The sequence below is a fragment of the Calypte anna genome, chromosome 5 (assembly GCF_003957555.1).
Source record: "Calypte anna isolate BGI_N300 chromosome 5, bCalAnn1_v1.p, whole genome shotgun sequence".
Lineage (NCBI taxonomy): Eukaryota > Metazoa > Chordata > Aves > Apodiformes > Trochilidae > Calypte > Calypte anna.
In genome coordinates this window covers 511,460-575,018 of record NC_044250.1, presented here as the reverse complement: position 1 = coordinate 575,018, position 63,559 = coordinate 511,460, and the positions used below count along the sequence as shown (strand labels likewise).

The following is a 63,559-nucleotide window of genomic DNA, read 5'->3' as shown; positions in this document are numbered from 1 at the left end:
GGCAGGAGAGGTAACTTAACCCACCCTGTTACCCCACAGAATGAGGAGCTGAGCTGGGAGGGTTTCAGAAACCTCTTGTACCAAGCTGCTGGCCAGCATCGAGGTCCCCAGGTCCCTGCCTCAACTTCCTGAGCTGCTTCTCCTCTTCTGGAGGCAGAAAACCTCCAAACCTCCCCCCTGCTGCAGCCGTGGGATCCCCCAGGCCTCTTCTGGGGGTGACTCAGCTCAATCCTGCACCTCCAAACACCTGGTGGGGGTTGTGCTTGGTTTGTCCTGGCAGCCCCATGGTGAGGCAGGAGGTTTTTGGCAGCCTGTTAGCAGCAGTGCTCTGAGGGGCTCTGGTCCTCTCACCGTGCAGCACCAGCCCTGAGCATCCCTGCTGAATTCCTGTACCTGCACCGTGAGCACCAGAGCACCAACACCCAGCTCCTGAAACTTCTACAACTTACCTGAAACTTCATTTTCCCTTCAAATATGGGTGCTGCTTCGCCCAGTGAGGTCCCTCAGACACATCTGGCAGGCAGGAGTGTGTGGGGAGAATGACCCCAAACTTCCCCTCCCTCTGGTGCTCAAGTTGCTGTCCTCTCAGATGGGGCTCAGAACTCTCCCAAAATTGTCCTTTTTAAGGGGCACTTTGGCAACCCTTGGCACCTCTTGGAGCTGCTCTGGGTGGTGCTTGGTTGTGTTAAATGAAGTCTCTGAAAGCCTCATCCGAATTCCTGCACTGCAGCCCCAAGGAGAGCAGTGAGGTGGGGTAAGAGGAGGGTGTTTGGGGGAGAATAGAGGAGGGTGTTTTGGGGGAGAATCTCTGCCCCTTGGCAGCCAAACAGAGGCAGGGTCCCCCGGGACAGCCTCGTCAGTGAAACCCAGGAGGCAATCCTGATTTTCCCTCCTCTCCTGGCTCCACGATGTGTTTGCTGACTTCTCATTTGGTAATGATCTGGTTGGTGGTGGTCTCACAAACACCTCCTCGGGTGAGTGGTTTCCCATGGGACTGCTGAGGGAAGGGGATTGCTGAGCCCTGCCTGAGCACAGGGGGTTTGATCCTGACTGTGCTGAACCGATGGGAAGGGGCAGATGCTGCTGCTCGTTGCCCCTCTGGGCTCCCAGGGTTGGAGCTGCTCAGGTTCTTTATTTGAGCTCAGCTCTTTTCTGCTGCATCACCAGTCAGTGGTATTTGTTTCAGGCAGGCTGCTGGTTGCTCTGAACATCACACTCAGGTGCAGTGCCTGCTGCTGGGGGGGCTCTGACCCCCCCGAGGGGGCTGCTCCAGAACCGGGAGGGTGACCAGGATTTATCCACCTGGTTCCCGTTCACTGACACAGCACCAGGTACAGCTCGGCAGGGAAATCAAGGAGCTCTGGTGCCTTTGCCCATGGGGTGACTTGGTCACTGCTGAGGGGTCTCCCCAGTCCTGGTGGGATTCCTTGCTCGTCTGGCACACGGGAGGAGGAGAAACTTCAGCTGCAAAGTTCAGCTGTAAAGGAAACCACACATTTTTGGGCTCAGTGTCTCCAAACAGCTGAATTTTTCCTCCATCTTCTCCCACAAAGCTCATACCTGGGGCTGATCTTGCTCCTGCTTACAGTGTCCTTGTAGGACCAAGGACCAGAGGAACAGGCAAAGCCCTTCAGCCTCCCAGGTTTCCTGCACTGCAGTTGGATTTCTAGCAGCCCCCGGGGGCTCGGGGGTTTTAACTCATCATGTGTGTGTTTTTCCCTCATCCCATGTGCTACTTGCTTCTCAGAAGTTTCCTTGGTTTAGAAGAAATAGGACAAACAAAAACCAACCTGTTCTGCAGGTGATGGAGAGATTCAGAGGCAGGGGACAGTGGTCCTGCCAAGCCACACCAGTGATGAAGTCACTGCCAGGGCTTCTTGTCTCCTCTCGAGGGTTTGGAACCAAGTTTTTCAGGAGGACACGGAGAGTTTAGAGATGCTGTCCTGGCTGGGAAGCAGCAGCATCTCCCTTTGCCACCTCTCAGGCCTTTCACACAGAGCAGAGCGAGGACACAGCACGTCCTGGGGACAGGACACAGGTGACACAGGTGACACAGGTGACACAGGGAGGATCCGGGACACCTGATAATTCCCCGATGGCTTTTTCCCCTCCAAGGACAGGGACATTTCACCCCCCCGGGGTTCCAGGGCTGCCGGGGGGCAGAGCAGGAGGGTCCCAGCCCCTTGGTGCCCGTCCCAGCTCCTCCGGGACGGGGTGGGAGGGAGGGACGGGCACCCCGACCCCGGCACCGTCACCCCCATCCCCGGGGGCACCTTCCCGGGGGCTGACACCCCCTGCACTGCCCCATCCCGGCCCCGGTACCGAAACCTCTCCGGGACTTCAAACTTCCCCAGAGTTTGGGGGTGAGGCCCGGGTTTAACGGGTGGGGGGGGGGGGGCGGCACAGACGGAACCGGGGAGCCCGGGGCTGCCGGGTCCCCCCCTTCGGGCCGGTAACGCCTGCTGGGGGTGAGGGCGTCTCGGGGAGCTCGGGAGCAGGCGGTGACCCCGCCGGTGGCCGAACCTCCCCGCACCCGAGGCGGTTCGGTGCTGACGGGGAAACCGGGGGGTCGGGGGGGGGTGTGAGGAGGGGGTTCGCCTCACGCTCCCCCCAGGTCCTGGGAGGGAACCGCCGGGCTCGGGGGCTTCCCCGGAGCCCCCATCTCAGCTGTGTGACCCCGGGAGGACGGGAGGGGACCGGCACCCCCCGCTGCCCGGGTCCTGTCCCGGTGCCCCCGGTCCGGTTCTGGGGGTTCGGCTGTGAGGGGCGGGGGGGGCAGCGGGGGCGCTGAGGGGAGGGGGGGGGGAGCGGGGGGCGGGGCAGCGCGCGCTGATTGGCGGTTGGCGGCGGGCAGGGGCGCTGGCGATTGGCCGGGACGGCGGAGCGAGCGGCCGGCGATTGGCTGCGGACGAGGAAGCAGGAAGGAGGCCGGAGGGGCGAGCGGCTTGCGGGGAGTTCGCGGCGGCGGCAGCGGCGGCGGCGGCAGCGGCGGCGGCTCCTCCTCAGCCCCCTCCCCTCACCCCCCTTCCCCCCCCTCCCCTCCCCGGCCTCCCCCGCCGCGGCTCCCGCCCGCTGCCGGCCCCTTCGCGCCGCCCGCCCGAGCCGCGCCGGATCGCGACGCCCTGAGGCGAGGGCGGGCGGCGGCAGCGGGGGCCGCCTCATCCCCATCCCGCAGCCGGGCGGTTGCCGAAGGGAGGAGGAGGAGGAGGAGGAGGAGGAGGCGGCGCTGACGCAGCAGCGTGGAGCCCGGGACTCGGGCGCCCCGGGAGGAGGGCTGCCGGTCGTTGGATCTCTCCCCCGAGACCGGGGCCTGCGGCAGCCCCGCGGCGCGGGAGCGCGCCCCGGTGAGTCCCCACGCGGTCGCGGCGATCGTCGCCTCGTTCCCCCCCCTCCACCCCTTCCCCCTCTTCCCCGGTAACTCCGGCGGGCCGGGAGCAGGTGCCGCCAGCCCCAGGAGGGGCGTGGAGCCACCGGGAACTTTCCCGGCTGAGGGAAGGGGCTGGCGGCTCCGGTGCTGGGGGGCACGGCGGGCGGGGAAGCGGCCTGGGCGGCAGGTGGGCCGGGCCGGGCCGCCCTCAGGTGCGGGAGGCGGCTGTGTGCGCACAACGGACGGGAACTTGCCGAGTGCCGGCGGGGACGGGCCGAACCCTGACCTCCCCGTACCCCCGATCCCCCCGATCCCGTGGGTCTCCCCCCCCGGGACCAGCTCGGCTCGGCAGGACAAAGGCGGCGGGGCCGGCGGGCGTCTGACAGGCGGGGGGGGGGGGGCGGGCACAGACCGAGGCCGCTGGGCCGGGGAAGTTGGAGGGGCCGGAACCGGTGTGGGCTCCGTGGGGAAGCCGGGTGTCCCGGGGGAAGGTGGAGGCTTGGTCTGAAGATCGCCGGTTTGGAGGCGATTCCCGAGGAAAAGCGCCCGGAGCGTGGGCTGGGGGAGCCCGATCCCCTCCCGTCCCTCCGTGCTCGGGGGGGCGGCGGGACCAGAACCGGGTCTGCCCGGACAGAAGTTGTGTGTTTCTGTAGGGGGTTGGTTTGTTGCTTTTTGGGGTTTTTTTGGTGTGTGTGGGGCCAGTCTCCCGGGCTGCCCTTAACGGAGCGGGGAAGTTTCCCAGTTGGTGGCGTCCGGCGGTGCCGCCCGGGTGGCCGTGCAGGTGCCGCCCGGAGCCTTCGGGGAGGAGTTGTCATTTTCGGCACATTTTACCCCCCTCGCCAGCTCCTGACACGCGTTTCTCCCGACCTTGGTCATCTCTCTTTTCCTGTTGGTAGCTCCGGTGGCCCAGGGCTTGTTTCCTCTTCTCCTTTTGTGTAGCCGTGGCTCCTAATGGAGGCAGCTCGCCTGGCTCCCTCTTTTCCAGCTGCTTCTACAAGGCGCAGGAGCCAGCACATGTGACTGGGCAGAGCTCGGCAGACGAGCAAGTGTTCTCCGGGCTGATACTCGACATCCAGGGATACCCCTGCCTTCCCATCCCTCTGCCCGACCCGGCTCGGGACCCCCCTCTCTTTTGAAAGAGCAGCGACCAAAACTTGAAAACAAAAAAAAGCAGCATTTGGGATCTTATTCTGTTTGCCTCCCCTCCCTCCCCGCCTCCCACGAGTGTGCTTATCTGAAGAGAGGTTCTGGTTTTGTTCTTGAGGATCCAGCTGCCCCTCGTGCTCTGCATCTGAAGTCATCATTGTCAGGAGGAGGCAAACCTCAAAGCAAAAAGGGTTTTCTGGGCTTTGGGGAGCCTGGCTGATTGATCTGCCCGTCAGTTTGGCACAATTAGAGAGCCCCCTGCTCTGGGGGGATCCCACCTGGTGGGGGTGGCATCTTCCTGGGTGGGATCTTGGGTGCTGGGGTGTCAGGACAGGGTTCTGGGGTTCTTAGGGTTGTGTTTTGAGGTTTCCAGCCCCGGTGGTTGTGAGGGGTAGGGTGACACCAGCTGCATGACAGACTGATGCTCTTGAAATCTTAATGTGATTTAAATACCAGCACACTGCTGATGGCTTTAACAGAAATATCCTGCTAACATATTCATCCCAACCCATCCCTCACGTTTGTCATGTCCTGGCTACCTGAGTCCTTGTCAAGCCTCAGCTGGAACTGTCTAAATATTTGCTTCCGATGGGAAACTGCATTAGTCTGATTTCACAGGGTGTTTTTGGATTTAAACATTGATTTCTGTTTGTTTTCCTGATGAATCCAGCACAGCATTTTAAGTGGAGCAGCAGCACAGGCTTTCCAGCTGCCGGGCTCCAGCAGGACAGAATCGCTGCCCCGGTGAGGTGTAGCATCACTTCTAGGTGTAAAATCAACTGGAAAACACCAAAGCTGGGGGGGAAAAGAGTTCCTTCAGCCTCCTGTGAGCAGATCCTTTCTGTTTGCTCTGGGCTGGTGGTGATACTTAGACACAACAATAAAATATTGCTGAGAAATGCTGCGTTGGGCAGAAGAGCAGTCCCAGCCCTCGCAGAGGGGGTGTCATTTTGGAAGCAGCTGAGGTTTTCTCACCCAACTCTATCAATGGATCTGATGTTGTTGCTCTGTCCTTCTTGCCAGTCATCTGCATCGTTGTTCTGACTGGGGTCTGACAGCCTGGTTATGTTTTTAACCTCTCTGGGCAGAATCTGAGTTAATTTGGTGGTGTTAATTGCTGCTGTGCCATTCGGGGGCTGTGCGGACCAGAGGACCCAGGCTGGGGGTGTCTGATGGAGATGGTGCTGGGGGATTGTTTGGGGGAAACTCACCCTTCAGCAAATGCTTGTCTGGTACTACTGCAGCACTGAAAATAAGCCCTGAGCAGCAAATCTATCCAGAGCAAACAACTGAAAAATAATTAGACATCGTAGGCAGAGGCAGGCTTGCTGCTTGGCATTGGGATCACGAGAAAATGAATGAATGATTGTATCTGGGGCTGCAGAAATAGGAAAATGTGCTCAGAGGTACAAATATTCCATGGAAAAGGAGCCATGTGGGGTTTGGTTTTTGCCCCATCTAATAATCAGTTAAGCGTGGCAATACACCCCATGGAAGTAACTACAGGAACAACCCCTGCCTGGTGCCCAAGCAGCTGAACTAATTAAGTCACAACTATCATATTGTTAATAATACATGAAACAGCAGTTCTGATAACTGGGAAATAATAATAATGATAATAAAGAAACACCCTGAAAAATAAACACCCCAAAGAAGTAGTAAAACTAAAAATAGCTTCAAGTGTGGGCTTTGTGCCTGGGGCTGCCAGGGCCACATAATCCCAGGGGTTTTCCTCTAGACCTGAAGGGCTTTCTGACCACCCAGCTTGGTCTCCTGCTGCCCCTCACCATGGATTTATCTGTTTCAGGTTGTAGGTGAGCTGCAAGTGAGCTGGTTGTGTTTGCAGCTGCAGATCTGTGGCTGGGGAGTGTTTGCAGGTTTTGGATGCAGGCTGCAGTGAAGGGAGATGAAGGGGATGCTTTGAAGAGCATTCTTGGGAGGGATTGTGCCCCTTAAATTTTAACCTCTAAGCATTTGTGCTTGCTGCCTCTGGACTGGCAACTGGTATTCCTTAAATGGGGAAAATGCACTTAAAAATAATATATCTGGTTTATTTCTTAAGAGAGGAAGAAATGTGATTGCATGGGACAATGCAATAGGCTTTTATCCAGTTATTGTCCAGGCTTGATGTTCTTGCATGAAGATTTATTATAAAAAAAGCAGAATAAAGTAGAGTCATGGTGATGTTTTAGGTGGGATTAAAAAAAAAATCATCTGGAGGAGCAGGACAATGGAAATCTTTATCTTGCTGTAAAGCAAAGTCAGGGACTGATATGGTGATTGAAAAGTGAAACCAAAGGATGCCATTAAGAGGAATGTAAACCTGACTTTAAAATAATTCTTTTTTCACCTGTCCCAGTCAACACTTGTGGCACTGGAATTCCCTTTGCCTGTTCCTTGTTGTTATTTCTCCTGCAGTTTGGGTGAAGAACCCATAGAAAATAGGAGGGAGCCTGGAGAGCTGATGAGCTGCATGAGTGTGGCCAGCTGAGTGAAGCAAGAGCCCTGGACCTCTTTGTAAAGCCTCTGAACTATTAACAGTGGTAAAATTGCCCAAAAATATTTCAAGTTCTGCCATAGTGGAAGCTGCTTGGCCAAGGGACAGCTCTGGGTCTGGTGAAATGGAGCTGCAAATGAGGGGAACCTCTCTGGAGCAGCAGATATTCCCCCATTCCCAGCTGATGGCTGGTGTACACTGAATTTCATGAATTCTTTATCAGAGGGTGTGTGGTTATGAACTCCTCAGGAGTCACAAAGAAGGCGAGGGATGGCTCAGGCTGGGCTTCTCCTTGGTGCCAGCCTGCTCAGGCAGGGGCTGAAGGGCACAAGGAGGAGCTGAGCCCCTTAATAAACGTGGGAACAGAGCCCGTGTGTCAGTGCCAGGGAGCAGGAGTGCAGCAACTAAAACCCCAGAGGCAGAGGAGTGAGGAGCTGGGCTCAGCTCCCCCGCAGCACCCTGGGGTCAGGACCTTGCAGCTGCAAAAAAAAAAAGATAAAAAAATGAATATTCTGGCTGAGATGGTGGGTGCATCCTCAGGAGTGCTGGTGCTGTGCTCTTCCTGGGGGTGGCTTTCAGCCCCGTGTTTCACAATCCTGCCTTTGCTGCTGGAGTTTCCCAGCCTGTTCTGGTTCTGGCAGGATGGGTCTGAGCTCCGTGACCATCCAGGGTCTGGTGGTACCAGTTGGGTGACAGCTGCTGGGGGGTGTTGGGTGTCCTGGTCAGCTCCATCCCTTGCCCAGAGCAGCTGGGTGCATCCTGAGGGGTTTTTTCTTTTTTTCCCCCCCTGGTCCAGTGGTGCCGTGCAGGTCCTGGCGTTTGGCAGTGAGTAGCCTGGGGCTTGGTGTTCAGGAACAAGAGGATGTTTCAGTTTGGAGCTGTCAGTTGCTGTGTTCCTTGTGTCCCAGTTCTCTTGAACAAAGGTGTGACTCAACAAGAAAATGATGATTTTTATATTTATTTATTCCCCCCCTTTGTGAGGCACATCACAGGAGTGCTGGCTGGCACCCATTGTTCTGCAAGCAGTTTTTTGAAGGGCTTCCACGTGCTCAGCTTTGAAACCAGACAGCTCGCCCAGCTCAGCAGGCTGGAGTATTTTATTTTATTTTTTTTCAAATAAAAGATCTTGTCTTTGAGTAACTGCCTGTGTATCAATATTTCAAATTATTTACCATGCTCTTAGAATTAAAAAGGGAGCATTTTCCCAGCCCCGATTTGAATAAACCGGCTTTGCTGGCAGCCCGTTTACTTATTTATTTATTTCTGCTCCCAGAGCCTGAATTCTCATCCTTTAAATAAAATTGCAGTGCTGGAGAAGCATCCAGATCCCTGGGCATCACTGAGCTGTGCTGCTTCACACAGACACACACACACCCCATGCCTCTGCCCTTCCATTGTTCCTGGCCCTGGCCTCTGGGAAGCCCTGAACGCAGCGAGCTCCAGGCTGCCTGCACGGCATCATCCTCACCCCCTCCTCTTCCTCCTGCCTGCAGAATACCTGGGAGAGGCTGGAATCGGCAAAGGAGGGGAGGAAGCAGGAGTTTGGGGGTGTGCAGAGGGGAAGATGGTTGAGTGGAGTTTGTCTGGAGGAGGCTGCACCGTGGGAGCAGCCGCAGCGTGGAGCTGCCGGGGAATCTGCACCCCAAAACCCTCACCTGGGAACTTCTGTAAAGTAAAAAGAGCCTTTTTTTTTGCTTTCTGGTTTTTTTTTTTTTGTTTTTTTTGTGTTTTTTTGTTTTTTTTTTTTTTTTTTTTTTTTTTTTTTGTTTTTTTTTTTTTTTTTTATCCAGCCCTTAAAATGGAGGGGGCTGGGGGAGAGCATCAGGGCAGGGGTTTTGCTGCCAGCATCGAGGTGGTTGGCAGCTGGAGCGTGTTCTTGCTGATTTAGGTTTGGGGAATGCTGTGAAAAAAAGAAGGGAAAAAAAAAAGGTTTGGGGAGGGGGGAGGAGGGACACTGAGGCATCTCCCTGTGAGGAGGGAGGATGGAGAGGCAGTGGTGGGAAGGAATAAGCAGCAATAATCACATTGATAAGCACGGAAGGTTCGGAAGGAGGAGGGAAGTGCAGCTGGTAAAGGAAACTAGTGCACAGCAGCAGGGTTTGGGGTTTGTTGTTGTTTGGTTGGGGTTTTTTTTCTGTTTAAAAAAGAAACCAAACTACAAAAGCAGATGCAAGAGGCATGTTTGGGTTTGTTTCTTTGTCTACTCATTCCAAATCAGTTCAGGAAAGCCAGGTGAAAGGGGGCTCAGAGTAAGGAGACCCAGCACACCCCTTGGAGGTGAGGGAGATGGCAAAGGGAAAGGATTTGAGAGCTGTAATTCAAAGATTTTCTTAAAATCCTGCCTGAATGCTTAGTGGCATGACAGGTGTGAAAATCCTGACAGCTGGGACAGGTAAATCCCAAACTGGGAATTCCTTAGATTTCAGCCAGTTGCAGAAGCAGCAGAAGTGCTCTGCACGTGTTGGGGATTTCTCCTGTGAGTCCCGTGGTAACCCCAAATCTCTCACATCCCTGGTGCCTGAGGGGTGGGTGCTACAAACACCAACCCAGCTCCTGCTGGTGGTGTGAGTTCCCAGGTAGAATCTGCCATGGGGCTGCCTGCCCCCCTTTTTCCCCTCACAAGAGCCCTGTCAGTGTGGCTCTGCCTGTCTCAGATGCTGGATTTCACAGATCTCTAGGAACAGAGTTTATTTGGGATTTCTACTGTCCTTGCATTCTGCTTGCAAAGAGGGTGAGTGCTTTGAAATCCCGTGAGAGAAGGCAACATGTGTGGGAAAGCACTGTTTAGCCTTCCCAAAAAAAGCCATTTTATTTCTTGCCATTTGCTTTTTTTTTTTTTCCTCCTGTAGTGGAAGAAGAGCAAGGGAATAATTCCTGCTTCAGAATAAGTCACTGGCTGTGCTGGAATGGCAGTCCTGACACCTCCAGGGCTATGCAGGTCTGATAAACCCCTTGCTGCTCTGGGAAGCAGGGGCTGTGGGGCAGTGTCAGGCATCAGGAACCACTTCAGCCCGGTGCCCAGGTTCTCAGTGCCAGCAGCACAGTCACAGCCAGCACATCAGGACCTGCCAGAGGCTCTTGTCTGTGATTTGCATCAGTTGTCCTGCCCGGGAGCACTAATGAGCTTAAGAACTCTTCTGTTTTCTCTGTGCTTAACAAAAATTAAATCCTTCCCTCCAAACCCAACTCTTGTCCCGTGCTCAGCCCATGCTTTCAGGGGAGCACAATGGGTGATCCCTGGCCCTGCCTCAGATGCCACCTCTGAGCTCATTACTGAATAATTAGGTGATCCTTAACCTGTCTGCAAAGTCTGGGGACTGGGGGGTGGTTTTTGTACTGAGAACATGACTTATCCCAAGACTCAGCCTTGGGTTTCAGGCACTGGGCTGTTCCAAACTCCATCTGTCCACTAAGTGAATGTCAATCCCATTCCAGCTTCCATATGTTTCCAAGGAAACCACGGGAGGCAGTGGTGAGAAATGGACCACGGAGGAAGCACAACAGCAGCATTTTGACTTTTTCAGTACATAAACATGATTAAAACCTGGTTAGCTGTAATAACCCTATACAGAGTGGTGTTTAGAGTACTTGAAGGTCAGAGAGTTCCTGGTGGAGGAGTCTGTGCTGGGTGTAAAGGAAACACAATCTATTTAAAAGATGAGAAAAAAGGGAATGTGTCCTCACGTGTCGCCCTCAAGGTCTCTTTGCAGCTCTGAGACTTTCCTGCTCTCCTGTGTAGGTTCTGGTTGGGTGCTGTGGTCCTGATTCTCCTTCCTCTCCAGCAGGCTGGGAAGCTCCTGCAGCCCCTCAGCTGAACAAAGCAAGCTGTAAATGTTTTCTCCCTGTTCTACCCCAAGGAATCTTCATAGCAATATTTAAAACACTCAAGCACATGCAAAAGAAACCCCAAAGCAAGTTGGAAGTGTTTAGGTAAATTACAGACGAGTGTCCTGTTCTGTTGAAAGAGCAACCAAGCCCCGTGGTGCTGCGGGCTGGGGTGTTTGTGCTGCTGAGGAGGGCAGGGAACCAGAGTGTCTGAGGAGCAGAGAAGTGGCTGAACATTTGGAGATTTACCCAGGGAGTGAGGATTTCCAGGCACTTGGTGCCTTTGCAGGGAAGCCCAGGAGGTTGTCCTGAGCAGCAAGCCCCAGAGGTTTGGTGGTGTTTGTCCTCTGAGAGTTTGAATTCTGCAGCAGGCAGAGCTGTAACCCTGCCCTGCTTTCCAGAGTTATTTCAGCCTCTTTAATACAGCCCTTAAGTCTTTGTCATGGTTGTTCAGAGGTGCAGTGAGATGTTCACCTCGGAGCTCTGGAGTGGGATCTTATCTGTCAGGTTGGTTTAAAGGGGCTTCAAATGCTTTCCTGAAGCAGCAGCTGAAGTGCTGGGGTCTGGGGATGTCCTCTGTGGGTTCGTGGTCTCCTCCTGTTTGTAACTGCAGGATGGGGCAGAAACCCCTCAGCTCAAAGCTCTGTGCAGCTCTTGTCCAGCATCAGATCCTTTTTGGGCCGAATGTGCAGGGGTTTGGGCTGCCAGCAGGGAGGTGGGTGCTGGGTGCTGGGAGCCGCCCTTGGTTCTTCTCTGCAGCACATCCCTCCTTATCAGCTGCTTATCCTTGGGTGTCTGGCACAGCCTGGGAAAGCAGAGCTGGCTGCAGCTTCTTGGTATCTTCCAGCAGCTCCTGGAAACTTTCTCCCAGTTCTTCCACCCTCTGACCAGTAGCTGTGAACATCTCCTGCTGCCACTTTGGCTCTGCTTCAGCTGCAGGCATCCCTCTCTGGTCACATTTACCACGGTCTAACTCCAGATTTTGCCTGCTTGTACCCCAGTCTGCTGCAGTCTGTAGCTCTGAACTCTTTGCATCTCCTCCCCTGATGCTCTTGTGGCCATCCCTTGGCTGTATGAGGATTTCTCTCTTCCACATCCATCTGCCCCACTGTGTTCCATCAGTGGTCTCAAATCCTGGAGCTAAGGGCTAAGATTAGCCCTGGGCAAGGACTAGTATTAATAACTTTTGGTGGGGTTTTTTTGTTTGTTTCTCCACATGTCAGTGCTGAGTTCCTCTAAAGTTTTGCCCTTTTTTCTCCCATTATGAATATGTTCTCCTTGGAGGAAGCACAGGGAGTGTCTGAAGCATCAGAGCACTCATTTGTGAAGAGCAGCTTGTGTAGCACTTGCAGGACTCTTGTCCCCAGTACTCAGCACTCAGATGTTTTGCAGCCCCAGCCTGGCTTTGGGGACCCTTCCTGACAATCCAGTTGGAGCACTCATGACTTTTGTGGAAGCCTGAGCTGAACTATTTAAAAGCTTTGTGGCTCCCAAGAGGAAGTTGTAATTCTGCTCCTTTGCCAGAGATCTGCTGGTGGTTTGTCCTCTGCACTTCATGGTGGCCCAGAGTGATGTGGAAAGGGAGGTTTTCAAAGCCTTGGCAGTGCTGGGGTCCCTTGGGGAGGGGTGGGTGCCTCTGCCTGGGGACCAAATGCCCACCCGGGACCCACGGGTGGCCATGAGTTGAGTTTGCATGGGAGATACCCAGGTAGGAAGGGGCAGAGCAGCTGTGGGGCTGATTTGCATGGAAGCTGTGTCCTGAAACTCTGGGTATCTCCCAGCAGGAGGAAAGGCCCATGCTGTGTGTGAGCTGAACAAACCCTTGGGGTGGCTCTCGAGGTGTGTTTGGGTTGAATTCTCTCTTTTTCTGCAGTGCAGAAGTGCTGCTGGCCTGGAGTGGGGTGCTGGGTGGGTGTGGGTGTTGAGGGGAGATGCAATACTGGATGTGGGTGCTCTTAAAAAGAACTGGGGACAGCTGCCCTCCAGCTCTAAGGCCCCTTGGTGTCTGTGTGGGGCTGGGGCAGCAGCAGGTACAGAGAAGGAGCTTGGAGTGATGGGGTCAGCCCTGCTGGGGCAGGGGATGAGTTATACCAAAGTGTTCTGACATGGCCTAGCTGGTTGTTTTAACCTCATCTTCTTTTAGGCAGTCTCATGCTTTTTGTAGCCCAACAGGAAGGAAAGATACAGGAAAAACCTTTCAGTTCTCCCCAGGAGCAGTTCAACTCCTTTGCTTCTCTTCATTCCCTAAAGATTGCCATATCACCATCTTCTTATGGCTTAGAAACTGATTTTCTGGCCCATTTTCTAATGGCCTGACCCTCTCCCTGCTGGTCACCTCCAAGTCCTAGGCCTCTCCCTGGCTCACCCCATGTTGGCACAGCCCAGGGAGCTGTGTCCAGCTGGACCTGCTCCCTCTGGACTCCTTCCCCCCAGTCCCACAGGAGCTGAGTGCTGGGACCTCCAGTCTGTGCTCCTCAGTGAACCTCAGCTGCTCTCTGCCCCTGGTGCCCACTTGGCCTCTGGGTGACTGATGGCTCCTGCTTGGCCAGTGTCTGAGCTGTGTGTTTGTTCCTGTTGAGGAGCTCTTTTCATTATTATCCCTTTTTTAATGCTCCTCTGGTCCCCCAAGGGTGAGTGTGAACCCACAGTTTGTTTCTGATGCTTCTGATGTTCTGATGTTTGGCTTCCTCTCTCCTCCAAGTGCTGCCTGCAGGTCAGCCTGTGACTTACTCATAAAATCCTCTGTGCCTTGCTAATAAAATACTGACCAGTCCCAGGGATGGCCCCAGGGGATCTGCCATGGCTGCTGCTCAGCTTTGTCACCCAGCCCTTGGCTTTGGGGAGGCCATGGCTGAGTCTCCCTGACCCTGCTTTTCTTGAGGCCGTGGATCCCTCTCTGGCTGCCAGGGACTGAGGAGCAAAACTCAGCCCATTTTACAGAGGATTCTCCAATCTTTCTCCTTGCAGACACTGCCACAAGCTCCTGGGTCATGGAGGTGTCTGTGCTGCAGCTCAGAGAGCACAACCTCATGGGACATGGGACACTTTCTTCAACCAAAGCCCCACTGATTCAATCCAGAGCTCTTGGGGCTGTGTAACTTATTCATTGTTCTTAATATTTCCTGATTTTATTTCAGTTTCTCTTTCCAGCTGTGCAAGATGCAGTAAAACTGGAGGGGTCCTTTGGTGTGTAGTGCAGAAGGCTCACCCTGGTGAAAACGTGGAACCATTGCCCTTGCTTTGGAAGCCAAGTGTGTTTAATCACTTGTTCTGAGTGGGCAAAGCATGTCACACGTGTGTGGGTAGATAAATGCAAGTTAATGAGTGGATAAAAAGCAAATCACTCCCAGCACAGGTCTGCAAATGCTGTGCAGGCTGCTCCAAGGGGACAGGAGTCACCCTGCCTGATCAAACCCGGGGCACAAGCAAATGTGTGTTTAAATCCACCTCTAATGATGCAGGGAAGGGATGAAAGAGCTGGGCCAGCTTCTAATGGGAGTTAAATGGGCTCTGGTGGAAGCAGTGTTCCAGTGATGGGGTTTCTAGGTGTTGGAAGTGGCTGCACTGCCTGTGTTTGGTTGTGGTTTCAGTTATTTTAATACCACTAACAGTTCTTGGATGGAGCCATCTAACAGCATCCAGCTTTCTTGCTTGAGAGCTTTTTCCCCACCAGGTTTCTGACCAGCAGCATCATACCCTGAGTCTCTCTGCTTTCCTGGGCTTGAATTATCCAGCCCCAGGTTGGGCAGGGGGTGGTGGTTCCCCTGCCTCAGCCAGGAGCAGCCCTGGTGTTCAAGGGGGGGATGTTTGACTTGGGCTTCCCACACCCCATCCTGAGCCCCCATCATTCTGCAAAGAGCCAGTGCTGAGCATATAAAAAAACCCCTTGAAGTGCTAATTGCTTAGTAATGAAAAGTCTAATTGCCAAGCAATTAACTTGAAGCACTTGGTGGCTGGTGGAGGTTCAGGCTGGTCTGATGAGGACATCAATAACTTCAGGTTCCAGGCTGAGATCTCCTCTGGTTCTGTAGGAGTGCAGCTCTGCTCCCTGAGCCTGTCTTCCTCTCTGCTCCTTCCCTTCATGGAGAATCAATTAATAAACTGCTCTTTAAAAGACAAAAAGCAGATAAACCAACCCTTGTCTGAACTCGGGTGTGCAGGTGTGTTCATGAAGCCTCTGGTTCTCCCTGAGAAGTCAGGAGGTGTTGGAACACCCTTTGGTGGTGCTGATCTCACAGCTCCAGCCAGGGAGTTGTGGAATTTTCAGAGGAACTTTCTGACTTGTAAATGATTTCTGGTTTGTAAATGCTGCACTCCTGTTTTGCAGTGAGTTTGGTCAGGCTGGGCAGTTTCCCCTGGCTCACAACGGTGCCACTAAAGATGTCTGAAGGCACACCTGGATGTGTGGTGATGAGTGACACTCTGTGAAGCAAAGAAATAAATATCTGTGTTCTAAAGGGTTTTGTGAAGGTGTTTTCAGCTGGGCTCACTGCTTGAAACCTTTTGGACACCTGATCATTCTTAGGTACTGGGGTGGGGATGGGTGTCCTGTGAATTTTCTCTGCTCAGAACTCCAGGTTTCTGGAGCTGCAGAATTCTGCCCAACCTGATGAGAATATCCTGAGCTTTGTTACGGGGATGCCAGGGCCAGTGCAGGAGTTTTGTAAGGTTTGCCTTGGACTTGAGTTCTGGAGTGGGGTTGAAGCTCTCCAATGGAAAAGTACTCAGCATCAGTCAGCTTCTGTCACCTGGGGAGGACGCTGGAATTTCAAGTGATGGCAGCAGAGGGAGAATAAAGAAATAGGAAGTCTGTTTCCTTTTGAAACATCCATTGCAGTTTGAATATAAAGAGGAATCAAAACCTGTGATGGAAATGTAAAATCCCAGACAGGTTTTCTGCTTTATGGACAGTGTGCTTTGTGGAGACCGAGCTGAGGCTGGAGACATGTGATAGCACTTTTAAAAGGGCAGAGAGAGAATAGGTATTTCCAAATGAAGGATGATAGTGTCTGAAGTACTTATTCTAGAACTGAAAATAGATGGAGATTACAGTTTCAGTCTGAAGAGGTTGTTCTGGTCCATGTGTTTCAGCTGGGGATGAATCAGAACACAGGAATCCTCAGGAACATGACATGAACTTGGTATTTAACGGAGCCTTTTTTTGCCTGCCTGGGTTTCAGGCTTCTGTAAATGTAAGCTGTGGGTATCAATGTGCTTCTCTGTTAGTTTTAAAATCCAGTCTCTCTTCTGCACTGATCTGGGAGGTGGCAGCCAGTAGAGGCAGAACCTGGAGCCACAGAGCCCTGGGTTCAGAGGCTGAGCTGGAGCACTGTGCTCTCTGTTTTCATAGAATCATAGAACCACAGAATTGGCTGGGTTGGAAGGGACCTCAGAGCTCATCAGCTCCAACCCTTGATCCACTCCTGCTGCAGTTCCCAGCCCATGGCACTCAGTGCCACATCCAGGCTCTTTGGAAAGATCTCCAGACACGGAGAATCCACTACTTCCCTGGGCAGCCCATTCCAATGCCTGATCACCCTCTCCAGAAAGAAATTCTTTCTCATCTCCAACCTAAACCTCCCCTGGCACAACTTGAGACCCTGCCCTCTTGTCTTGTTGAAAGTCATTTGGCAAAAGAGCCCAACCCCTGCCTGAAGGATTGAAGGATGCATTGAAAGAGCATTGAAGGATGCTCTTATGTGAGGAGAAATAAGATGAAAATTATTTAAAGGAGAAAAAAAAAAAAGAGAAAAAAAAACACCTTAAAGTTGTGATTTGGGTCAGACTTTAGGGTGGTTCATTAAATGTTACATTGAAAGAATGCTTGGCCCTTCCCTGAATTTCCTGCATTGTTTGTTTGGGGTTTTTTTCCTCCCCTAAAGCAACTTTTGAGCTTGTTGAGCAGTAACATGTTGTTCTTTGGATCTCAAGGGTGCTGTGCTAACAGTTTCTAGTTGAAAGAATTGAGAGTGAATGGAGACCTTTGTGGAGGAGAAGGGACTGGAGAGAGGAGAAGGGAAGTCCAGATCCAGTGATAGGATTGCAGCGACAGCTTTGTGAAATGGAGAGGAGCTGGCAGGGCTGCACCTGCCCTTGAAATTCCCCAAGGCAGCACCGTTTTGCAGATGCACGTGTAAGACATGAAATCTCAGTGCATCTTGAATTATTTAAGCTCAGCAGCTTGGAGGGGAAGTTCCTCGAGCTGCCGTGGAAGGGTGTGATTGTAATATATAGGAGGGCTTTAAGAGCTACTAGAGAAAAATCTTGCACCTTGTTCTTCAAAAATAAAGCCTCGGAACTGATTTGTTATTCTATTTTGTCCGTCTCACCAGGAATGGTGCCAGAACTCCCTGAGCAGGGTGACATATGATTGATATTTTACCAGACTCAGCCTTCTGCCGGGGAGGAATTTCGTTTGCATTTTGTGTATCTGGCAAATCAGATGAGTGGGGTTTGGGTTTGGTTTTGTTTTTTTTCTTTCTTTCTTTTTAAAACCTTGATTAACTTGATTGGCAAAGCTTGTGCTCCTTCTAAAAACACGATTGCCAAAGCTGTCCTGGGGTATTTTTGACTCAAGTTTTCAAACCACTTATAGGCATCTCTCAGGGCGTTGTTAGCGTAGCTGTCACGTAGGCAGCTTTATGCAGAGCCTACTTAAAGGTCTAACAGGCAATTCTTCATAAGCAGGTGATATTTAATGTGCCCAGGATTTTATGGGTAGTACTATTGCTGCTGATGTTCTCTGGGATGCTTTGAGGGAGTTGCAAAATCCATGTCAGCTTCAGCCTCCCCGGTTTCTCAGCTGGTCCAGTCCCTGCCCCTCCCGTCCTTTCCAGTTCTCTCTGTTCTCTGCCTAAACCTTGGAGACTGAGTCAGCAGGGAGTGATAGAGCAGAAGCCTGGCCAGAGCCTCCCTGAAGCCTGAGTGCTCTCATTCAGAGCTGTCAACCTCCAGACAAGTCGAGCCTGATTTTCACCCCCACCTCCACGTCCTCCTCTCCTGCGCTTGCAGACGCCGGGGATTTCCTTTGCCCTCCTTGGGCTTTCCTTGCAGCAGCCTGGCTGGTTGGCCACGCTTCTTTTTTTAATTTTCTTTTTTGTATTTCTTTTTCCCAGGTTGTTTCTGAGAGGCGAGAAGCTGGTGGTGGGCTTTGCACCGTGGGAATCCTTCCCGTGTTTGCGCTGGCAAAGAGGTGGTTTCTGTGCAGGGAGGGGGTGGCTTTGCCCTGCTTGCCTCTGTCTGTAATGACATGGCTGCAGAGTCAGTTTTCCCCAGAGCCCCTGAACTGCTCAGGGTGCAAACAGAGTTTAGAGACTTAACATCCAGGGGCAGTTATCCCAGATTTTGGTGGGTTCCTGCTGCTGCAGCTGGGAGCCTCTCCTGGAGGAAGCACAGAGTGATGGATGCAGGATTAAAACTGCTCAGGAGTTGCTGTAAGCTTTGTCACCCTTAGGACATCCAGTAGCTCAATGGTTCCTGCTCGTCCTGGTGCATCCCTCTTTAACCTGAAAGGCAAAAGAAATGTCTCCTCAGAGGCAGGGAAGGTTTTGACCCTCTCTGAGCAAACCAAGGATGCAGAACCAAATCCTGATCTTCTCCTTCCAGGTTTTGTTTGTTTGTTTTTTAATCGAGTTTGGAGTTCTTGAGGGGTGAGGGTGGCTTTGCTTGGGGATAAGCTCAGCATTTGCATCTCTCCTCCAGAGAGGGGTTGTGAAACTGTGGCTGTGCTGCTGCTCCTGGAGCTCTGAACTCACCTGAACCAGTTTCCCAGAGCTGTTGAAGGCTGCAGCATCCCTGCTGCCTGCAGAGCCTCCAGCTCACAAGCAGAAGCCTTGGGGCAGCTCTTAGGGGTGGAAATCTTTAGTTCTTCTAGGCCAGAGGAAGTGGTTTTTGTAAGTGTTGGCCACGCTGTAGACATAGGTGCTTGGGGAAGGCTTTGCATTCAGAAACTTTGGTTTTACTTCAACACACATATGTAATCAGGCTGTGGCTGCAAAGCTTCATCTTGGTTTTGGTGACTGATGTTTGAGTTGCTGAGGTCACATAGAACTTCCCACATTTATTTTTTTTTTACTACAGCATTTACTGAACATTCCACCCAAGTGGCAGCCTTTCACTGGAAATGAAATACAGTGGGAAGGCTTTTTAGCATCAGAAATGCAGAGGGAGAGCTGGTGCCTTTCTGAAAAGGAGTTTGCTATTTCTAGGGGTTCCATTAGTCCCCCAGATAATGCACCTGATCGTTGAGTTTGAGGAAACATCTTGCCACTCATCCTAGAACTTGTACATCATTCTTTCCCCTGCACTGAATGACCTGGTACTGTGTGAGCCACCCTCACTCCCCCAGAACTCCAAACTCACTGAAAAAACAGGAGAACTTGGAAGGAGGAGGTCAGGATTGGTTCTGTCCCCGTAGTTTGTTCAGGGAAGGACAAAATGACCTTCCCTGGCTCTGAGGGGACACATTTCTTTTGCCTTTCATCCATCTCAGGACCTCCAGAGGAGAACCATAGCTGGCTTTCCTCAGGTAGGTGCACGTGGAACTGAACAGTTTGCTCCAAAGTGAAAAAAACTTGCTAGGCAAGCAGGGTTAGTGAAGCAAGGTGCTCCCTTGGCCTCTCCAGATTGCTTTGGCCAGGGAATTTTGCACTCCCCTTTCTGTACCTGAGGGTTAAAAGGGCCACTTTCTGGCAAACTTGTGACATGCTGGTCACAAACGCTGCCTGCAGAGGGGGAGATCAGAGCCCGGGACTGGGGGAGCTCTGTGTGCTGAGCTTGGCCTTTGATGGTGCAGCAGGGTATTCTGGTTTTTTTCCTGTTTTTCTTTTTTCACGTTTATTCCTCACAAGTGCTGCTTGCCAGGGCTGTGGAGAGCATGAGAACAGCTGGAGAAATTCAATTTTGGCTTCCCCACGAAGCACTTCAGAGCAAGATCTGCACCCAGATAACGGGGGCTGGGACAGACCCTCGGCAGCAGTCAGCTGGGGGGGAACCTCTGGGGTGTTCACAGGGTTTGTGCAGGCAGGGATTGCACCCCAGCGTGGTTTGTTCTCAGCTTGCCATGGCTTTCAGGCATCTCTGGGACTCGTGTTTGTAAAGCAAAACATCCTAATTGCAGTTGTTTGAGGGCTGTGATGTAGCAGAGGCACACGTGTGCTGCAGCACTCCCAGCTCCTGGCTGCAGCATTGGCTTTCCCAAGGAAATTGTAATTACCAGGGCTGGAACAGAGCCTGCTCCCGTGCAGCTGCCAGAGATCCTCTCCTGGCTCTGCCAGAGTTGCCCCAGACCTCTTCCTGCAAATGTTTTCTGAAGGTCCCAAGGCCTGGGCTGTGTCCTCCGGCGCAGGATCCGTGTGGTTACTGGGAGGTGCTGGGCAGAGGAACAAGCTTGTGCTGCAGTCTCAGGAGCTCTGGATAAAGAGTTTTCTCTGGAGCACGTGGGTGATGGACCTCCAGAGAACAGCCAGGGCTGGACCTCGGTGAGGCAGATTGCAGCAATCCAGAGATTTTCTGGATGTTGGAGATGGCAGTGATGCTGCGGGGTGATTCAGCACGAGGTACCTGATGCTTCTCTGATTTATCTGCAGTTCCCAGAGCTCCTGGGAGCCTTCCTCCGTGCAACACCTTCCTCAGAGCACCAAGAGTTATTTGCCTGTAAAAGCAGCAGGGAGAAAAGAGCCAATCCTCCAGATAATTGCAGTGCCAGGGCTGTTGTAGCAGCATAAGCTGCCCCGATTGCAGTGGATGTGACTTGAAGTGGAGGGGCTGGGAGGTGACAAAGCGATGCTGGGCACGGAGAGAGCTTGGTGATGTTGTAACTGTGTAGGGCTGAAGTGCCAAATGGATCAGGAGCTTTAAGAGCTTTAAATTTCTGTGCTGTTGGCATCATCTCCTCGGAAGGAGTGGAGCTCTGCAGTGAAGCTCTGGGAAGGAGATGGTGCTCAAGTGAGCAGTCCCAGCCTGGTCTCTTCTCCTTTCACTTGCAATCAGGGGATAGAGAGGGAGAGGCAGATGCTGCAGCTGCATGATTACAGAAAATGCAGCTGTTAACACACTTGCTTATTTTCCTACTAACGAGGCATCAGCTCTCTTCTGATTTTGCTGTTTGGGTACTGGGTTTGTTCTAGCAGAAGTTGAACCAGTGATGAGGGGGTTCTTTTAACTTGTTCTTTATTCCGATCTGGTTTGGGTTCAACAGCTGCCAAGTGAATTTTTCAGAACGAGGAAGGAGGCAGCAATTCCTACTCAATTTAAAATGCTGGGAGGCCTCTGGATTCAGCTGATCAGACCAAGCTGCTTTGTTGAGCTTGTTTAATTTCTGCAAGAGTTGAACCTAAAAGTCTTCTTCCCATTAATCCAGCTCCTCAGCTGCAAGCAATAAACGGGTAGCTCTGGCTTGAGTATTTTCACTTACAGTTCTTCAGATGATTTTGTGATTTCTTGGAAGTTTTGGGGCACATTTGTTTTTAATCTTTGCTTTGGGAAGTGACTTCTGTGGGGTTTTCCAAAAGAGAGGATGAGGAGCAGATCTGAAAGGTTGTTCTTGGATCTGTGGGGCACGGAGCCAGCTCTTGGTGTCTGTTTTCCCCTCCTTGGTCACAATCATTGGTAATAAATTCACAAGGAGTTTGGCTGTGGGATAAGGGGATCCACTGCAGATACTGAGCTGGCTGTTCCCATCTCCTTTAGAGAACTGTGTCAGAAAGAGGAGAATAGAATCATAGAATAGAATCATAGAATCATAGAATTGGCTGGGTTGGAAGGGACCTCAGAGATCATCAAGTCCAACCCTTGCTCCACTCCCCCCGTGGTTCCCAGCCCATGGCACTCAGTGCCACATCCAGGCTCTTTGGAAAGATCTCCAGACACGGAGAATCCACTACTTCCCTGGGCAGCCCATTCCAATGCCTGATCACCCTCTCCAGAAAGAAATTCTTTCTCAGCTCCAACCTAAACCTCCCCTGGCACAACTTGAGACCCTGCCCTCTTGTCTTGCTGAGAGTTGCCTGGGAAAAGAGCCCAACCCCCCCTGGCTCCAACCTCCTTTCAGGGAGTTGGAGAGAGTGATGAGGTCTCCCCTGAGCCTCCTCTTCTCCAGCCTCAACACCCCCAGCTCCCTCAGCCCTTCCTCACAGGACTTGTGCTGGATCCCTTCACAGCCTCCTTGCTCTTCTCTGGACCTGCTCCAGCACCTCAAGCTCCTTCCTGAGCTGAGGGGCCCAGAACTGGACACAGGACTCAAGCTGTGGCCTCCCCAGAGCTGAGCACAGGGGCAGAATCCCTTCCCTGGACCTGCTGGCCACGCTGCTCCTGAGCCAGCCCAGGATGCCATTGGCCTTCTTGGCCACCTGGGCACATTGCTGGTTCATAAGCAGCCCCCCAGCTTCAAACCACTCATGTTGTTGTTTTACAGTGGTGATGTCACGGGGAGTTCCCTGGGTAGGAACTGAACCTTTTTTACCACACTTTGTGACTGATCCACTCAACCAGTTTCTTCCTGCTGGTAACGTGGAGCCAGCACAGAGCCAGTCAGACAAACAGAACTCACCTGGGTTTGGACTGCAGGTTTTTAGTGGAATGTGATCTGAAAGCATGACCTTCTCTCAGCCTCCAAACTGAGAAGGTCAGGGAGAAACTTGGATAATTTTGTTGTTGCTGTTGTTGCTTTTCTTTTTGCTTGGTCAAGGAATCCATGGCAGAGATTTTTGAGGATGATGCCAACTTCTGCATTTATTTGCTTAGGTTACTTTGGCTCTATTTCTGTGTGTGTCCTCTGCTGTAGAGCTGGATTTCAGAGGGTGTACCACCAGGTGGAAGTGTTACTGGGTGGTACTGGTGCTTACTGGTGCTTTCCTTGTGGCACTGAAAGGACTGGCTTGGCTGTGGTGCTGAGGCTTTTCCTGCCTTTCCACACATTTCCAGAAATTTAGCCATTCATCTCTAGGTGAGGGCTTCTCAGTATGAGAGCAGGTGACTTCCCAGTGTGGGGACCACAACTTAGAGACCAACTCTATGCAGGCATCACCTCCTTTTATTAAAAAGTAATGACTCCCCACCTTTCTGTGGTGGTGTGGTTACTGTTGTGCCAAAGAACTTGTCGTGTTCGAGGGCTTCTGTGACTGAGGCTCTCCAGCTGGATTGCAGTGAACTCCAGGGCTCCTCCAGCTTTAATGCCTCTCTGACTTGCTATCTCTGCTGTCATCTTTGCATGTTCAACTCGAGTGTTTCTCGTGCTGCTCCTGGTTGCAGCCTCTCAGGGATGAAGCTGGATGAAGCAGGGATGATGCTGCATGCTGGAAGGCAGCTCTTGTGGCCAGGCTGGAGAGGCAGGTGGATTCCTCACACTTGTAGGAAATGTATGTAGGAAAAAGGAAGGAAAAAAAAAAAATCACTTTTCGGGTGTTCTTACTTAAAGCAATTCCTCTGCTTTTGTTCCAGAAAAGATATTTTATTTAAGCTGTTCTTTGTCTTGGCACTTCTCATGGGGTCAAGCAGGGAAGATCCCTGCAGGTCACTGTGCTGTTAATGAGTCTCCACTCGTGGGAAAATCCCCATCCTTCAGGCTCTGCCGGAGCTTTTCTAACTTTGGAGCAGGTGTGGAATGACTGAAGTCATGTCTGTAGAGCTCAGAGTTTAGAGGTGCTCTAACACTGCAATACCACCAGGCTATGAAGCCCCAGGAAGGAGCAGGGATGGATTGTGTCCAGAAGGTCAGGCTGTGGCTTGTGAGAGCTTGAGGACAACCAGGTGGCTGATGCTGGGCTTTAAGACAAGCCACAGCTCTTCATTTGGTGTTTTCCTCCTCTGCTGAGCACCTCTGCTTGAATCTTGGGCTCTCACTGGGGACAAGAGGGAGCAGGATGGGAGTGGTAAGGAAGTGACTGGTCCATACCACCTGGGCAGAGTTCTCCTCCCCTGGGGCATGGATCTGTCACTGCCAAACCCTGCTCTGCATGATTTATTCCTTAAATTGCAGCCCCCCTGCAAACTGCAGAGGTGTGTGAAGCCTCTTTTCCAAGAATTCCAATTCTGGAGGAAATTTTCTGTCTGGTACTGATCCCCCTAGTTTCCAGAACCTCTTATTCTAACAATAAATAAAATCCCATGGATATCCATAAGTGTTTGCTCCCCCCATTTGGACACTATCCATGGGAAATACCCTGTGTGTAGCAGGGTGTAAGTTACCCCACAACAGGTCAGGAAGGTTCTGACATCAACAAAAACAACGTGCAAGCCACGGCAGCTTTCAGTTCCTAAGTTTCTTTTAGTTAATGCATATATAAGCAAGTCAATTAAAACACACTGGGCTTATTTCAAATAGATAATCTAATTATCAGCTTGATTAAACCATGGCAAATGAACAGTTCTTGTGATTCAGGAGCTTTGTTCTAATCACTGCAGAAGCAGCAGCAGCTTTAATTAAAAGCCTCAGAAGTGGCAGCCCAGTGTCGATGGTGTCAATAGAGAGATGTTCCAGCCAAGTACCTGATTGCAGGGAGATCAAACCCCTCCCCAGTCCCTGTGATGTGCAGACTGACTCTGGTGCCAAGAAAGGGAATCTGGCTCTTTCATAAATGCCATTAAATGCAAGCAGTTGTCCTTCTCTGCTCTTGCTGATGCCAGCTTCATTAAATCTGTTTCAGTATCACTCCATTAGGATGGGTTTTATTTTAATTTTTTATAAACATTAACATTTCCCCATGTTTTTAGATGAATATCACCTTTCCCTTCTTAGCATTAGACTTACAGCTTCTTCCACAGGGCATGTGCTCCTGTGGACTGCAAAAATTCCTTAATTCCTCCAATACCCAAAGGAGCCTGGTTTGCTGGAGCTGAAACTGAAGAGTGCAAAGGTGCAGGAACCTGGCTGCTAAAAATGGAAGTGGAAAACTAAAAATTAGGCTGCTTGCTGGGTAACTGAGGAAGCCACCACATGGCTGAAGGGGCTCTCTGGGCAGTGCTGCTCCTCTCCTGTCATCTGTAGCAAGTTCCTGCTCATTCTTCTCGTGTTCCAGTGATTTGTGTTGGTTTTTAACAGTGCCTTGCCATGGGATCCAGGTGAGAAATCAGGAGTGACATATGGATGAGTAACTCTTTCCTCCCATAAACGTATTTTTGGCCAAACATGATGATCTGGTTGTTTAATGTCCACAATGTTTATAAAATGCATCTGCAGGGAACAAGAGCAGCAGGTAGTCAGGTTCCAACCTGCACAGGGATCTGCAGATATTTCATTTATTAACATTGGCAGAAACTTGCTTAAGAGACCCAGAAAGAAAGCTGTCAAAGCAGTAGGTAGGGGTTTTGTTTTGCTTTTGTCTAATTGTTTCAGCAAATGACAACAAATGAGTCAAATACCTGGGATTTATCTCTGCTGGATGCCCCAGACCAGCGTTCCCACCAGATTTAGGGCAGCTGATGAGAATCTGTAGCCTGTTGGGAAGGAGGGAGCAGACAGGGAGCAGGTGAAGCAGCTTTCTGGCCGTGCCCTGGGTGTCCTGGCTCCTGGGACATTTGCTGCCACCACCTTGCTTCCAGTCCCCATCGTGTTCTCTGGCTTAGCACTCAGCCACATCCCGCTGCGTCCTGTCTCTCAATTAACTGCCCAGCAGCCACCAAACGTGTCCTCGTTGGCAGCTGGGGCTTTGTGAGGAGATGGGTCCCTCTCTGGGGTATTAATCTCTGCTTTCTGCTGTTCCTCCTCAGGACTGGACACTGATCCTATGACGCATGCCCGGAAGAAACAACTTTTCCTTCTGAAGCACCCAGCTGGTTCTGCTGGCCGAGCTTCCTCCCCGACAGGCAGCAGGAGGATGGACAGGACCGACACCCAGTGTGGCAGGCAGAGAGGTGGAGATGCCCCCCAGGCTCCCAAGTGTCCCGGCGGGTTCGTGGGCTCCAACAAACCCAAGAACCTGCACGAGGTGAGGAAGACGTACCCGCTGCGGAGGCGGCTGCTCCCTTCGGTCAACAAGAAGACCTGCAAGGTGCTCCTCACCCGGCTGGAGGATGTGGCCGGCTCGCTGTCGAAACAGAGCCAGAGCTGTAAAAAGAAGGACCTTCCCAGTTGGATGGGAGGTTTGGGACCCGCTTTGTTCTCTGAACAAGCGCAGGGAGCAGGGAAGAGCGACGGGTCCGGGGAGAAGCATCCAGGGAATGGTCCAGGGGCAGAGCAGGAGCCCGGGGCCGTCCCCTCGGAGCCCAGGAAGCGCAGGGTGGCCTCGCTCAACGCCGAGGCGGTCAACAATCTGCTGTTTGAGAGGGATGAGGGGCTCCTGGCCGGCAGGCGCTGCCGCAGGGACTCGGGGAAAGGCGGCGGAGACTGCGCCCTGAAGAACTTGCATTGCAAAGCTGGGGACAGTTGGCCCCTGCTGGAAAAAACAGCTGTGAAAACAGGGAAAGGCAAAAGCCGGCAGCACGAGCCCGGTCAGAAATGCAATAGCTGCGACCACTCCCTGGATGAGGTCTTTGATGACGGGGCAAAAAGGGAGGAGGGTGCCATCTCCTATCATCCCACCCCTAAGAGACTGGCTAGCCTGAACGCCGTGGCCTTCCTGAAGCTGACCCATGAGAAAGAGCAACCCCTGAAGCAGAGGAGTAAATCGGACGGGGAGGGCAAGTCGGAGAACCCCTGCTCCAAGTCAGTGCTCAAGTGGGCCAAAGCCAGTAGGAAGAACTGTGTCAAATCCAAGAAGGAAACTGCTGGCCTGAAAATGGAAGGTCAGCAGGGCTGGCGAGGGCTGCCCCTGGGGGCTGTGGGGAAAGGAGAGCAGCAGGACTCCTCCAGGCTCTATGGGCCAGCAGAACCCATCCCTTACGAGTCGCTGTCGAGCTCCTACGCCAGCACCCAGGGGTTCTACCACAGGCTGCCCTTGCTCATGGGTGGACAAGCTTCCATGAAGCCAGAGTATGGGAGGCCTGGAGAGAAATCCCCCACCCCCAAACAGGAATTCCATCAGCCTTCCTTCCCCGTGCAGCAGTTCCCTCCCTTGCCTGTGCCCGGGAACCACACGGATTGTGGATGTCTCTATGAGTCCTCGGATCTGACTCCCCTGAACGGGTTTTACGTTTATTACGGCCAAAGTGGATACAGTGGCTACACCCACTGCTCCCTTTACCCCAAGGACGAGCTTTCCCAGTCAGCTACCTGCCAGGGGCTCTTGGTCTCGCCCGGTTCCTTGCCATCAGGTGCTCATTTCCAGCCTCTGCACTGGTGTAACTCCCCGTACTGCTGCGGGGAGGGCACGGCCATCAGCAGCTACAGCGTCTGCGGCGTGGTGCCCGAGGGCAGGGTCAGCAGCCTGCACGCCGGGAGGAACACCCACCCCTACAAAATGCCTTTTGCAGCAGGTAAGGTCCAAAAGTGCCAGCAAACCTGGCTGGGTGCTCTCAGGAGGAGAGGGCTGGTTTGCCACGGTGGCCAACAGGAGGGATCTGGTTGCCAGGAGGCCAAGCAGCATCCTCTGCGGCTCGGGAGGGATCTGTGTTTCTTCCCCCCCTGTTTTAACCCAAAAGGGTTTTCCCATGGAAAGGTTGGTGTGGGAAGCATAGAACAGGTGAAAGGATTTGGGCAGGCAGGTGACTGACAGCGTGGCTTGGCTTTGAGCTGTGTGAGTGGGTTTGAGTTCCCCCGTGGGGCTTCTCACTGTCCTGCTCCCTGCCAGGAGCTGGGAGGGACCCTCGGGCTGGGTCCCTCCTAAAGCCCAGCACTGGGGGCTGAAGCATCCTGGCAGAGCAGAGTGGTGTGAAGGGGCAGGCTCTGCCCGGGTGATTGGAATGCAATTCCAGATTTTGTAGCTGGGCTGTGTGAGGATCTGTCTGGAGTCTGCTGGGTGGGCAGGTGCTGCAGTTTGGCTGCAGAGAGCTGGGTGCACATTGTCACCTGGGTGAGCAGCAAGCCTGTCCCTGCTCCTCTTGGTTCCTGGAAGTGAAGCATTGACATGAGAACAGGTAAGAGGAGGGTGCAGGTGTTTGCTTGCCTCTCTTCTGTCCCTCCCCTGCTTTTCAGACTTTTATCTTGGAGCTCTGCCTTTGCTATTGTAAAACATCTTGTGAAATATACAAAACCTGGTTTGGTACAAACCAGGCTGGAACTGTGGCAGTCGGGGTCTCCTTTGCTTTCCCATCCCGTGGGTGCTTTGGAGTTTGGGTGGTGGGGATGAGATCTGGGAAGTGTCCTGGGGTGCTGGCAGGGCCAGCTCTGCTCTGCCTCCCTGGAGTTGAGTGGATAAAGCTTGGTGAAGCTTCATCCTGCTTTAGTTCAAGCTTGGAAACTCAAACCAGAGGTGAAGGAGGGTTCTGTGGGTCCTGTGTCTGCCCAGGCCAGGCAGGATTCCTGCCTCACATCCCAGTGCTGGGGCAGCTGCTGCTCAGGGAGAGCAAAGCCCAGGGATGGTCCATAGCAGCCTGGAGTTTGCAGTTCAGCAGTGGTTTTGTTGTAGCCTCTTTGGGGAGGGAGACTGGAGGCAATAATTGGTCTGTGATTGCAAAGGGATCTCAGGAGTTACTCAGCTGGAGCTTGGTGACTTCAGATGGGTTTTCACTTTGAGGTTTATTAGCAGCTCTGCTGGAACATGCTCCAGTCTGGAGGCATCTCTTGGGGGTTGCCTTTTGGTCACTCCCAGAAGCACAGCCCTGATGGGGGGAGCAGGATGGGTAACTCCAACCTGACCTGCTCTTCTGTGGGACACCTTGGCCTGGGTTGTTCATGGCTCCTGGAGGTGTTCTGGGGTGCTTTGGAGAGGCCCAGAGTCAGCTCCTTACCAACCTGTTGTGGTTGATGCTTCTGTTCTCATGCAGCTCTGCCTGCATCAGCTTTCCTGGTTTGGTTCCACCTTTTTTCATATTTCTGGAGTTTATTTGGAGAATCTTCTACCCGATGAGTAGGATTTGGCTTGTTGAGAAGAAGCCTGGGCTGCTTCTGTGAGCGTGGTTTAATCCTTCCCACCGTTTTGATAAGCCTTTTATTTCTTTTGTACATATTGACAGGCTTGGAGCTGCCTTGGCCCCTGGCCAGCCTCCTGTCTCTGCGTGGCTGGCATTGCTTTGGGGGATTTCAGTGGGGTTTGTCCTGGCTCAGTGGCAGCAGCAGCAACAGCTTGGAGCACGGCAGGCTTGGAAGTGTCTTTGCTTTCCACATCCAGTGGAAATCACAGCCTGGAGAGACTCAAACTGCTGGAACTGTGCAACGGGGGGAGGTTCAGGGGGGAAGGAGTGGTAGTTTGGGATGGTCTTGGTTGTGTTGTCATTTTAAATGATAAAAGATGATTTTTTTTTACACGATGTTTTTTTCTCTTCCCCTCTGTTAGAAGGCTGCAAGTCTCTGGACCAGCTGAACCTCACAATCCCTGTGGCAGGGCACCCAGCCTCTCCTGCCCACCCGCTCTCAGGATGTCCTGTACCCAGCGTGCCACCGGCTGCAGAGCCCGTTCCTCACCTGCAGACCCCCAACTCTGACCCTCAGACCATGGCCCGAGAATGTCCACAGAGCTCCAAGCCTCCCAGTGGCTCCAAATCCGGGCTCAGGAATACTCCAGGCTGTCTCCACGCCTCGGACAGCAAAGCCACAGGAGGTCACTCCCACCCGAAGCAGCAACGCATCAGCAGGAGGAGAGCCACCAACGGGTGGATCCCCGTGGGCACAGCCTCTGAGAAGGCTGTCTATGTCGTGGTGGGTGCCCGTGGGGAGCTGCTTTTGTGGCTGTATCACAGAATATCAGGGGATGGAAGGAACCCCTAGAGGCCATAGAGCCCCTGTCCCAGCAGGATCCCCCAGGGCAGGACACACAGAACACATCCAGGGGGGTTTGGAAGCCACCAGAGAAGGAGACTCCAGAACCTCTCTGGACTCCCTCCTACTCAAGAAGTTTCTCCTCATGTTGAGGTGGAACTTCCTATGTTCCAGCTTCAACCCATTATTCCTTGACCTATTACTGGGCACCACTGAAAAGAGATTGGACCCTCCCACCCCTCAGATATTGATGGACATTCAGCAGATCCCTTCAGCCTTCTTTTCTCCAGGCTGAACAGCCCCAGGGCTCTCACTCTTTCTTTTCAGAGGAGATGCTCAAGTCCCTTCATCATCCTTGTAGCTCTCCCTGGGACTCTCTCCAGTAGGTCTCTGTCTCTCCTGAACTGGGGAGCCCCAAACTGGACCCAGTATTCCAGGTGTGGTCTCCCTAAGGCAGAGCAGAGGGGGGAGGAGAACCTCCCTGTATCTGCTGGACACACTTTTCCTGATGCCCTCCAGCATCCCATTGGCCTCTTGGCCACCAGGGCACATTGCTGACCCCTGGAGAACTTCCTACCCACTGGGACCCCAAGGGCTTTCTCCATGGAACTGTTTTCCAGCAGAATGTCCCCTGATCTCTCCTGGTGGTTGGGGTCATTCCTATCCAGGAATAACTGTAGGGCTGTACCCTTTCAGTGCATCTTCTGGGGAGTAAGGTCAAAGCTTGAGACCCTTTCAGGGTTTGCTTCCAGGTGGAGATGGTCACTGAATGCCATCTGGAAGCTCTTAGAAAAGCAGATAGTGCCTCTTGGCTGGGCTTGGAGGCTGAGCTGCTGTTGGGGTTTTTTTTCCTTTTCCTCGTGTGCCCTGGTCTTACCTTGCACGGTGTGGCAGACAGCTTGGGAAGGAAGCAGAACCTGCTGCTCCTCTGCTGGCATCAGCTGAAATGCCACAGTGATGAATGCCTCTGGCTTCAGCATCTGCAAGGGTGGCACCTGTGAGGCCATCCTGCAGTGACATTGTCCTCCAGCCTCCTCCTCCTGGGTCAGGGCAAACCCATCTGAGGCTCCAGCCTCATTCCCAGGAGCAGGAGCAGACCACAGAGGACAGGGACAGTATCCTGGCTTCCAGATGGATTTTTTTCCTAGCACCCAACATCCCCCTCCTCATCCATTCCTTGGTGGCATGGCTGGTCACTCCTGCAAGGCTTTCTTGGCTCTCCTTTCCCATCTGCTGTCTGCAGGGGCAGAGATTTCCTGCTGGGGTGCTCCCTGCAGTGAAGCACATTTCAGAGGAGGGAGAAGGCAATGTCCTTCCTCTGAGAGCTGTGAAATCCAGAGCCCTGTGCTGTCTGGGAAGGTGGGAGAGGTGCTGAGGAGCCAGCAGCACGTGTCAGCAGCCAGGGGACACTCCTCCAGCAGAGGTTTTGCAGCTTAGGGCAGTGCACAGACCCAAGGGCTGTGCCAGGATGAAGCCCCTGGAAGGCAGGGGGTGCCCCCTCTTGCATCCACCCCTCAGGCTGGGGTGCTGGGGAAGGAGCAATGTGCCCTTCATCTCCTGAATGTGAGACCTGCTGGAGAGCTGCTCCTTGCTGCCAAGCTGTGCTGGGCTTCACTGGGACACAGCAGCCAGGGGGGAGCACTTGGGTGCTCTTCCTCACTGATCTTTCTTTAGAAAAGAAATTCATTTGGCCTGATCTTTGTGGTTATAGACCAAATGCAGGTGGTCTGGATGCTGTGTGACTTCTCTGGGAGGTCTCTTGGAGTGGAAGCTCTTTGCTAAAACCTTGAGGAGCCCAGGGTTGGGGTAACAAGCAATAAATTAACTCTTTTACCCACACACTCAGCTTTGCTTTATTTTTTTGGTGTGTTTCCTAGAATGAACCAGAGCCAGCTGTCCGGAAGAGCTACCAGGCTGTGGAGAGGGATGGGGAGATCATCCGGGTCCGGGACACTGTGCTCCTCAAGTCAGGGCCCAGGAAGAAATCAATGCCATACGTTGCCAAGATATCAGCACTGTGGGAAGACCCCAAAACAGGTGCCCTGCCCAAAGAGTGGGAGCTGCAGGGGTGGGAGAGCCAGGACCAGGGAAATGATGGATCTTGGTGGGGCACTCCAGTGCTGCCGGGCCAGGTGATGGAGAGGAAGAGATGAGCTCCATGGCTTTCATTCAGCTTGCTCCAGGAACTGAAATGTTCATGAATCACCAGCCTGGGACCAGCAATCAGAATCTTCCTGGTCATGAAAGCACATAATATCTGCCAGACCTGTCCTAGCAGCCATCTCCTGCTGTGTTTCATGGCAGCAGACATCTCAGGAGCTGCTGTGCCCTCAGAGGGCCAGGGCTGGGAGGGGGTGTGGAGCATGGACTTGTCTGCAGAAGGGACCAGTGGTGTGGGTTTGATGTTCTGGTCCCATGTCTGACCAGTTCCCCAGCCAGGGAAGCTGTGCCAAGTGCTATCAAGTGCAGGGCTTACTAAAAATCAAATAAAACCAAACACTGTTTAAAAGAAGGTGTGGTGAGGCCCCTCGTGGTCACATCATCCTGCAACAGCAGCTCTGTCAGTAACCTGGGAGGTGATGCTGCAAGTGCCCAGCTGTGGATGAGCATCTTTTCCAGCTTGCTGTCTGCACAGATCATTTTTTCCAGCTGGAATTGTTTAATTTCTGTATCTCTGGTTTTTATTATTATTCATTTTTTTGGTGCCTGACCTCCTTGTAACCCAAGTAGAAGGGGGTGACGGTGTCATGGAACAGCAACGTGTCTGACTTCTTGCTGTAACAAAAGGACACCCAATTCAGCATGAAATATTGATCAGGGCACAGCTGCCTCCACAGGAGCACTGGGGGAGTGAAGGGGACAAAGCAGGAGGAGGGAGCTGGAGAGGAGTGGGGAAAACACAACCAGAAACCTGAGGCTTGATGTGTTTTAATCAATCTTTCTTGCAGGGGAGCTGATGATGAGCCTCCTGTGGTATTACAGACCAGAGCACACTCAGGGAGGCCGCAACCCCAGTATGCACCAGGTGAGCACCCCAACCCCAAACTGGGTCCTGCTGGGTCTGTGTCCCTGCAGGGAGAGGGGCTGAGCCTCAGCAGCTCCTGCATCCCCACAGAGCTGTCCCTTGGCTTGGTGCAGCTGTGGCCAGATGTGTGCTGGGTGTCCTGAGGCTGTGCCCCATTTATTGGTGGGGGTGGAAACTCAGGGCTGGAGCAGCAGCTGCTATGTTCCTTACACAGCCCCCTCACTTAAATCCCAGTGTTTCTTTAATCTCTTTGCATAAACTGAAAAGTTGCTCTGGCTGCTGCCTCAGGATGGGTGAGTTTGTACTGAGTCAGGACCAGAACCTTTCCAAACAGGAAAGTTCTAATTCACCCAGAAACACAGGGCTCAGAGCAAAGCTCCTGCTGCCCCCCTGCAGGACTTGGGTTTACCTGGATCCTCTGCTGCCTTTTGGTCAGAAATCCCTTCCTCTGATGATCAGGCTCCAGAAACTCGTTTGTTTTGTGCAGAAATGTGGCTGCAGCCTCCTCCCTCTGGGCAGATTCATGATGAGAATGAACAAGTGACTGGAGGATGTTGTGCCAGTAGCATGGAGTTTGCTCTTTAGAAGGAGTTTGCTTTGCTCTGCATGGGCTCAGGCTGGGTGACAGAACCAAGCTGGATTTAAACCAGGAATGGAGAATTTAGTGCTGGTTTCACCCCACCAAAATACTTGGTGCCCTTTTTGTTTGTTTGTTTGTTTTTTCATTCCCCTTTTTAAATAAAAGGGGGATGGAGGGGTGAGAGCAGAGGAGGGGGTGAGAGCAGAGCTGGGTGCAGCTGGGGAGTTGTAGCTGCCTGGCTTGCAGGGCATGGGTGAGTTTTCTAAACCAAGCACAGCTGCTTAATTACCTGACAGCTAAATGAGAGTGTGTGTTTGGGCTGAGCAGCTGGGACAGGCTTGCCAGAGATGACTCAGGAGCAACCCAAAACCTGGAGCAAGTTGTGGCAGTCTCAGTTTCTCTGATGCTGCATGTCCCCCAAAGGTGACCCTTTCATCACCTTCCCCTCCAGCCTCCTTCCTCAGGGCTGGGAGCAGAAACAGAGCCTGCAGGGAGCTCTTCCAGGCTTGGGCACAGCATCCTGATTCCCAGAGATTCTCTTGGCTGATCTCACCACGCCTGGAATTCTTGCAAATGGCTCTGGCTGGGTTGCCTTGTGTCTGACACATCCTGGCAGGTTTCCTCAGTTTCCCTGGGGGATAAAAGGCTTCTGGTTCTTCCCTCACCCAGCCTGCCTGGTGGAATTGGGGTGAGGAGAGGGTTGGGAATGAAGGGATTCCTTTAGCTTTGATGGAATAGAAACAGACACACTGGTTGTGTGTCAGAGGGTAGCAAAAAGACAGCAAAGTGCTGTGCAAGCTCCATGCCAGTTCTGAGCTCTACAAATGAACTGGAAAGAGGAAACTGGATGAGGAGCATCCCTGGGAGCTGGGAGTATGTGTGCAGGAGCAGGGCTCACCAGGTTTTCTGGCTGCAGTCTGCAAGTTCCTGCCAGGAGGAGTCTGTGCCCATAGTCAGGCTTTGGATAAGCTGGAGCAAAGGCACCTCTTGTGGGGATTTTTCTGAGCCTCTGCATTACCTCCTTGTCCCTTGGCCTTCCTCCTTCTTAGCTGTCTCTGTGTCCTTCCCAATAGCACTTGGAAAATGCTGCTTTTGTTTCTTCCAGCACAGCCTTGCAAAAGCTCATCCCCTGGGGTGGTCACAAGCTGGATGTCACCCCCAGGAGGAAAGAGGAGGCTGAGAGGTGTAGCTGGTGGTGGTCTTGCTGCTGTAATGTTGTCAGAAGGTGTGGGAGGTGGACACTTGGCCTCACAAAGTGTGCTGGGCAGTGTTAAATGATGGGAGAACTCTTGAGTGCTTTGCTCTCCTGCTGCTGGATGCAATCCCGGGCCACACTTTAGGTCCCAAAACACATGGGAGGGGTCTGGATGATGTGAAATATCGGCTCTAGGGAGTACCTGCTAGGGGCTTGTGTTGGTAGACTCCCCTAGAAGGTGCTGGGTGAAGGTGTGGAGCTCCTGGCCAGCTGGGTCAGCCCTTCCTGGCCTCTCTTGCAGAACGAGATCTTTGCATCCCGGCACCAGGACGAGAACAGCGTTGCCTGCATCGAGGAGAAGTGCTACGTGCTGACCTTTGCAGAGTACTGCAGGTAGGTGGTGCTCTGAACTTGCTGCTCTTGTCTGCAGCTCTTGGCACCCTCTCTGTTTCCAACCACCACCCAACAGAACTGTCCCAGCCCCACAGCCTTGGCCCCAGCTGGAGCAGGATGAGTTGCTGATGAGTTTTTACTGGATGGTTCGGTGCCACAGCCTGCAAGTGCTGCTTCCACTCTGGGTTCCTTCCCTGCCCCTTCTGTCTCACACAGATGCTTCAGGGGGCACCAAAATGTTTGTACCACTGTGCACAGTACAGAGTCTCCATCTTCTTTGTAGCCCCCCCTTTAAGAACATGGTGACAAGGTCCCCCCTAAGCCTTCTCTTCTCAGGGCTGAACAGACCCCGTTCTCTCAGCCTCTCCTGATATTGCAGGTGCTCCAGTCCTTACCATCCTCATGGCTCTTCCCTGGACCCTTTCCATCCTGTCCATGTCCTTACTGCACATCTTCCTACAGCTGAAGATCAAAAGCAGCAGCAGCTTCCAGTCCTCTTGAGCAGAACTAAACTCCCCTCCCACCCCTCATCCCTGGGCAGGCCAGACCCACCCCAGGGGATGAAATTCAACAGGAACTGGTGCTAAAAATCTTGTTAATTGCTTTCCAGATTTTGTGCCTTGGCAAAGCGTCGAGTGGAAGGGATCCCAGGCAGGAAAACCATCCTGGTTCCTCCCTCAGAGGAATATTCCACCCCTCTGCACCGCAAGGTGCCCGAGGACACTGACCCTGAGCTGGTTTTCCTCTGTCGTCACGTCTACGACTTCAGGCACGGGCGCATCCTGAAGAACCCCCAGTAGCCCCTTCCTGGGGGCTGAGCAGGGAGCTGGTGGCAGGGGACAGCCCAGGACATCTGTGTCCCCTGGCCTGGTGCTGCTCGGAGACGGGAGCGCCCGGCGCTCCTTCCTCGGACTGGAGAGCAGAGCCCCTGGAGGAAGGCAGCAGTTGAAAGCACAGCACTTCATTAAAAAGCATAAATGAAAATTATATACCTATAAAATAAATATATGTATATAGATATAGGTACTTGCATATGGAAATCTATATCTATATATGTATCTAGAGATGTGTATATGGGGAGGGGGCTGCGGGGGGATGAAAGCCAATCCAGAGCCATGGCTGGGGGGCAGAGGGGAGGATTTGGTGTGTTGGTTGAGTTGAGCTGTGACAGTTCCTGGTGGGAAGTGTGAGCCCCGAGCCCAGCTCCTTGGCAGAGCACGGGAGGCTCCTCTCTGCCAGGACCCTCCTGGGGAGAGCTGCTTCCCAAGGGGGCTCTGACAGCTCCCGGGGTGCAGGGTGGCTTTGAGTCATGCCTCAGTAGGTTTTGCTCTGCAAGAGGAAGAAGTCACCCCCATTTTCCCTCCTCTCTCTCTTCCCCTCACCTCCCTGTGTCACCGTGCACCTCCTGGGCTGGAGGTGGGCTCCAGGGCAGAGCAGAGGGATGGGGACATTCCCAGCTCACTGGGGGGCACAGGGAGCAGCACCCGACCCAGGTACCCTGACCATGACCCAGAGGGGGTCCCATGCACCCTCCAGGGCTGGGGGCACTCAGAGGGGGGGACTCCAGGTTTTCTCTTCCCACTTGGTTTTCCTGCAGCACATTTCACAGTCCCTGTTTAAAACCTTGCAGGGGGAAACTGCAAACCCTTTTCTGGAGCGTGCTTGCCTGGTTTTTCTTCTTCTTCTTAAATTTCACCCCTCTCCTCTCACACGAGTGTCCTGAGGATGGCTGTGCTGCTGCAGCCCTCAGCAGAGCTTTTCTCAGTGCTGCCTCAGAGCTTTTCCCCCCCTCTGAGCTCCTCCTGGTGCCCCAGCTCACCCAGCAGCGTTGTGGCTCCGGAGGGAAGCGGAGCATCCGTGGAGGTTCCATCCGTGAAGGTTCCATCTATGGAGGTTCCATCCATGAAGGTTCACACCAACAAATGCAGCCTGAGCCCTGCAGATCTTGCCTCTTGCCTTATGTTTAAAGCTCCTGGGCAGACATCAGCTTCTCTTAACACAAACTGTTCCAGTTCATTGTAAAGCAAACCAAAGGGCAGCGTGATGGTCCCAGCTGGGAGCCCCGAGCCACATTGCACTAAGGTCAAGAAGGAGAATCCCCACTTATCCCACCTTCCCTCTGGCTGGAATTGCTGGCTGGAAGCAAGGCTCTGCAGTGTCCTGGTCTTTTGGAGGTTTCTGAGCTTGTGTTTGGTGGAAGTGCTCATCCTGCCTTCATCTCCTGCTGCTGGAAGGAGCTCGACCTGTACCCCATGGGGGGAGCTGAAGGTTTGTTGGCTGCACGCCTGGAGAGAAAACTGGAGAGAAAAACCCCAGAGCACCACATCCTGAACAGGGAAACCTCACACAGGAGTTCTCCAGAGCTTTGCTCTTACATACCAAAGAGGGGAACGTGTCTGGGAGAGGATGGCTGGAAAGGAGCTGAGATGTGTGGGAGCAGGCGGGAGATCCCTGCTCCATCCTGCAGAGGATGCTGGAAAAACCCCAACTCCTGGGGGAACCCCCAGCTCTGGGAGGTTTGCTCCCAGGAGGAGTTGTGTGGGTGAAGGATCTCATCTCATTTATACCTCAAGGTACTGTTGGTGTCGAAGCAATTGCTCTGATTTCTCCTCAACAATTCCCTCGGGCCCTGGTGCTCCCGTGGCAGGAGGTGGTTGGGCTGCCCAGGAGGTGGTGCTGGGTCAGGGGGGGTCAGGAGCACCCCTGGGGCTCTCAAAAGAGAAATTCCAGGAGAAAGAGGTCTCGGGGGCTCCTGGGACTCAGTGACAGGCTGGGAGCTGGGGAGGACACTGAGGAGGGGCTGGTGGCTTCCCAGGGTGGGGATGGGATGGATGGGATGGGATGGGATGGTTTGGGAAGCCCTGGGTGCTCACAGGTCTCTGGGTGAGAGACCCCCCAGAAGTGCTGGGCAGGGCAGGGATGGAGACCCCCGGGCTGGGGGGGCCCCAGGAATGCATTGAGACTCCTGCTGCCCCCTTCCAGGGGGAAATGATCCCTGGCCTGGGTCTGGAAGGGGCTTTTCCTGACTCTTTGTGGTGTTAGAATCTGCTTCAGGCCAAGAAGGGTGTTGAGGATTCCCGTGGTTGCCGATGCTGTTGTGCAGACAGCATGTAAATGAACTCAAATGTCTTATCCATAATGAAAATATTTCATGCTTTTTTAATCTATTAGATATGGAAATATTTTTTGAAACTGAAAAATGCAGTCGGTAGAATTGAAATGGAAACGTAATACATGTAAAATATATTTTAGTTGATAATTTTGTAAAATGCACTTTTTTGTGTCTCTTCCCTGGTTTCCCAGATCTGTATTTCAGTGTTTACAGATGGAATGAGAACATTCCCTTATACCCCCCTCCTTCTGTGAGAAAGATATATTAGAAGTAATTCTTAAAAAATAAATTTGAAAGAAAACCCAACCAACAAGGTATTGATTTAGAGAACAACCCCGTGCTGCTCTGCTGTGCCTCAGTTTCCCCACGGGTGCAGGGGTTGGGAACACTTGGATGGAGCTGGGTGCTGGGGTGGGGCTCTGGGTGCAGCCAGGGTGAGCTGAGCTTGGCTGTCCCAGGAGGAGGATCCCTGGGGGCTGACTGATATATTTTTATTTATTATTATTATTATTATTATTATTATTATTATTATTGTTATTATTATTATTATTATTATTATTATTATTATTAATTTTCCAGTTAGCTCTTGGCAGGGGCTGTCAGGAGCATTCCAGCCTCTGCCTGTGTGGCTGGGAAGGTGCTGGTGGCACAGCTTGGCTCTGCCAGGCTTTGGGCTGTCAGCTCCAGCCTTGGGAAGGAAGCATTTGGAAGTGTTCCTTTTGGAAAAGCATCTCCCTGGGAGCCACTGTCAGCAGGAGGCATCTGGGTGGCATCCCAAAAACAGGCAAGGAGGGGAAAAAAAAAGGAAAAAGTGGGAGCAAGAGCAGAGGAATAATGTAACCTGCTGGGAAGGGTGCAGCAGGGCTGGCACCTTGGGAATGTGGGGATGGGGAGGTGGGGATGGGGATGTGGGGATGGGGAGGTGGGGATGGGGAATGTGGGGATGGGGAGGTGGGGATGGGAAGGTGGGGATGGGGATGGGAATGTGGGGATGGGGAGGTGGGGATGGGGATGTGGGGATGGGGAATGTGGCACCTGCAGAGGCTTCAGGTGAGGTCTGGGCACTGGGACAAACCCAGGGATGGGGTGGGAAATGTTCCAAAGCAGATCCAGAGCTTTGGGAATCCATTCCCTTGGGCAGCATGGGGGGGGCACCACAGTCACGGAGCAAGATCAGGAGATGGGGAAGAGTCAGCAAGAAAAGGGAAACAAGCCCAAAATCAGGGGGAGGGAGGAGAAGTCAGGAGAGGGAAGAGAAATCAAAGGGAGGGAGGAGAACTCAGGGGGAGGGAGGAGAAGTCAGGCCCCTGCCTCTTGGGGAAACCCCCCCAGCCCTGCACTGAACACGGGACCCACACACCCTGGCAGAGGAGCTGCTGGGGGTGTTAATGACAGTGAGGGGTAATTAGCAAGGGGCAGGGTGATCCCGGAGGTGAGGGGTGCCCTGTGCCAGGCGTTGCCATGGGGATGAGATGGCTTTTCCATCAGGGCCTCCAGTGAGAGCAGTTAATCCGTTTGCAAGAGGAAAGGGTATTTAATAAAGGGAACAATTTAAACTGGATTTACAAGGCGTGCTGAATGGGAGCTCCATTTATTCAGCAGCTCTCTATTTGATTTTAATATCTCTATAAACCTCTCCAGAGTGTTCTGTGCAAAACAAGCGGGCAGGACCGTGCAGTAATTCTTAGAAACAAATCAGTTTCCCAGTGCTGGGGGGCTGCAGCTCAGTGAACATTTTCCCATTCTCCACAGTGGCAGAAGCACAACGTGTATTGGGAAATGGACAAAGTGTTCTCGTGGAGAGGTGGGTTTGAAAGGATATCAAGGAAAAAAATGGGCAAAACAGGGCTGGGAGCTTCTGCCCTGCCAGCTTCAGCCTCTGCTTGTTGTGCAAGATTCCTGCCTCGGGATGAAGCAAGAGCTGATGCTTTGGCTGCAGGGCAGGGCTGGCCACACTCCCAGCTCTGCCATCCCCAGGGGCTCTGCAGCCCCCCGGGCAGCTGCATCCCTGTCCAGGGGCTGCCCCAGCTCCCTTGTGCTCCCCAGCTGCAGCCAAGGATTAACCCGGGCTGCAGGGGCTGTTACCTGGGACCCTGCCAACTCTCCTGTAAAATGAATTCCGTTTTTTACTGAATCCCATGGACAGGACGAGGGGCAATGGGCACAAGGTGCTCCTGGGGAGATTCCAATGGGACACGAGAGGGAAATTTTTCCCCATGGGGACATTCAGACCTTGGAATGGTCTCCCAGGGGAAGGGGTGGAAGTTTCCCTCAGTTTGGAAAGTTTCAAGCCTCAGCTCAAAGGGGTGCTGGGACATCAACAGTAACATCAGAAGGGTTGAGCCCAGGTGGTCCCTGAGCTCCCTTCCACCCGGACTGTCTCTGATCCCATGATTTCCCATGGCCAAGGTGTGATGTGTGCCACAGCCCCCAGCAGGGGGTTTGCTCCCCCCAGCACTGTTGTTCACAATCCCTGCATCACCCAGCAGCTTCTCACAGCTCCTGGAGCTGGAGCTGGAGCTGGGCTGGGGGAGGCACCTGCATGGAGAATCCCATCCACAAGGCAGGGTGGGGAGGACAGAGCCTTTGGCACTTGATAAATGACAACATTCCAGCAGTTCTGTGGGATTTCCCCTGGGAAGAGAGAGGTTCCTGGCTCTTCCCTGAGCACTGCTGTGATGTCTCCGTGTTGGGAGCATCTGGGAAGAGCTGGTCAGAAAACTTCCCCTCCTCTCCAGCAGGTGAACTCTCCCTCCTCCTGCATGCTGGGGCTCAGGGCCTGCAGAGCCTCTGGATATTCCCCTGAAGGGGTTTTATTTCCATTTTAATGTGTGGCACAGCCTGGAGCTGCCTGCAGCTCAGCAGCACCCGAGGTGACCTCTGCAATCCCACAGTTTGTGCTCTGGGGTTTACTCCACTTAATGAATATCCCTAATGAAGGAGGGGGTGGGGAGGCTGTTGGTGATCCCAAAAGGACCCATTTGATTCAGGACTCCATTACAGCCCCACAGGAGACGTTTGGGAGCCTCAGAAGTACCCAGGACAAGGTAAGAGACACAAAGACTCTGCTGCAGCACTGGTTCCACAGCTGTGCTGGGTTTAATGGGTGTTGGGATGGAAAACTGGTGATAAAAACTGGTAAAAAACTGATTGAAAAGCTGATGTTAGAAGCCCAGCTGGCTGCTGCTGCCACCCGTGGTGTTTGGGTGCAAATCCTGAGGTGTAGCCCAGGTCTGTGAGGGGTTAAAGAGTGGTCAGAGGGTGTGGGATGGGCACAGGGCAGGAAAAAGGGAGCAGGAGCTGTTGCTGAGCTTTGAGAAGGGACCACACTCAGCCTGGATGCTCTCAGACACCTTCCCTGCTCCAGCACAGCCCAGGTGGGATCAGCTCCTATGGTTCTGCCAGCCCAGGAGGAGGATGAGGGTTTGTCTTGCCAGGAGGAACTCAAACTGGGTTCAAAAGCAATTTCACAGTCACACACCACAGAGCAGGAAAAACCAGAGCTCGGTGCAAGGTGCTGGGAGTTTGGCAGCTGCAGAGCAATTCATTGGTAGCTGCAAGATAAGCAGAGCCTTCAGCACTACATTCTGCTGGAAAACAGTCAGGTTTGTTTTGAGGGAGATGGACTGAGCCTGTCATAACAATCTCCTCTGCATTATTTAGCATATTCATCCAGGGTTTGACTTGCTTGAAAAGGACTTTTTTTTTTTCTTCTTTTTTTTTTCCCTAGAGATAAGAAACTGCCTTACACAGAGAGCTGATTGTGAAATGGCTTCTGATCCACTTGGTTAAGAGGCTTTATTAAGCTAAATGACTGGATAATCTCTGGACATGCAGCCACGACATCAGATCTCTCCTTCCTTTGCTTGTTTTACTTTTGATCTGGAGCTGCTCAGATCCACCCCAGGGCTCTCCTTTGCCTGCACTGGGAGCCACTGGCCCATTGCTTGTTTGCCAAGTTGGCACCAGCTCAACTCTTGTTCTTTAAAGCAATCTCCTTCTACTGATACTTTTTTTCCAGGGCCCTCATGCCACCTTCCTTATTTTGCCATTTCTCAGCCCAAAATGTCCTTTCAGAACACCTCTGCTAACACAATGACTACACTATGGATGCTGGGGGTGAAGAGAAAGCAAACAGGACAAGTGGTGCCAGACTACCATTCCTGCTAGGAAACAAGCATTTCCCTTGGCTGCTTTGGCAGCAGGATGGGTGACTGTGCTGCAGTTTGCTGTGATCAGAGCCTTCTCCTCCAAGACCAGAGCTTTCCAAGGCCTGATCCTCCTCTTGGTGCCATGGATTACACACGTGGGTGCAACTTCAGTTCAGGCTGGTGTGGAGATCAAGATCAGATCCTTGGCCCTGCCCTCTGAAATCCCAGCAGAAACCTGGTAAGGCTACAGCAGGTTTCCAGCAGAGCAGAACATCCCATCCCTTCCTAGAGCTAATGCTATGTTTACATCAAAATAAAAGTGTAAAATGTGAAATAATAAATCTGCTTCGCTGCAGATGCTTTGTCTGCCTTGGCTGACAAAATGCTCCTGGCTTCTGATCAAAGAAAGCCAAGTGGAAGCTGGTTTTTCTCTTGATGTTCAGAAAGCCTCTGACAGAGAAAGTCCCTGCAAGACTCCTGGGTAAGAGCCCCGTGCTCTGCTCTGAAAGCAGCGAGGAAAAACCGGCAGAACAACTCCGGTCCGAGGTGATGGGAGGGCTGGAGACACGGGATGGAGATGGAAACGGCACCCTGGGGGCTGGAGGTGGAAACGGCACCCTCGGGGCTGGCTCAGAGCAATGAGAAGCCCTTGGTGACTTTGGTCAAAGCCTCGGAACTATCTGCTCGCCTCAAGGTAGGAGAACATCAGCTGGGGTGCTGGGGACCGAGAGTTCCGATCTCCTCTCCTTTGCCTCTTGGGTGCTCCAGGGCGCTCCCACCTCCTCCTCCGGGCTGCTGAACCCGCGCTATAATTAATCCTAGCACAATTAATGAAGGGTGTTCGGGGGTGACACCGCAGCCATCCCCCCCGCACCGCCCTGCGGAGCCCCCGAGGGGCTGAGAAGCAGCGGATGTCAGAGGGGGCAGCGCAGAGCAACCCCCGGAGGGTTCTGTTTGAAATTGTATTGGGAAATGTATGTCCGGGAGCTGGGGGTGGTCCTGGGGCCCCTCTCAGAGGCAGTGGGTGCCTCTGCCTGTCCCCGCCGGGGGGTTCCCAACACCCGCACCCTGGAAACGCGGCCGCTTCGGGCTCACGAAGGCGCCCGAGGGGACCCGAGGCGAGGCGGGGGAAACTCCCTAGTTTTCCCCTGGAAACTCAACCCTTTCGCCCTTCCCTGCCCGCAGCCGGGGGAACCTCCCCGTCCCTCCCGTCCCATCCCCATCCCCATCCCGGTGGGGCGGAGCGGAGCCCACACGAAATGGCCGCCGCCTCCCCCGTCCCGCCCTGCGCGGCCGTCACTGCCGGCCCGGGGCCCCGCCTGCCCCCGGCCACGGTCCCGGCAGCCATAGCCCCTTCCCCGCTGCCCTCCTGCCATCCCCGGCATGCGGAGCCGCGGCTGAGGGAGGCGGCCCCAGCCCTCCCCGGCCATGCTCCCCCGGCCCCCCTTCCCCGGGGAGGTGAAGCGAGCGGCGGCCTCGGGGCGCAGCCGCTCCCGGGCTCGGGGTGCGGGCGGCGGGACGGTGCTGCTGCCCTCCATGCTGATGTTCGGCGTGATCCTGGCCTCCAGCGGGCTGCTCCTCATGATCGAGAAGGGAATCTTGGCCGAGGTGAAGCCGCTGCCGCTGCACCCGCCGGCGGGGGAGCTCTCCCGGCGAGGAGGAGGAGGTGGCGGTGGTGGGGAGGAGGTCCCGGGTGATTTGGACTCCGAGGTGCTGCGGGACATCCGCAACCGAACCATCCGCGCCGTCTGCGGGCAGCGGGCGATGCCCCGGAGCGTCTGGGAGCTGCCGGCCGGGCAGCGTCGGACGGTGCTCCGGCACCTCCTGGTCAGTGACAAATACCGGTTCTTGTACTGCTACGTCCCCAAGGTCGCCTGCTCCAACTGGAAACGCATCCTGAAGGTGCTGGGCGGGGCGCTGGAGAGCGTCGACGTCAAGCTGAAGATGGACCACAAGAGCGACCTGGTGTTCCTGGGGGACATGAAGCCCGATGAGATCAGCTACCGCCTGAAGAACTACTACAAGTTCATCTTCGTCAGGAACCCCATGGAGAGGCTGCTCTCGGCCTACAGGAATAAATTCGGGGAGATCAAGGAGTACCAGCAGAAGTACGGGGTGGAGATCGTCCGGCGGTATCGGAAGAACGGGGGGAACTCGGCGGGGGACGACGTGACCTTCTCCGAGTTCCTGCGGTACCTGCTGGACGAGGAGGTGGAGAGGATGAACGAGCACTGGATGCCCATCTACAACCTCTGCCAGCCCTGCGCCGTGCGCTACGACTTCATCGGCTCCTACGAGCGCCTCGACGCCGACGCCCGCCGCGTCCTGGAGCGGATCCGCTCGCCCTCCGGGATCCGCTTCCCCGAGCGCCAGGCGTGGTACAACCCCGTCACCCCAGAGACCCTCCAGTACTACCTGTGCAACACCCAGCGGTGGCTGATCCAGGAGCTGCTGCCCAAGTACATCCTGGATTTCTCCCTCTTTGCCTACCCCCTGCCCAACGTCACCACCGAGTTCTGCAGGCAATGAGTTGGTGCTTGGCAGACCTCGGGAATCCCGGTGCCGGGAACACGTTGCTGCAGGGCCTGGGGAACACACCCCTCTATGCATTACTTCCTAATTTTATACTTTCCAAAGCCTGTTTATATGAAGTATTACATATTGCCTTTGCTACTAGAATACCTCTTGGTACGTCTGGGTTTGAGGTGTACACACACCCCTGACTCCAGCACAGCAGCTTTTGGGTATCTCTTTGCTTTAAATTCTTATTCCTGATGCCACGACGTGGAAAACATCTCTTAAGGAACTGGAGAAGTGGATATGTTTTCTTTGGTGTTTCGTACCAAGCAGTGTGTGGCTGGATTGCAGTCGTGGTGCTGATGCACTAATTAATGAGTGCTGTTAAACCTTGGGTACGAGTAGAAGAAAAAGCTTTTATGGACTGGGCTTTTGGTTTGCTTTCTTTTTTTTCATGGTGGTTATCTGAGGCTGGTCTGGTTTTTCTGTGCCAGCAGGCCCTCTGGGCTTTGTGATTGTTATTATTATTATTATTATGATTATTATTTAGTACTGCAGTGAAACCAGGGGTGGGATAATAGTCACTTCTGTGTGATTCTGAAGTTTGAAAGTGCCACCTGTTTACCTGGCACAACGTATGGGAAGCAGTATCAAGCCATGACAATTTGTTCTTCTCCCTTGGGACTGAAGCAATCCAGAATTCTGGTACCACAGGAAAGGACCCTGAGGACAGAAAGCACCCAAAGCCCCACGTGTCACCCCACAGCCTCGTGGGGTGTCTGTACAAACCACCAGGGAAAAACACTTTCTCCAGCCATGTTTGAGACAAGGGAGGCTGGAGGATGAGCTCTCCCTTCCTCTAGAGATGTGCACACTCTTTTTCTAGCTACTTGTATTTAATTACAGCCATGAAATTGTAAAAATACAGGAGATGGTGTAGAATGTTGTTCCTGGGAGGCTGTGGCCTCGTTTCTAATAAAGTTTTTATACGAATTATTCCATTAGTGCTTTTCCTTCAGTAGTAGTGTTTAGGTTTTGAGAGGCCTGCAGCCCCTGGTGCTGAATCCTGGTGGTACAGACTGATGAATAGGCAGTTCCTGCCTTGATTAATCCGTGTTCTAAGTGCCAGAGCAGCAGCAACAAGTGGGGAAAGAAACTCATCCCAGCTGAGGTCTGGGATGATTCCGGGACAGGGCAATGGGATGAGCAGCCAAGGAGGTGCCTGAATCCTGTGGAGTTGTGGGGATGGATGATGGGGACTGCAGGGAGCTGGGGGCTTCCTGGGATTAATCTCTCTGTTAAAAAGCTGGGGGGGGGAAGGAAAATGAAGGTGTTTTCTTTAGGATTTGTGAAATTGCCTGAAAGAAAGGCATGGAGCCCCAGGCAAGCAATCCCAAAGCAGTGGGATGAAGAATCAGGGCATGAGCAGGGACTGAACAGATCCCCTCTGCCCAAAAACTCCTGGGGGAATCACCCTGTCCCTCTGGGGAGGTCCAGAGCCCAGCAGAGTCTGAGCTGAGCTCTGCCCTGTTCCCAGGCACAGGGCCCAGGTTCCAGCTGGGAATCTGATGGTATTTAGTGAAGCAGCTGCTGCTGGGCTGGGCTTACTGGAGCCTGACCTCCAGGAACAAGCTGGTCAGACTCTGCTATCTCTGTCTGCTTCTCCAGCTGAGGGAGCATTGCCTGCTTGTTTAGCAGTTGGGCTTTTAATTAAATGCTTATTTCTCAGTAGTCTTCAAGGTTTGTGCTGCTTGTTTGTTTATCTGCTGCAGCTTCTGTTCCCTATATTACATTTTGAGTCTCTCATCCCCTTAATCTAATTTATTGCATGCAGGGTTTTGCTGTTCTGTGGCTGCCTCTTACTTGTTTGCTGGGTGCCACTGAGCTCCTTTTCCTCCTTAAGGAAGATCTCATGGCCCCCCACCTCCTGGCACCCCCTGAGCAGGGTTGGAGTGCAGCCAAGCCTCCTACCTGGGGCAGGATTTCATCCCATTCCTGGCAAAACCGTGTGGAATGTGGGAAGTTCCCCAAAAGCTGGAGTGGGGGGAATTCTGTTGTGTAGCTCTGAACCTGATTTCCCTTACTTGATCGAGGTTACAAACTGCCTTTGGGTTCCTCAGTCTCTTTGCTGCAAGTCAGCAAATAGGTTTCTATCAATTAGGTTTCTATTAGTGGTACTTCATTACAGCCCTGGCCAGAAGTACTGTGCCCTGGGAAAGCTCTGGGGGCAAGCAGGAAGAATAAAAGCAATCAATCTCCCTCAGCAGCTGCATCACTTGCTGTGGTTGTGGTTGTTGTTGTTGTTGTTCTTGATGGTTTTGTTTTCCTTTTTTTTACTTTTTTTCAGGTGTTTCTCTGGTATGGAATAAATCAGGAGTGAATCCCACTGGAGGGGAGAGGTGCTGAGCAGGATCCATCCCTTGGCAGGATCCATCCCTCTGATGTCTGGGAGGCAGGGAGGGGATGGGATGGGATGGGATGGGATGGGATGGGATGGGATGGGATGGGATGGGATGGGATGGGATGGGATGGGATGGGAGGAGATGGGATGGGAGGAGATGGGATGGGATGGGATGGGATGGGATGGGAGGAGAGGGGATGGGAGGAGAGGGGATGGGATGGGATGGGAGGGGAGGAGATGGGATGGGAGGAGATGGGATGGGATGGGATGGGATGGGATGGGATGGGATGGGATGGGATGGGAGGAGATGGGATGGGAGGAGAGGGGATGGGAGGAGAGGGGATGGGATGGGAGGGGAGGAGATGGGATGGGGAGGGATGGGATGGGATGGGATGGGATGGGATGGGATGGGATGGGATGGGATGGGATGGGATGGGAGGGGGGTCCCCAGCAGCTCATGGACAAACAAGGGGGAAACTCTGAAGTTATCAACTCTTGGGGTTTCACCTTGCTGCTCTCTGCCCTGTTCCACTTTGGCAGCTCCTTTTCCCACCTCTCCCTCTCCATCCAGCAGGGATCTCTGTTATGTTTTATTAAGCCTCAGCACTGCACTGAGTGTCCCAAACTTCCCCAGGGAAACTCCTCGGGGGGTTGGGGTTTGACACCAGGGGATGCCCCCTCCTGGAATGAGGTAAAGACCCCTCCCTGGAGTGCTCAGGCAGGTGATGAGGTGATTGCAGGAGGACCCTTCCAACTCAACCCAACCCTTCTCCTCCTTCCTTCTCCTTATTTTCCTGCTTTCCTGATGCAGACCATGCCTGCAGGGCCTCACCAAAGCCAAAGATAAAAATGCTGAGTTCTGCAGGTGCTGGGCAGGCCCCTGACTTTGGGCTGCTCTGGTCTCAAAGCTCAGGTAACTTTCCTGCTCTGCTTTTGCTGAGGTGCTTGGGGGGAGGGGGGCAAAGAAACCAACCTGGGGCTGGATTTGCAGAACCAGCTGGGGCTGAGGTCTGTGCCCATCCTGCCAGAGCCTGGGGGTGCTGGGGCTCAGTGTGCACAGCCCTGGCACAGCTCCAGCCAGTCAGGGGGGTTAAAAAAAACAAAAAAAAATACAAACAAAAAGATTCATTGAGTCCAAACACCCCAGAGGCCTTTAGAGCCCTTTTGTGGGTAATGATATCAGCAGAGATCTGCCCAGCCAGCCGGGCTCCAGCATCACCCTCAGCCCCACAAAGCTCCTGGGAAAGGACAGCAAAGCCTTTGTGGGAGGCTTTAGAAGAGGTTGTGTGGAATTCAAAGCTTTCCTTTTGGAAGTCTGCGTTTCCTGGGTCTTTGTATTCTTTCCAGGATTACTGATCTCAAAGATGCTTCCTCTAATTGCCCAGCTGGGACCTGGGGCTGGAGCTGGGGAAGCCCCAGGGTGCCTGGAGCAGAACTGCTCTCCCTGCTTGTCCTCAGGTTTTTGGTGAGGTTTTATGATAGAGATTGAAGCTCCTCTGGCTTCCTCCTTGGTGGGGAGCCCCTGGAAAGGCTGCATCTCCAGCTGCCAGCCCCCCCACACCATTTCCATTGAGGTTGCCTCCAGTCCCAGTTGTGTACTGGTTTGTGCTGGGAGGTGACAGGAAAAGGGCTGCACTGGAGAGAGGTCAGGACAGAGAGAGCTGCTGGCTGGCAGGTGAGAGGCAGCACAGAAAGTGATGGCAGGAGCAGAAAATGCCCCTAATTCAGTTTGCAGCAGAATTATTGGAGTCTGCTGGAGTTTGGTGTCTTCTGGGAGAAGCAGGGTGAGACCTCTGGGGGGCAAAACCAGGGCTGAGGAGAGAGGATCCTCTGGGCTGAGATTTTGGGGGTGTTTGTAAGGCTTTGGTGACTCCAATCAGCAAAGGGGGCAGTGGGCAGGCAGGAGCTTGGGGCACCCAGAACCTTCCCAGGAGAGCCCAGGGTGGCTTTGCCAGCAGCAGATCACAGCTCCCATTGGAGAAAAATTAAAAAAAAAATAAATCTTTTCATCCAGGAGAGGAATTTTATCTCCTCCAGGCTCTTGCCAGCCAGGACTGGCATTGTCTGAGTGCCCTGTTCCTGCCAGTGTCCCCAGTGTCACTGGATGAGGCTCTTTCAGATGGAATAAACCAGGGAGAGGAGGAAGGGTGGGAAGGGAGGAAGGGTGGGATGAAAAGCACCGTGCCCAGCCTGCCCCCCCTGCACCCTCAGCTATTCTTGCAGTGATTTTGCATCTGAATGAGAACTTTCTCCTGCTGCAGCCACTGCCTTCTGGGGACTGAATCAAATGGAGTTGTCAAAAAAAAAAATAAAAATCTCCAGGCTTGAGACCTGCCACAAGATGGTTGCCATGGAAATAATGGAAGTGGCATCACCAGCAAAGTATCTCCAGGCCCAGAGCCAGTGGGGAGGAGGGAGAGGAGGGGACACCTGGCTGGTCACAAAACTTGGGTGGGAGCCCATCTGCCTCCAGGAGGTTTTCCTCAGGTATCCTGGGGCCTGGAACTTTGGCTCAAAAGAGCCACAACTGGAGCAAGGAGAAGTGTCAGGAGGACTGGGCTGGTCTGGACCTCATCTGCAGCACTTGGGCCACCAAACAGGGCAGACTTGCCCTGGGTTTATTCCTCTGTCAGGGGTTTGAAGCAGCCCTCTTTGGGTTAGTGAAACATCTGCCCAGTGATGTTCCTGTTCTTTGAGAAAATATATGAAAAAAATGGGAAAATCAGTGGGTTTAATTAGAGGGCAAATCATTGGCTATAACTCCTGCCTGCCCTGGTTTGGTGGCTGCCCACCCTGAGATGCTGGTGCTGTGTTCTCCTGGCATCAGTGAAGATAAAAATGGGACCAGATCTCAGAGATCCTCCCCAGCTTCCCTGCAGCCTCTTCCAGGGACTGGATCACAAACACAGAGTTATAATTCCATCTTCTCTTTGCTTCCAGCACAACCTGACACCACGCCGAGCCAAGAAACCCCATGGATCCACTTGGTACCTCCAGGAGCCATGGAGACCTTGCAGGAGGGAGAGAGACCTTGGGTGAGGCCCCACATCTCCTGGTGGCATCGTGGCTGAGCTGGGATGGGGTATTTGCTGACAAAAGCAACAGGTTTCTGGCCAAACTGTGGGTTTCTGGCAAAACGTGGGCTGCATCTTTGTTGTTTGGGGTGTGATGAAAATTCCCAACCTGCTCCTGACACCTCTGTTACTTCCTGAAGAATTTAGGGAGTAGTTTGCCCCAAAGGCCTTTGAGCTTAACCCAAAAAGGCCACTGGCCATTTCCTGGGCTTTCTTTGGAGCAGCTGCTTCCTGGAGGCCAGGGAGATGCTTTCCAAACCATGGAAAACCATTCCAGACCATCAAACCCAAATGAACCCTCTTGGGGGAAACCAGATTCCCAGGGTGTGGAGAGCACTTACCACTCCTGAGCTCTGGAATAACTGAATTTACTAAGAAGGGATGAGGATGAGGATGAGGATGAGGATGAGGATGGGGATGGGGATGGAGATGGGGATGGGGATAAGGATGAGGATGGGGATGAGGATGGGGATGGGGATAAGGATGAGGATGGGGATGGGGATAAGGATGAGGATAAGGATGAGGATGAGGATGGGATGGGGATGGGGATGAGGATGAGGATGGGGATGGGGATGGGATGGGAATGGGAATGGGGATGGGGATGAGGATGAGGATAAGGATGGGGATGAGGATGAGGATGCTGTGTGCAGGGGCTGGGAGGTGCTGGACCAGGTCCCGTGGGTTTCCCCAGGGCTGCTGCAGGTTCCAGCAGGGCTCTTCCCAAGACTGCCCCACGTCTCTCCAGGTCTCTGCGTGTTGCCCCAGGGCTGCTCAGGTTTGTCCTGACTTTGCTTTGTGTTTTCCCCTCGCTGCCTCTTTCCCTGACATGTTTTGATGGAGCCACCACGTGTCTGAGGAGTTCTGCCAAAGCCGTGGCAGGTTTGCCAGGCTGCTGCAGGATTCCCTGGATCACTGCATATTTTGCTGCCTTTTTTTTTTTTTCTTTTTCCTTTTTCACCCAGCTTTCCCAGGAGCCTGGCAGGGATGCTCTGCCAGCTGCTCCTGCCCATGCACACAGACACACAGCCCCAGAGGGCTCAGCAGAATTCCCCATCCCGTGGGGAATGCTGGCAGGAAGCAATCTGCCAGACAAGATGTTGGGAGGAGACAACGTCTGGGAGCCACTGAACCGTTTAATTGCCAATAAATCCAACCCACGTGGAAACAATTAGGGAGACCCAGGACCCGGGCTGTCTGCAGCAAAAGGAAGGAGCTGGTGAGCTGGGAAAGTCCCCGTGGGGAGAGGGCAACTGGAGATTTGGTGGCTACAGGGGAGCAGGGAGCATCCTGAACCTGCCTGGATCCTCCCTGCTGCTCCTGCTCCCATCTCAGCTCCAAGCTCTGGTTTGGCCTCCCTGGGACAAGATGTAAGCAAACAAGCTGAATTTGGGCAAGTTTGGGGGCTAGATACTGGGGGAGTGGGAGGTTCCTCCTGTTCAGGACCAGGGGGTTGCCTCTGGTCTGTGCCAGGGTGGCTGTGGGTGGCACCAGCCTCGTGCTGTCTCCATCCACTGATCTCCACCTGCTGGGGGGCTCCTCAGAGCTGCAGACCCCGAAGTCCTGCTGGCTTGTGTCCAGGCACCTTCCCTGGTTGGTGGCATCTCATGTGCTCGAGTCCCCAAGCCCAGGTTTCCATCCCTCAGCCTCATTTCTGAGGTCCATCCATCCATCCATCCATCCATCCCATTGATTTCCCAGTCTCAGAGGGTTATTTTTTTGAGGGGGGGATTTGCAGCTGGATTCCATTTTTTTAGGGTTTCTGCAGGTTTCTGTCTATTCTGTCCCTCAGCTCTTGTGTCCCTGGGGTGGCTCTAGCTGAGCCTCTGCAGGTCTCTGTTGGTGTCATTAACCCAGAGAGGGGCAAAACATTTGGCTTTGGGTTGTTTCAGGAGGGTACAAAGCCAGGAAACAACAACCAGGTAACATGAGCCCAACCTTTCCCAAGTGTCCTCCTGTCCTGGCCCTGGTGTCAGCTGTGGTTTTGTTTCATCACTGATGACATCAAGACTGAGCAACCAGAGCATGGGGGGTGGGTGGGGGTGGGTGGGCTAAAAGCAGTGGAAAATCACCAGGCTCATTTGCTTTCCTTGTGCCTGATGAGAAGACAAAGCAGAGGATTTCCAAGAAGCAATGAAAATAACTTCTTTTTTTAAAAAAAAAACACAAACCCCAAACCCCCTCAGTGGTCCTTCCTGTCCCTTGGAGCTGGGGCTTCAGCTCGGTTGGTTCCCAGAGGCAGGATGAAGGACGTCACGGGTAGCAGGGGATGGTTAATCAAATAATGGGAATAATGCCCTGCCTGGATGCAAGCTCTTTCAGGCAATAATCTCTCGAGTGCTTGCTGAGGAACAGCACCCTAATAAATATTATTACCTTCCTCCTAGAGCTGTAGACATCTAAACAGGCTTAAACAACCTGGGCCTTGCTGCTGCCTGAGCCCTCTGGGGGGTTGCCTCCAATATTTTCCCTTCTGGAGGTCTCTGATGAGCAGAACCCCCCTGGCAGCTCTTTCCCACCTTGGGAAGTTTTCCAGCATCCTTCTCATCCCAGGACAGGGGGGGAGGAGAGGGGCATGGGGCTGGGGAGCCCTGGGGGGACCTCAGGTGGCTCAGGGTCCCAGGTCTGGGTCTCCTCAACTGAGAAAACACCTCAGCTGGGGAGGGGGATCTCTGAGCCCCTCGTTCCTCCTGGTTCCCAGCAGACCTCCCTCCCAGCCCTGGAGGATCTGGGGGAGTTTCTGAGCCTCAGGGATGGGGGAAGTTGGTGTCCAGGTGCTCAGTAATCACAAGTTCTGGAAGAGGATCCCTCGTGATGCTGCAGATCGTGGGAATGAACGGGTGGGGTGGTTTTTGTTGGGTTTGAGTCAGTCCAAAACAAGGACAAAGGACAAGGACAAGACCAAAACTCGAGGTTTTTCAGCCTTTATTAGAAGGAAGGACAAGCTGTGCACCTTAAGCCACCCTGAGAGCAGAGATTGAGACAGCCCCCAGCAAACCCATCACTTGGGACCTTTCTTTACCCCCTCCTCTCACCCAGGTGCCTCTGACCCCCCTGGCTGGACAACCTGGGACCTTCCCATCTGCTCCTCCAGAGAGCCAAGCAGGGTGGGAAAGCCACCCCGTTCACCACAAACCATCTGCTTCTGGTGGCCTCACACAGCTGAAGAATGCACATCCCTAAACATCCATTGGCCTCTCCCCAGAGCTGCTCTTTGGAGGGAAAAAAGCCCACAATTTAACTGCTGCCGGCGAGGGGTGAGGGCTGATGGTTTTCCAGAGGCAGAAAGTGCTCCTGGTTGCTTAGGAACAATCTTTATCCAACAAAATGAGGCCTTAGGCTCTCCAAAGAGTTGTTGAAAAGCACCCGGTGTCCCTCTGAGCAGGAGCTGACCCTGAACCCTGGGGAGAAGCCCTGGAGACCTCCATGAGCTCCAGGGGACATCCTCAGAACATTCCTGGAAACTGAGGCTCACAGAGACCCTGCCCAGGTCCCTGCCTGTCTGCTCATGGACCTGGATCCCATGGACACATCTTCCAGCTCTCTGCTGCTTTGGGCAGCTGGAAGCCCCTCCAGGTGCCAGCAGGTCCATCCCACTCCCAGTGCCTCATCCTTCACCTGCCCACCCTGTCTGCTGGAGCACAAGAAGTTTGTTTTCCCCAGAACATCCCCAGATTCCCCCTCAAGGCCACGGAGCCCCTTGGTTTGTCCCCTGGTGCTCCCTGCCAGGCACAGGACCCATCTGGGAGCAGTAACAGAACCCCAGAACAGAACCACCAGCCTGAAGCAAAGCACACCCGGGTCCGGACCAGATGTCCCGGGCTCCTCGGGTCAGCAGAACCTGGTCTGCAAAGCTATCCTGTCCGAGAGCCCGGTGGGAGCATCGGCCAGGATGGAGCAGGTGTTGAGGCGGGACGCCCTGCCCGAGCTCCTCTTCTTCCTCCGGGAGAAGCAACCGCTGAGCTGGGACCAGAACTTGTCGTGGAGGGAGGCGTAGATGAAGGGGTTGTAGCAGGCGGAGCTCATGGCCATGAGGTGGCAGCAGACCTGGATGACATTGATGTACCTCTTGTCCAGGATGGCGAACTCCTCGTCCAGGTCTCGGATGAAGTTGACGACCTGGAGGGGCAGCCAGCAGACGGCAAAGCAGAGCACCGAGATGGCCAGCACCCGGAACGTCTTCTGCTTCGACCTGGTCCACTTGTCCTGGCAGGGATGGGCGGCCCCGGGGACGTTCCTCCTCCGGAGGCGGTAGGTGATGGCGCAGAAGGAGCCGGAGACGGCGAGGAGCGGGAGGAGGTAGGAGAGCAGGAGCATCAGGCAGGAGTAGAGCAGCCGCGCCCGCTCCTCCCGCGGCCAGAACTCCTCGCAGACGATCATGTCGTGGCCGACGGCGTTGAGGTCCAGGTAGTGGGTGTGCAGGCAGGTGGGCAGCGAGGCCAGGAGGGAGAGCAGCCAGATCCCCAGCACCAGGCAGACGCAGGCCCTGGGGCCGAGGCGGCGGCGGATGGGATGGGCGACCACCACGTAGCGATCGACGGCGATGGCGCTGAGGGACAGCACCGAGACGAAGACCGTGGTGGCCTGCATCAGGGTGACCAAGTGGCACAGGAAGGTCCCGAAGAGCCAACCCCGCGCCTCGAAGGCGTAGGAGGCGGTGAGGGGGACGCAGACCAGGCACATGGTGAAGTCGGCGGCCGCCAGGTTCCCGATCAGGAAGTTGGTGGTGCAGTGGAGCTTCTTGGTGAGGGCGATGAGGAGGATGAGGAAGAGGTTCCCCACGCAGGCTACGGCCACCAGCGTGGCGTAGAGGGGGATGAAGAGGGGCTTCAGCTCCAGGAGGAGGTCCAGGCCCGTGAAGTGAGGGGCTGAGATGTTCTGCCAGGAGCTGTTGGGTAGGAGCTGGTGAGCCATGGTGCTGCCACACACCCCCGGTGCTCCAGCTGAGGTCCTGCTGGGGAAGGGGCTCTGGGGGTCCCCCCGGGTCCTCCTGGTGACTGCAGAAGATGCTGGGACTGTTTTCAGCTGGTGACCTTTTTCGGAGTGGTGTCAGGGCTGGTGGCAGAGTCAGCAGAGGTGAGGGAACAGGGACCTGGTGAGGAGAGGGTTAACTGGGGAGCAGCAGGAGGGGGAAAGCTGGAGATGCCTCCTGGGGAGAGCCCGGGGGGCTCTGCAGAAATAAACAACAGAAACAACAGAGATAAATAACAAAAATACTGAAGAACAAAAATAAATAGCGAAAATAATAAATAGCAGAAATAAATAATAAAATTAACTAACAGACTAAGAGCCACTCCCCGGGGGGCTGCTCCCTCACAGCCCCACCACCACCCAGCAGCCCCCTTAGCAGGAGGGTCCCTTCGTTAAGCAATGTTTCATTAAGTAACCCCCCCTCATAATTAACAGATTTTGGGGGGGTTTCTCCTTGGTGCAGCCCCGGGGCTGGGGACACAACCCCCAAAACTTGCAGCTAAAATCAGCTTTGCTGAAGGGCTGCAGGGGGGGCTCCGTGCCCACCCCCCCAAGGTCCTGCCGAGACCCGAGGGGCTGGATGGACCCCCGAGGGCTGGATCTGCCAGGAGCGGGGGGCTCAGAGACCCCCTCCCCAAACCCTGGGGTCTGATAGGAACCGGGGGTTGTGGTGGGAGGGCAATGGGGGCTCAGAAACTCCCCCAAATCCTTCAGGGCTGGGGGGTCTGCTGGGAACCAGGAGGAGCAAGGGGCTCAGAGATCCCCCCTCCCCAAATCCTGTGGGGCCGGGGGTCTGCTGGGAGCAACGGGAGATTCAGAGACCCCCCCAGAATCCTGCAGGGTCAGGGGGTCTGCTGGGAACCGGGAGAAATGAGGGGCTCAGGGACCCCCTCCCCAAACCCCGAGGGTTCTCTAGGGAACCAGGAGCAACGAGGGGCTCGGATATCCCCACCCCAAACCCCGGGGGTCTGCTGGGAGCCCGGGAGCAATGAGGGGCTCCGAGACCCCTCCAAAGCCGGGGGTTCGGGGGCTGCGCTCACCTGGGGGGTTCGGGGGGATCCGTTCCGGAGCAGCGATCCCTTCCCGGGGTTCACCCAGGGTCTCCCCGGCACCGCTTCTCCCCTCGCCTTTTCCCGGTGGGTTTTTAAGGGTTCGGTGGTTCCCCCCCGCTGGCGGAGCTCGGAGCGGCGGAGGGACGGGACGTTCCCCCCGCCCTGCTCGGGGGGGCTGCGGGGCTGCTGCGGGAACCCCCCGCAACCTCCACCCCCCCGCCCTGCTCGGGGGGCGGCTCCAGGGACCCCCGGGGATCGGGGCGGGAGCAGGGACCGAACGGAGCTGCGGGAGGGAGAGGGAGGGGAGAGGGGAGAGGAAAGGGGGGAGAAAGGGGGGAGAGAGGGGAAAAGAGGGAAAGGAGAAGGAAAAAGGGAGAGGAAAGGTGAGAGAGGGGAAAAGAGGGAAAGGGAGAAAGGGAAAAAGGGAGAGGAAAGGGGGGAGAGGGGAAAAGAGGGAAAAGGGAGAGGGGAAAAGAGAAGGGAGAGGGAGAGAGGGGAGATCGGAAGAGGAGGAGAGGAGGAGAGGGGAAGAGGGGAAGAGGGGAAGAGGGGAAGAGGGGAGAGGAATCAGCCGTGGGGTACAGGCAGCTCTGGGGTGGGGGCAGTGTGGGGTGGGGGTGTCCCAGCTGCAGGGCAATGAGCCCCCAACCCCAGGGAGGGAAAAAAGAAGAAGAAAAAAAAACCTAACCCAAACCCTTGCCTGAAAATGGCCTTTGCACAAACACTTGGGAAAGCTCCTGCAGTTAGGGACAGGCGGGAATCAGGATTAGACTTTTATTTCCTGGCTGATCCCTCCTGTCTGTGTGCTTCCAAACAATGCAAATGTCTTTGAAACCCAATAAACCAAATAAATCCAATCCCTCCGTCAGCTCTTGGCTTCTCAGATGGAAGCTCTGAGGATTTGAAACTGGCAGGTGTGTGTGTTGCCTGCTGCCTTTTTCTTTTCAATTGATTTCCACCCGCGGGCATTCCCTTGGGCTGCAGGGATGAGTTCTGAGCTGGTCCGGGCTCGGGACATCTCCACCCCCAGCCAAGGGATGGGTACACAACATCCCATCCCATCCCATCCCATCCCATCCCATCCCATCCCATCCCATCCATCCCATCCCATCCCATCCCATCCCATCCCCCTGGATCAGCACCTCGGGACGGGGGTTTGGCATTCCATTTCATCCCTACATTTGCATTTACGTTTTCAGGGGGTTTGCATTTACATTTACGGGGTTTGCATCTACGTTTTCAGCTACCCCCACGCCATGGGAGTGATTTTAAGGAGGTTTCTCATTTATTATTATTTTTTTTAATCAGTTTTAACACGGAGCAGATCCTGAAAGCAGATCTGTTTAAGGTCAGGTCCCTGGGCTGCTGAGCTGCTGAAATAAATCTGGTGGGGCTGCAGCTGGGCTGGGAGGAGCCCGAGGGGCTTCAGGAGGTGAAAGGAACTCCCCAGGCAGCTATAAAAGCTCTTGCCAGGGAGGGAGGGGTTCTGTGCCCCAGGCTGGGCTCTGACTCCTGCACTCCCCAGCGGGCTGGGGGAGCTGAAGCGACTGGATAAACTTAGAAATAACGATGGGAGAGCTTTGCAAAAGGTGAGCAAATATATATAAATGTGTGTGTGTAGGGGGGGGAAAAGCAAGCCCCAGCAGGGGAGGGCAGAGGTGGTTTTGGGGGTGAGGGGTCCCCCCTCCATGGCCATCGGGGGTCCCGGTGCTGCTGCTCCTCCAGGGAGGAGTTTGGTGACACCGATCCTGAGTGAGAAGGATTCTCCTGAAAAGGGGGAGTACCCGGGGCTGGAGGTGGCTGCACCCCCGGGGCCTTTCTGAGGGGGAAAAGCTGAAACAAGAGGAGAGGTGTGGAGTGAAGTGGGGCTGGAGCTGAACCTGAGCAGGGCCACAAAGCTCTTGGGGGAGCTGGAGAGGGGTCAGGACACCCCCTGGTTCCAGGGGGGGAGGGAATGAGATCCTGATTCCCTTCTATCCTCTCTCCCACTCCCCTCACCCCCTCTTCTTGCCAGCTCTGCCCCATCCAAGGTGTTTTTCTCCCTCTTGAGCTCCCTCTGGGAAGCGATTCCAGCTTGTTAGAGTTGGTGAATTGCCTGGCGATCAATGGCTCCGTGGGAAGCTGCTGCAGGAGCCGGGACTGGGGAGAAATCAGAGAAATCAGCCTTGATTGGGCACTGCTGGCTGGGAGGCAGCTGCCTGCAGGGATGGGAACAAAGAGAGGACGAGCACTGCCCCGACATCGATCCCGGCAGGAAGAGGAGCAGGGAAGGGGGGTGATGGGATGTGATGGGAAAGGGTGCTCAGCACCCACCCTGCTGACCGTGCTGCCATTCCAGGGGTGCTATGGCAAGCCTGGGGTTAAACCGGGGATAATAACTGGGGTAAGGGGTGAAAACAAAAAATGTTTGAAGGCAAGGGTGTGTGGGGGTGTTAGAGCCTCTGGCAGGGCAGCAAGCAGATGGGTGGGAGCACTCCACTGAGCACCCAGAAATCCCCCCCCGGCGGTGGCCAAGTTTGTCCTGCAGATAAGCAGCAGGCACTTTCCCCAGACACAAACACCATTTTTCATTTCAACCCTGTTTTGAAGTTTTTATTAGCTGTGTCATGCCCAGCGTTGCACTGGAAAGCTCGGGCTGGTCAGGAATGCTGTGGAGAGCTGCTGCCCCTGCCCAGGCTGCGCGGCTCTCAGGCTACCTATTTTATTTTTTATTTTATTTTTATTTTATTTTTTATTTTATTTTTATTTTTATTTTTTATTTATTTTTATTTTATTTTTTATTTTATTTTTTATTTTATTTTTTATTTTTTTTCTTGTTTACTGTGGCAGGAAACCAAACCTGGAGCCACTTGGTAGCCACTTGGTAGCCACCTGTGTTAATTCCTATGTGCCCTAATGAGGGGGAGCAGCAGGAGGGGGGGAGCTACGAGGTTCTGCTGCCAGCTCCAAAGCAGGGGGATGCCCATCAGCTCCATTCCATGGGCAGATCTTCCACCTTTTCCTCAGGAGCTTGCTGAAAGCAGGGGAAACAGGGAAGCTGATCACCAGGGGAATTTGGGGGTTGGTTTGCTTTTTTTTTCTTTGCAAGAGGAATGGGAATTGCAGGCAAAGAAAAACCCCCAAAAAACCAAAGACCAAACAAAAACCACCTGGTGAAAATGCTGCTTGTACCCGTGAGTGAGCTGGATAAACGGAAGCCAAAGGGCCCCTTTCCTGAGGATAAACCCTCAGAACTTGGAGTAAAGTCCTTGCTTGTTGAGCCCCATCCCCTCCCAGCACTGCCTGGAGCCTCTCCAGGTGCTCAGGGTGTGTGTGGATGCGTGTGCACAGGTTCTCGGGGCTGTGACAGAGGAGTTTCTTGCTGTGTCCTTGGCCTGGTTTGAGGATGGATCCCCCTTCAGTCTGGTTCCTTCTGGGTCAGCTCCTGGTGTGTTCTCCCCCGTGGTGCCTTCCCTGGTGTTTCCTTCAGCAACGCAGGGCTGGATGGTTCCTCTGGGTGTGTTTAGTGTGTGCTTAGTTTAAAAATAGATTTTAAACCCCCCCCAAAAGCTCCTGTGCTTATAAACCAGCTTTTTATAATCTTGTGGTTGGTCTTAAGTTGGCGCCAGGTCAGGTTTTGGCCCTGCTGCTCCCATCCCAGCAGGGTGAGATGCTCCATTCCATGTCCCTGAGGTGCCAAGCCCTGGGATTCCCAGGTTCCACTCCTTGCTGGCAGGAGGCTCTGCAGTGCTCAGGACCTCATCATCCTGACATCACCCCAAGCCCCAGGAACTGCTGCTCTGCACAACCCAGGTGCCCACTTTGTTCTTCAGCATCTGTGCAGAATTCAGGCACCAAGCAGCAAAGGGCCCCACAGACCTCAGCTCAGCCTGAGTCTGTCCCAGAACCTTTCCTTGGGTTCTGAGCTGCCTTGGAAAGTGCTAATGGTGAGAGAGCCTTCCCTCTGGGTGCCTGGGTCTGGAACTGTTTGAGCAGAGCTATTTTGAACACGTTTCTTTCTCAGATGGCTTTAATGGGAACAGACAAAATAACACAAAGCATCTTCACAGTCACTGCTAATCACGAGGAGGAAAGGTATTGACTACAAAAATAGCCCTGGGAGCACCAGGGGAAATTGCATCTTTCTCTCTTTGTACAGCCAGTTTCTGGTAAATACCCAGAAGTGTCTTTGTTGCAGGTTGACACCACAGGGGAGAGCGACCCAGGTGCTGGGTCAGTACAGGAGAGCAGGACTGAAAAGGGGCATTTAAAGGCTCCCAACCCCTCCTCTGAACAACCTGATTATCACTGACATGCAGGTGATTCACCCCATCCCCAGCCCCTCTCGTGGTTGTTCTGTGGGGTTTGGGGGGAGCTGAGTCACCAGCACAGCAGCTGCCAGGCAGCGATTGGGAATTCAGAGCTGCCCAGGGAGAGGATCAAAGGGCCAAGGAGCTGCTGTTAGAGATGTTCATGGTGGATCTGGGTGGAAACTCGCGGTGTGGGTCCCGGGAGCAGCGATCCTGGGGCCGCCCCTCGGGTTCCTGCTCTGCCGGCTCCCTCCGGTGGGAGCTGCCTCCCTCTATCGCCCTTCCCGGCCACTGCCAGCACAGGAGGGTCGGGATGACAGAGTCCTTGTTAGGGACAGGAATCAGCCTCCTGCCGAGCCAGGCAGGATGCAGAACAATTAAACACTGGAAGGTATCTGAAATCGGGTAACTCTGTCTCAGCTCTGTGATGAAAACAAGGTGTTAGTCACTCTCCCTGGTGAGGGCTCCTGAGACAAGAGTCTCATCTGCCCCTCTCCTGGAGGGCTGCATAGGTACAAGAGGATCAACAAGCTGGAAAAATGCTCCCTCCTCCAGACTGTTCTCCAGAAGAGGTTTGGCAGGACAGTGGAGGAGGGTCCGGAATGTTCAGCAGTGCAGTGTCAGTGGACAGGCAATTTAATTGAGTGCAGTGAGGGCTCCAGAGCCAGGTGAACACACCTGGATCCTCCAGCTCTGACCTGAACACTGACAGCCTGCAGAACCACCAGTGGGCTTGCAGGAGAGAGAGGAAACAATGCCTGTGGAGTTATTAAAAAAGGTAGAAGAGAGGAAGAAAACCTGATCCAGTGGTTTCATGTTCTATTCTAAACCATTCTGTTTCCTGATGCTTCTGAACAACTGCTTTTTGTTTGTTTAATGTCTTGTGATGGATTACAAACTATTCCTGCTCAGACTGGAATGATTGGGTTGCTACAGGCTGGGAGAAGATCAAAGGAAGATCTGTGTCCACAGCAGAGGTCAGTCACTGTCTCTGGAGATACAGAGCTGGGGTTTTTGTGTGTGTGTTGGTGGGTTTTTTGGTTTTTAAATAATTGGCACTTCCCCCCATTACTCCTGTGTCTGGACAGAATCCCTCAGGGCTCAGACAAGAGGCAGCTCTGCAGTGGGGCTGGGTTGTGTCTCACTGCTCTGCAGCTGGTGGCTCTTCCTCAGCCTCCTGCTTCTCCAGCTCTGGGGGGATGAGGCACTGCACCTCCTCAGTGTTGATGGCCACTTTATCAGGCTGCAGCCACCTCTTCAGGTGCTCCAAGGTGCTGAGGGAAAGACAAGAGACACAGAGAAATGCCAGAGCACTGGAGCTGCACAGGAACGTGTGAAACAAGTGTCAGGAAACCTCTCCAGGTGCTCCTTTCACTGCTGCAGGAATTCTGTCCCCACTGGCCAGGTCTCTCTGTGTGCCAGAGGCAGGCTCTGCCCCACAAAGATTCTGCTTTTTCTGCTCTGGTTTTTAAACTGATTTTTTCCCCTCAATGAAAAGAATCCCCAGCAGGTAGCTCAGCCTCCAGGGCCTTCAAACACAAGTCTGGCTCTGCATCCAGAGGCCAGCCCCATCCCCAGCTTTTGGGGCTGGAAGGAAGGAAACCAGTGCTCCAGAAACACACCCTACAGCTGCCCAGTTGTGGTGGAGATGAGGAGATACAGGGGGAGGCAGGGAAGGGAACCAAAGCAGGACAGGCAGCAGGTACAAAGATGTGTGACCATTCACATCACCACAGGGTCAGAGCAGGAGGGTGCACCCTAGGGTGCTGCCCAGCCTCTGGATTCCAGAGATGTCATAAAGAGACATGAGCAGAATTCCTGTCCTGCAGCCCACCTCACAGTAAGAGGACAGACCAGCCCCTGTCTGTGGTTAATGCTGGATAAAACCCTGCAAGTTTAATCATCTGGTTTTTAAACGTGTGTGCATGCTCACATCAGAGGTGTGATTCATGCTCTTCAATAAAAATAACTCCCTTTTCTCCTGCACAGGAGCTGAATTTCCCTTGGCAATGCACTTGGAGTTGTCTCAGTGCTAAGAAGCTGAGGCTTGTTAAACACGTTGGGGGTGAGAATCAGACACTGTGGGTGCTGCTCAGGAGTGACCTCTGACTGCACAGGCACAGTGTAGGGAGGAAAGTGTTTTCATGGGTAACACCCCCAGCCCTCAGAACCAGAGCAGAAAGGGCAGAAAAGTCTGCAAAGAGCTTGTTTGTAAATGTGAATCACATTGAAGTTAGCTGCTCAGACTGACTCCACAAACTCCTTATAAACATGGATTATTTTCCACACTTCAACTCCCAATCCAGCTAAAGTGGATTTTCTTCAAGGGAGGAAAACAATCTTCTCTTCAGCTAGAAGGAATCATGACAAATGTCAGCTCAGAAAGGAGAACTATGGAGGGCACTGTAAGTGCCTCAAGTGTGAGACTGCTGAAGAAAAGGACTTTTATCTGAATTCCCATCTCATCTGCAATGTGTGAGGAGTGGCAGAGCTGCAGCATGGCAGGGAGGGACACATCTGGGTACCCTGACCAGAACCAGTACCAGCCCTGAGCAGAACTTCAAGCCCTGCAGCAGAGGTTACCTGGGCCCTGGCACAGATGGAGGAAGGGCCAGGGGTTCACTTTTAGTTAAGCCTCACAAAAAAGCAACTGCAGACACATCAGGCTCCTCCTCTGCTCCAAAGAGGAGAAGGGAATTTATCTCATGGCTTCCAGCCTGGATGGCCCCAGGCTGAGGGACCCAGACTCAGTGAAGAGCCCTGGAAGGTCAAACCCAAACTGGGGGAGCTTCTCCTCCAGTGCCATGAAATGGTGGGGACCAAACTGCTCCAGAAGTGCTGGGCAGCCTCAGGGAGCTGCCCCCATCTCCTCTCATCACCCCTGACAACAACCTGCCCCTGAGCCCTCCCCACTGCCTGAGTTACCTCTCATCAGAGTCCTGTCCCTCCAGGAACACTTCAGACTCAAACTTCTCCTGCAGGAACCTGTCCCAACATTCCTTCTTAGCCTGGGAGAGAGTGTGCAGCATCTCCTTGGAGGTCACCTCCTGAGACAAGCCTTTGATCCTCAGCAGCCTTCTCTCTGTCAGGAGGTAAAGGGGAGGGGGCTCTGTTACCTTTATGATGCTTCCTTTTCAGAAAAAAAAAACCCCAAAGTAGCAGCTGGGCTTCTGTTTTAACCAAAAGTTTAAATTTTCAGGGCTGAGTCATAGTTTTAAAGTATTTTTCTCCCTGCAT

The 63,559-nt window shown here is 53.7% G+C and overlaps 4 protein-coding genes across 4 annotated transcripts in view; 2 read left to right on the top strand and 2 right to left on the bottom strand.

Moving 5' to 3' along the window:
• The first annotated feature begins 3,180 nt into the window (after positions 1 to 3,180).
• Positions 3,181 to 35,788, top strand: BAHD1 (bromo adjacent homology domain containing 1). The gene is made up of 7 exons (XM_030451047.1): positions 3,181 to 3,344; positions 25,542 to 27,185; positions 29,144 to 29,505; positions 31,443 to 31,602; positions 32,514 to 32,590; positions 34,667 to 34,758; positions 35,369 to 35,788. Exons 2-7 carry the CDS (start codon positions 25,559 to 25,561, stop codon positions 35,556 to 35,558), a joined length of 2,508 nt encoding a protein of 835 aa, XP_030306907.1. The 5' UTR covers positions 3,181 to 3,344; positions 25,542 to 25,558; the 3' UTR covers positions 35,559 to 35,788.
• Positions 35,789 to 43,345: 7,557 nt separating this feature from the next.
• CHST14 (carbohydrate sulfotransferase 14) lies at positions 43,346 to 44,921 on the top strand. The gene has a single exon (XM_030451080.1). It carries the CDS (start codon positions 43,450 to 43,452, stop codon positions 44,548 to 44,550), a length of 1,101 nt encoding a protein of 366 aa, XP_030306940.1. The 5' UTR covers positions 43,346 to 43,449; the 3' UTR covers positions 44,551 to 44,921.
• Positions 44,922 to 53,841: 8,920 nt separating this feature from the next.
• On the bottom strand, positions 53,842 to 54,924 carry LOC103539561 (prolactin-releasing peptide receptor-like). Its single transcript, XM_008506072.2, has one exon. It carries the CDS (start codon positions 54,922 to 54,924, stop codon positions 53,842 to 53,844), a length of 1,083 nt encoding a protein of 360 aa, XP_008504294.1.
• A 5,089-nt stretch (positions 54,925 to 60,013) lies between these two features.
• CCDC32 (coiled-coil domain containing 32) overlaps positions 60,014 to 63,559 on the bottom strand; it is a 5,436-nt gene continuing 1,890 nt past the window's right edge. Inside the window, exons 3-4 of the mRNA XM_030451086.1 lie at positions 63,248 to 63,404; positions 60,014 to 61,596 (exon numbers count right to left, since the gene is read on the bottom strand). Of these exons, the coding sequence (XP_030306946.1) occupies positions 61,464 to 61,596; positions 63,248 to 63,404 (290 nt within the window). The 3' untranslated portion in view covers positions 60,014 to 61,463. The remainder of the gene's footprint in view (positions 61,597 to 63,247; positions 63,405 to 63,559) is intronic.

Coding starts and splice junctions, on each gene's coding strand:
- BAHD1 (XM_030451047.1), top strand. CDS start 25,559: ATGACGCATGCCCGGAAGAAACAACTTTTCCTTCTGAAGCACCCAGCT. Junction 27,186..29,143: donor CAAAATGCCTTTTGCAGCAG/GTAAGGTCCAAA, acceptor CCCCTCTGTTAG/AAGGCTGCAAGTCTCTGGAC. Junction 29,506..31,442: donor AGAAGGCTGTCTATGTCGTG/GTGGGTGCCCGT, acceptor TGTGTTTCCTAG/AATGAACCAGAGCCAGCTGT.
- CHST14 (XM_030451080.1), top strand. CDS start 43,450: ATGCTCCCCCGGCCCCCCTTCCCCGGGGAGGTGAAGCGAGCGGCGGCC.
- LOC103539561 (XM_008506072.2), bottom strand. CDS start 54,924: ATGGCTCACCAGCTCCTACCCAACAGCTCCTGGCAGAACATCTCAGCC.